General features: G+C 48.6%; 1 protein-coding gene across 1 annotated transcript; it reads right to left on the reverse strand.

The window, feature by feature from the left end:
- Positions 1-1,510: 1,510 nt before the first annotated feature.
- LOC129715509 (heterogeneous nuclear ribonucleoprotein U-like protein 2) lies at positions 1,511-47,385 on the reverse strand. Its single transcript, XM_055665380.1, has 14 exons — positions 46,563-47,385; positions 27,887-28,049; positions 23,187-23,263; positions 21,567-21,706; positions 19,295-19,394; positions 18,075-18,187; positions 14,226-14,489; positions 13,235-13,357; positions 11,512-11,640; positions 9,847-10,015; positions 9,518-9,703; positions 6,364-6,464; positions 2,820-2,929; positions 1,511-1,847 (listed from the first exon to the last, which is right to left on the reverse strand). Exons 1-14 carry the CDS (start codon positions 47,218-47,220, stop codon positions 1,673-1,675), a joined length of 2,508 nt encoding a protein of 835 aa, XP_055521355.1. The 5' UTR covers positions 47,221-47,385; the 3' UTR covers positions 1,511-1,672.
- Positions 47,386-72,089: the final 24,704 nt, after the last annotated feature.

Consider the following 72,089-nt stretch of genomic DNA (forward strand, 5'->3'; position numbering starts at 1 on the left):
GGGGGCAAAAGCAACTGTTGTACAGCTAAGCCCCGACTACCCCTCCAGCCCCGGTTTAATTGAAAAGGCTGGCGGAGCAGGTCGGCTGGTCAGGCAAACGCACCTCAGAGTCTGTGCCGTCTGGAGCGTGGCTGACGGGATCTTCCTGGCCAATACGGGGGGGGGGGGGGGGGGGGGGGGGTTAAGAGAGAGAGGCCCGTCGCGCGCTCCGGATGCCTTTTTTAACAGTCTCCGCTCCCCGTGGCCGATCGTTTCTCTTTCTGCTCGCCGCCAGCTTTGCCGTCTCGAGTGTGAAGTCAAAAGGAACACAGCAGGTGCCCGTGGGAGGGGGGGGGGGGGGGGGAAAAAATTTTAAAGGGGGGGTAGGGTCGTTTTGAGCTGCAGGATGGGAGGGAGGACATTGGCAATGGGAGAGGTAGTGGTGGGGATTAGGGGCTGCTGTGAGATGCAGGAGGTGCTGGCTTTGGAAGGGGAAGGGAGTTAGAGAGAGAAGGAGGGCTGTTTGAGATTCACGGCTGACAAAAGGAGGCAAGCACAGGGGTGAGGGAAGTCACAGGTAGGCCAGGCCCCTCCTCACCCCATCACAAAGGCAGCTCAGAGGGGGAGAGGGCGTGGAGTCTGCAGTCAAAAGTGTGTCAGAAGAAACTGGACATTGCTGGTTTACACCGAAGATAGACATTTAAAAAAACAAAAACAAAGCTGGAGCAACTCAGCGGGTCAGGCAGCATCCCCCCCGGAGAAAAAGGAATGAGCATTGTTTCAGGTCGAGTCTGAAGCAGGGTCTCGTCCCAAAATGTCACCTATTCCTTTTCTCTCTGCAGAGACGCTCCACTGAGTCACTCCGGCTTTTTTTTTTTAGTCTACCTGAAGTCAGAAGTGCAGGCCGCAATGACTGGGAGCGGGGGTGGGGGAGCTCTCCAGGGTGGGATGGCACGGCGGGAAAGACGCACAGGAGGAAAGGAAAATGTGCTTTTGGGAGATCTGCGGCATTTGGTGGACGGGGCCCCGCGGGCAAATGTGTCTTGGGAGAGCTGGTGGCACCTGGGCTTCTCGACGAGATGCTTCGGAGGGAGTCTCACAGAAATTCTCCGGGAGGTCAGAGAGATCTCAACAAGTTCTGGGGGCTGTTGGGACAGCCAGGCGTGGCCTTTCCAGATTGGCTTCATTCTACCTCGCCACTGATCCTGGCCGATCTTCATCAAACTAACGGGGAAAGGCGATCTAACAACGGGCGGGGACGGCTGCAAAGCGAGACGGGGGGCCCCAGACTTCTCCGAGGCTCCGATGGTATTAGTGGATTTTCGGCACAGGTGGACCATCCTGTATTGTGTCCCCCCTCCCCCTCCCCAGCCCAAGCCTCCTCGCCGTCTCACCCTCTCCCTCTAACCCCCTCCTCCCCCAGAAACTCCACCACTGGGCCGGTTCAACGATGGGGAGGGGGAGAAGTCGGCGGGGGAGAGGGAAGGGCGAGGGAAACGAAGGAAGGATAGAAAGAAAGAAAGAGCGCGGGTAATGTGCACAGTCGCGGCAAGTGTGCCAAATGCATTTTATACATTCCATATTAACTACTGTGGTAGGTCTGTCTGCCAAGGAAGAAGCTGGAGTGCCCTGGAAAGCCAGGCACCCCCTTTTTTTGTTAACATGAGAAAGAATAAAATTAAAAACATAACATCTAAACACTAGCCAAAAAAAGGGGTTTTTGAGTTAAAGCCCCACAGCCACCTTGCCGCTCCAGTGGAATGAAACTATGTTGGAGGCGGGCTGGGGATGGGTACAAGGTCGCACTCTCATCGGTAGCCGTAGTAGCTGTTGTAGTAGCGGTTTCGCTCGTCACTGTAGCGTTGCCACTGCAGAGAGAGGGGGAAACATAGAGACCGCGGGGTTAGTTTAGTGTAGCTTAGAGATACCGCGCAGAAGAGGGCCTTACAGCCCAGGCTGATCAGCGATCCGCGCACACTAACGTTATCCTACACACACACACACACACACGCGCACACACACGCGCACACACACGCGCACACACACGCGCACACACACACGCACACACACGCGCACACACACACACACGACAATTTACAATCATACCCAAGCCAATTAGCCTACAAACCTGTACGTCTTTGGAGTGTACGGAGGGGAGGGGGGGAAGGGAAACCGGAGAGTTGGGCCCGTTTGGATTGGATTGCATTCAATTTATTGTCATTGCCCTTTTCAGTGCAACAAAACGGTTTAGCCTCCAGTCACAACATAGAATAAATAACAAACACTCAACACAGTTTAAAGTCTCAAAGTCATTGTCTCTTCCCTCCTTGCTCTCTCCCTCTGCGCTGAGGCAATCCAAGCCTCCTCCACGCTGTATTACGATGCTAATCAAGCCATGTATGCTCTCGATGCAAATCATTGACACAAGAGGACAAACAGAACTGAACCTCGAAAATGGCTGTTGCATCTCCTGTCGCTGCTGGCATTGGGGGAAGGTGGCGGTAAGAACCGCGACCTCCAGGACCGTGAGTTCAGTTTTGTTTAGAGAAACTGCGTGGAATCGGGCTCTTCGGCCCACCGAGTGGGCGCTGACCAGCGATCCTCGCACACTAACGCTGTCCCACACACACTAGGGACAATTGGTGGGGGGAGGAAACCGGAAATCCCGGGAAAGACCACGGGCAGGTCACGGGGAGCACGTACAAACTCCGTACAGACGGCACTGTTGGGCTCTTGAACCACCCTGTGGGATGGGGCAACCAGGGCATAGCCACCCCCCCCCCCCCCCGTCCGGGTTACGCGGGCAAGACGGCGCAGGGCGAAACGCGGTCGGTACTCACCTCGCGGGCGTACTCCCGGTAGTAGTCCCGGTTTTTCGGGGGTTGTCGTAGGGCTGCGTGTAACCACGGTCGTACTGCTGCCTGTAGCGATCGTAGGCTTTGGGGTAACCCTGTTGGCAACAAGCAGCCGGTCAGTGGGCACTGGGCACGTGATGTGACTTCACCACGAGCACGGTCGTGTGTCCTTTCACCGACGACCAGGACAGAAGGCTAGTCGTTTTATTTTACTGAGCTGGGGAGTGGCTGGAACGTGCGGGCAGGGCTGGTGACACGGTACATAAGATACATAAGTGCAGGAGTAGGCCATTCGACCCTTCAAGCAGGCACCGCCATTCAATACAATCATTTAACCATATAACAATTTACAGCACAGAAACAGGCCATCTCGACCCTTCTAGTCCGTGCCGAACACATATTCTCCCCTAGTCCCATATACCTGCGCTCAGACCATAACCTTCCATTCCCTTCCCGTCCATATAACTATCCAATTTATTTTTAAATGATAAAAACGAACCTGCCTCCACCACCTTCACTGGAAGCTCATTCCACACACAGCCACCACTCTCTGAGTAAAGAAGTTCCCCCTCATGTTACCCCTAAACTTCAGTCCCTTAATTCTCAAGTCATGTCCCCTTGTTTGAATCTTCCCTACTCTCAGTGGGAAAAGCTTTTCCACGTCAACTCTGTCTATCCCTCTCATCATTTTAAAAACCTCTATCAAGTCCCCCCTTAACCTTCTGCGCTCCAAAGAATAAAGCCCTAACTTGTTCAACCTTTCTCTGTAACTTAGTTGCTGAAACCCAGGCAACATTCTAGTAAATCTCCTCTGTACTCTCTCTATTTTGTTGACATCCTTCCTATAATTAGGCGACCAAAATTGTACACCATACTCCAAGGCTGATCATCCAAAATCAGTACCTCGTTCCTGCTTTCTCCCCATACCCCTTGATTCCATTAGTCCCAACAGCTAAATCTAACTCTCTCTTGAAAACATCCAGTGAATTGGCCTCCACCGCCTTCTGTGGCAGAGAATTCCACCGATTCACAACTCACTGGGAGAAAACGTTTTTCTTCATCTCGGTCCTATATGGCTGACCCCTTATTCTTAAACTGTGTGTGGCCCCTGGTTCTGGACTCCCCCAACATCAGGACCAATTTGATAGTGGAGTTTAAGAATCGTTTAGACGGGCACATGGATATGCAGGGAATAGAAGTATATAGAGCAGGGAGAGGAGGTTGCTTTAACTTGGCATGGACATTGCGGGCCGAAGTACCGTACTTGACAAAGTTCGTTTCTTAAAAGCAGACAAGAAATTCTTACAAAATTCTTAAGGGGTTGGACAGGCTAGATGCAGGAAGATTGTTCCCGATGTTGGGGAAGTCCAGGACAAGGGGTCACAGCTTAAGGATAAGGGGGGAATCCTTTAAAACCGAGATGAGAAGAACTTTTTTCACACAGAGAGTGGTGAATCTCTGGAACTCTCTGCCACAGAGGGTAGTTGAGGCCAGTTCATTGGCTATATTTAAGAGGGAGTTAGATGTGGCCCTTCTGGCTAAGGGGATCAGGGGGTATGGAGAGAAGGCAGCTACGGGATACTGAGTTGGATGATCAGCCATGATCATATTGAATGGCGGTGCAGACTCGAAGGGCCGAATGGCCTACTCCTGCACCTAATTTCTGTGTTTCTAAGAACAAACTGGTTAAAGGTAAACCAAGCCAATCTTTAATCGGTTCGTCAGCAAGATCTACAAAGAGCACGACTGTTTTTTTTAAAAAGACAACCTGTCCTCCATATTGTGTTCCATGCAATTTGCAAAGTCATTCAGACTTGGCACCGAGCCAATCTTTTTTTCTACTAGACCATGCTTTTGAGGAAGAACGACCCCATTTTGTAAACTATATTAGATTTGACTATTAGCTCTTTCATACGAGTCTGAAGAAGGGTTTCGGCCCGAAACTTTGCTTATTTCCTTCGCTCCATAGATGCTGCTGCACCCGCTGAGTTTCTCCAGCACTTTTGTCTACCTTCGATTTTCCAGCATCTGCAGTTCCTTCTTAAGCTCTTTCATACTGTTCTACTTTCAATTCTGACCGTTTTACCCTCCAGACAGCCGCAAAAGGCATAGAAACATAGACAATAGGTGCAGGAGTAGGCCATTCGGCCCTTCGAGCCTGCACCAATCGCCATTCAATATGATCATGGTTGATCATCCAACTCAGTATCCTGTACCTGCCTTCTCTCCATACCCCCTGATCCCTTTAGCCACAAGGGCCACATCTAACTCCCTCTTAAATATAGCTAATGAACTGTGGCCTCAACTACCTTCTGTGGCAGAGAATTCCACAGATTTACCACTCTCTGTGTGGAAAATGTTTTTCTCATCTCCGTCCTAAAGTATTTCCCCCTTATCCTTAAACTGCGACCCCTTGTTCTGGACTTCCCCAACATCGGGAACAATCTTCTTGCATCTGGCCTGTCCAACCCCTTAAGAATTTCCCAACATCGGGAACATTCAAGTGCAAGTCAAGGTCACAGAACAACTACCGAAGCCACTATGTCTATCCACGGACAATCAAACGCGTTAAGATATAGACGTCCACGCGGATATACAGGCCCCCCGACGATCTTTGAGCAACTGGTGGTCTGTCCCTCCCTTTAATCCGGACAAAATCAACCCCCCCCCCCCACCGCCGGATGCCCTCCAAAATGTTTAAGAATAAGGGGTAAGCCATTTAGAACGGAGACGAGGAAACACTTTTTCTCACAGAGTGGTGAGCCTGTGGAATTCTCTGCCTCAGAGGCCGGTTCTCTGGATACTTTCAAGAGAGAGCTAGATAGGGCTCTTAAAGGTAGCGGAGTCAGGGGATATGGGGAGAAGGCAGGAACGGGGTACTGATTTGGGGATGATCAGCCATGATCACGTTGAATGGCGGTGCTGGCTCGAAGGGCCGAATGGCCTCTACTCCTGCACTTGCTGTCCATTGGCTGAAAATGCGAGACCCAGGCCGGGTGATCTCGACCTCAGCAGGAACTCCGCGCCAATCGGCAGGTCGCCGTGACTCCCTGTGGCCGGGGGTCAGGAACTCCAGCCTGGTCGGAGCCGGCAGATCCATTCCAACAGCCGATTTCCATGGGCAACTTTGCCTGAGGATATTTCAGCACCCCCCTCCTCCCCCAGACCGTGGCCTCGGTTGGGATAATCCAGAAAGGCTCCAGAACAATGGGCGCCATTTTTTTCCCCCCAAAATGGTGGTAGACTTGTAATTGAAAAGCAGAACAAACTTGAAGGGCTGAGTGGCCTCTTCCGTTACTGTCCGTTCCGTTGGGAGGGGGAAGAGACGCAAAGTGCTGGAGTTGCTCAGCGGGTCGGGCAGCATCTTGGGAGAAAACGGACGGGTGATGTTTCAGGTGGCCATCTGCAGTCTCCAGAGAAGCTGCCTGACCCGCTGAGTTACTCCGGCACTTTGCGTCTGTCTGAGCCGCTCCAGCACCTGCAGTTCATTTCTACGCGCCGCGGAGACGGACTTTGGTTTGCCTCTTACCTCTCTGGATGCCGGGTTGTTGCCGTAGACAGGAGCCCAGGCTTGGCTGTACCCTTGCCGATCGTAGCTCCTGTTGTCCCACCTGGCCATGCGATTGCCTCCTGTGGACACACAGACACACCGCTAGTGGGGCAAGGGGGTGGGCGTGTTACACAAAAAGGCCATGAAACCGTCAGGGCCAGCACGGTTCACAGTGGTCGAGATCCGATGCCGTCCCAACTACAGCAGCCCGACCTGCCTGCATTTGGCCCATATCCCTTCAAAAAACGTATCTCTCCAATTGTGGGGCTAGTTTTTTCTCTTGCACCTAAAGTGGTGAAGGAATGCAGGCTTTTATCGGTTGGATTATCCCAACCGAGGCCACGGTCTGGGGGGGGAGGGGTGCTGAAATATCCTCAGGCAAAGTCGCCCGTGGAAATCGGCTATTGGAATGGATCGGCTCATGGTTTATACTCTCTAGAATTTAGGAGATTGAGAGGGGATCTTATAGAAACTTACAAAATTCTTAAGGGGTTGGACAGGCTAGATGCAGGAAGATTGTTCCCGATGTTGGGGAAGTCCAGGAAAAGGGGTCACAGCTTAAGGATAAGGGGGAAATCCTTTAAAACCGAGATGAGGAGAACGTTTTTCACACAGAGAGTGGTGAATCTCTGGAACTCTCTGCCACAGAGGGTAGTTGAGGCCAGTTCATTGGCTATATTTAAGAGGGAGTTAGATGTGGCCCTTGTGGCCAAGGGGATCAGAGGGTATGGAGAGAAGGCAGGTACGAGATACTGAGTTGGATGATCAGCCATGATCATATTAAATGGCGGTGCAGGCTCGAAGGGCCGAATGGCCTACTCCTGCACCTAATTTCTATGTTTCTATGGAAGAACAAGGAATAATGGGGTATAGATCATGTACAGCGGCACGGTGGCGCAGCGGTAGAGTTGGGCCACGGGTTCGATCCCGACCACGGGCGCCGTCTGAACGGAGATTCTACGTTCTCCCTGGGTTTTCTCCGAGATCTTCGGTTTCCTCCCACACACCAAAGACGTACAGGTTTGTAGGTGAATCAGCTTGGTGTATGTATAAATTGTCCCTAGCGTGTGTACGATAGTGTAAGTGTGCGGGGATCACTGGCTGGCGTGGACTCAGCGGGACGAAGGGCCCCGTTTCTGCGCTGTATCTCTAAACAAAACTACTTGTGGCCCTTGCACCCTCGCGCCTTTGGAGCCGTGGTGGGACTGCGCCAACTTTGGATCACGTCGAGCTTTCGAGCACTGAACTGGGCAAGTGAGTCACGTTCCACCCCTCTCTTGTACCTGCACCTCACAGATACTGGAAGGGTCTTGGAATATCAGGAGATGCGTCGGGGTGTCGGGGCTTGGGGAGTAGGCAGGAGAATGGGGTTGAAGGGGAGAGTTGGATCAGCCATGATTGAATGGCGGAGTAGACTTGATGGGCTGAATGACTTGTGAACTTATGATACACAATCTGTTGGCAGGGGGAGTGCTGGAGTAACTCAGCTGGTCAGTCAGCAAGGATATAATGTTGAGGTTTCACATAAGGGGCAGGTCAGGTCCACATATGGAATATTGTTAACAGTTTTAGGTCCCATCAACCTTGTTTTCCGGAGATGCTGCCTGTCCCAGCTCCAGTACTCCAGCACTGTGTGGAGGTTTGCTTTTGGAATATTGAGATCAGTTTTGGGCCCCCATATTAGCTTAGTTTAAGGTAGACAAAAGTGCTGGAGAAACTCAGCGGGTGCAGCAGCATCTATGGAGCGAAGGAAATAAGCAACGTTCAGAGTTTAGTTTAAGTTTAGAGATACAGCGAGGAAACAGGCTCATCGGTCCCGAGACCACGTTGACCAGCGACCCCCCACATACACTCGCCCCGTCCCACACACTAGGGACAACTTACAATGTACAGAAGCCAAATTAACCTACAAGCCTGCACGCCTTTGGAGTGTGGGAGGAAATCAGAGATCCTGGGGAAAACACAGGGAGACCGTACAGACAGCATCCGACCCGACCCGACCCAAAACGTCACCCATTCCTTCTCTACAGTGATGTTGCCGATTAGGAAAGGGGGAGATGCAACGAGACCTGGGTGTCATGGTACACCAGTCATTTTAGGCATGCAGGTGCAGCAGGCAGTGAACAAGGTGCATGTAGGCCAAAAGTAGGCATGCAGGTGCAGCAGGCAGTGAACAAGGCGAATGGTATGTTAGCATTCATAGCAAAAGGATTTGAGTTGAGTTAGGAGCAGGGAGGTTCTACTGCAGTTGTACAGGGTCTTGGTGAGACCACACCTGGAGTATTGCGTACAGTTTTGGTCTCCTAATCTGAGGAAAGACATTCTTGCCATAGAGGGAGTACAGAGAAGGTTCACCAGACTGATTCCTGGGATGTCAGGACTTTCATATGAAGAAAGACTGGATAGACTCAGTTTGTACTCGCTAGAATTTAGAAGATTGAGGGGGGATCTTATAGAAACTTACAAAATTCTTAAGGGGTTGGACAGGCTAGATGCAGGAAGATTGTTCCCGATGTTGGGGAAGTCCAGAACCAGGGGTCATAGTTTAAGGATAAGGGGGAAGTCTTTTAGGACCGAGATGAGGAAAACTTTTTTCACACAGAGAGTGGTGAATCCCTGGAATTCTCTGCCGCAGAAGGTAGTTGAGGCCACACAGTTCATTGGCTATATTTAAGAGGGAGTTAGATGTGGCCCTTGTGGCTAAAGGGATCAGGGGGTATGGAGAGAAGACAGGTACGGGATACCGAGTCGGATGATCAGCCATGATCGTATTGAATGGCGGTGCAGGCTCGAAGGGCCGAATGGCCTACTCCTGCACCTAATTTCTATGTTTCTATCATATTGAATGGCGGTGCAGGCTCGAAGGGCCGAATGGCCTACTCCTGCACCTAATTTCTATGTTTCTATCATATTGAATGGCGGTGCAGGCTCGAAGGGCCGAATGGCCTACTCCTGCACCTATTTTCTATGTTTCTATGTTGCCCGTCCCACCGAGCTACTCCAGCTTTGTGTCCATCTCCCCCCTCCCCCCCCCCCCCCCCCCCCCCCCCCCCCCCCCCCCCCCCCCCCCCCCCCCCCCCCCCCCCCCCCCCCCCCCCCCCCGCAGTCCCAGCGGCCCAGGCCAGCTCCTCACCGTAGTTTCTGTCGCGGTCGTTGCGGTTGCGGTAGTTGCGCCGGTCCTGCCGCTTCTCCTGCTGAGACCGGGCTTTCTTCGCCTCCTCCCTGTATTTGTTCATCAGCTTGCTGGCCGCCTCCTTCTCCAGCTCCACGAAGGTCACCTTGTCCAGGAAGTCGCTCGTCTCGGGAAGCGTGAAGTTCACTGCAAGGAGGAGCAAAAAAGGGGAACGGGGGTCAGCTTTTGATTCTGCCCCCAACAGCGCAGACCGGAGACCCCGAGCCCATCCAGCGAGGGCGACTGCCCGCCACACTCCCCTCCCGCCCCCGCCCATCCCCTCTCCTCACTTTTCATTTCGTGCAGCACAAACTCGGGCAGGTCCTCGCTCTCCTCGGCGAGCCGCAGCTTCATCCGGGCTTTCCAGTCCTCGTCACTGGGGCAGATCACCACCGCCTGGCGGGCAAAGCCCGTGAAGGGCGTCATCTTCCGCCGCTGGGCCGAGCTGTACACGTTGCTCTGGAGGGGGGAGGGGGGAGGGTAGCAGACACGAGAGCCGGTCACGAGAGCCGTCTCCAACACAGCGGCGACAATGGCTTGGGGCGAGGGGGGGATACATTTGATAGGGATCGGAGTTGTGGCTCGGGTGTCAGGCAACCAGAGTGTGGAAACAACCAACTTGCCCACACTGACCAAGATGCCCCAGTTACACTAGTCCCCCACCTGCCCGCACTTGCTCCATATCCCTCCAAACCTGTCCTATCCATGTACCTCTCTAACTGTTTCTTACACGTTGGGATAATCCCAGCCTCAACTACCTTCTCTGGCAACTCGTTCCATCACCCTATGTGTGAAAAAGTTACCCCTCAGGTTCCCATTAAATTTTTTTTTCCCCTTCACCTTGAACTCATGTCTTCTGGTCCTTGATTCCCCTACTCTGGGCAAGAGACTCTACCCGATCTATTCCTCTCATGATTATGTACACCTCTATAAGATAACCATATAACCATATAACAATTACAGCACGGAAACAGGCCATCTCGGCCCAACAAGTCCATGCCGAACAAATTTTTTTTCCCTCCTCACCCCTCATCCTCCTGCACTCCAAGGAATAGAGACCCAGCCTGCTCAACCTCTCCCTGTAGCTCAGGCCCTCTAGTCCTGGCTTCCTAGTTCACTCGATTCCCCTACTCAGGCAAGATTCTACCCGATCTATTCCTCTTATGATTTTATACACTATGGGATCACCCCTCATCCTCCTGCGCTCCAAGGAATAGAGACCAAGCCTGCCCCAACCTCTGCCGAGAGCTCAGACCCTCTAGTCCAAATCAAACATCTATCTATCTCTGCCGTAATAATATCCACCGACGTGGCCTCTACAGCCTTCTGTGGCAAAGAATTCCACAGATCCAACATTTGTCGAGTGCTGATGGACGTAGTTGAGGCAGGTACTAACGCGACATTTGGACTGGGCCACACTGGGACTGTGAAAAGTTGGAGGGATACGGGCCAAATGCAGGCAGAGACTACAGGACAAAGCTCATAACAAAAAAACAACAAAAAAAACAGCACGGTGGCACAGCGGTACATCGCCAGAGACAGGGTAGAAGATTGCAACCTTCATGTGGTCCGCCCTGTTTCGACTAATGCAATCAACTCGACGTGCACAAACGGAAGATCAAATAGAACAAGTTGTCCAACAACTTTAGGCTGTGCACGCCACACGAAAGAAGAAGAAGATCGCCAGAGTTCGATCCTGACTACGGGCGCTGTGTGTACAAAGTTTGACCTGCGTGGGTTTTGGTTTGTTGGTTAATTGACTTTGGTTAAAAATTGTAAATCGTCCCTAGTTTGTGGGATGGTGCCAGCGTACGGGGTGATCGCTGGCCAGCGCGGACTCGGTGGGCCGAAGGGCTCGTTTCCGCGCTGTACCGCTGAACTAAAATAATTGTTAGATTCAGCGGTGCTGGCAAACACACTGACTCTTCGAGGGGGGCAGTAGGACAGGTACCTACCTGATCGAGGATGTAGTTGCGTTTCTTGCAAGCAGCGACCTGGATCAGTCTGCTTAAGGACTGGGTTGCTTGCTGGATGAGTGTGTTCCGATGCGCCAGGCTCGTTGCCGGACCATCCTGCCCTTTGAGCTAAAGGGAAGCAAAGCAAGAAACAATGTGAGCTATTCACCAAAATCCCCCCCCCTCTCCCGACTGCAACTTCCCTGGAAAATCCGGACACAATATGCGCAGATTCACCTGTTTCTGGCTGGAGAAGAATAAGGGGAAAGCCATTTAGAACGGAGGCGAGGAAACACTTTTTCCATACAGAGAGTTGCGAGTCTGTGGAATTCTCTGCCTCAGAGGGCGGTGGAGGCCGGTTCTCTGGATACTTTCAAGAGAGAGCTAGATAGGGCTCTTAAAGATAGCGGAGTCAGGGGATATGGGGAGCAGGCAGGAACGGGGTACTGATTGTGGATGATCAGCCATGATTCTCCCCGTAATCGTTGATGCCCTTACTAAACCAGAATCTGTAATCTCAACTTTAAAAATATCCATTAACTTGGCCTCCCACAGCCATCTCTGGCAATGAATTCCACAAATTAGTCTGAAGAAGGGTCTCGACCCGAAACGTCACCCATTCCTTCTCTCCAGAGATGCTGCCTCACCCGCTGAGTTACTCCAGCATTTTGTGTCTGCCTTCGGATTTAATCCAGCATCTGGGGTTCTTTCTTCCACATCAGTTGAACCCAATCTCCGTGATATTGACGGCTGCATCGGTGTTACTTCCTGCCCCCCATGCAGAACTCATCGACTCACTACCAATTACCATCCTGCACTCCATCACCTCCCCCCACCCCCATTTCTCGATCCCACCGTATCCATCACAGGAGATAGACTATCGACTGATGTCTATTGTAAACCTACTGATTCCCACAACTATCTAGACTACACTTCTTCCCACCCTGCTTCTTGCAAAGACCCCATCCCCTTCTCCCAATTCCTCTGTCTATGCCACATCTGCACACAGGACGGTGTTCCACACCAGGACATCCAAAACAGTCTTCAGGGAATGGGCGTTCCTCCCTTCTATCATCGATGAGGCCCACACTCGTGTCTCCTCTGTACCCCACAGCTCTGCGCTTGCTCCCCCTCCCCCCCCAGCACCAACAGGGTAAGAGTCCTCCTAGTCCTCACCTTTCACCCCCATCAGCTATCCCGTTCAACACATCTTCCGACAACATTTTCACCGCCTTCTACTGGATCTCGCCACTAGTCACATCTTCCCGTCTCCACCCCCTTTTCGCAGGGACCGTTCCTTCCGCAACTCCCTGTCTAATTCATCCCTTCCCACCCAAACAGCCTCTCCCCAGGTATCTTCCCATGCAACCGCAGGAGATGCAGCACCCGTCCCCTATAGCTCCTCCCTCGACTCTGCCCAGGGACCCTGACAGTCCTGTCACGTTAGGCAGCGGTTGATTTGCATCCCCTCCTATCTTGTCTACTGTATCCGCTGTTCCAGGCGTCATAACTCTTATACACCAGTAGTTGAGGCAGATACTAGAACAACATTTAAAAGACATTTGGGCAGGTACATGGAAAGGAAAGGTGTGGAGGGATATGGGTCAAACGATGTCAGGTGGGACCAGGAAGGGCATCTTGGATACCATGGGCAAGTTGGGTCGAAGGGCCTGTACCGAACTGTGCGACTCTGAGGGCAAAATTGAAAGCTGGCATCTCTTACCCTCATCCTGTCGAGAATGTTGAGGGTTCCCAGGATGGTGTATCTTTTCTCTGGATTCTCTTCCACGTGCTTCTTTAACCAGGTGGTCTTGCCAACCCCTGGCATGCCGACCATCAAGAGAACCTGGAGGAGGAAGGGAGTGTTTTGATGATCACCATTAACTTCAACGCTGTAACATGGATGCTAGTAGATCTGGCCTTTCCCACAGTAACAAAATTACACTTTTAGAGATCCAATGTGGAAGCAGGCCCTTCGGCCCACTGAGTCCATGCTGACCAATGATCACCCCGTACACTAGTTCTATCCTACACCCTAGGAACAATTTACAAAAGCCCATTAACCTACGAACCTGCAGGTCTTTAGGATGTGGGAGAAAAACATAGAAAATAGGTGCAGGAGTAGAGGCCATTCGGCCCTTCGAGCCTGCACCGCCATTCAAAGTGATCATGGCTGATCATCCCCAATCAGTACCCCGTTCCTGCCTTCTCCCCATATCCCCTGACTCCGCTATCTTTAAGAGCCCTATCTAGCTCAATATGATCATGGCTGATCATCCAACTCAGTATCCCGTACCTGCCTTTTCTCCATACCCCCTGATCTCTTTAGCCACAAGGGCCACATCTAACTCCCTCTTAAATATAGTCAATGAACTGTGTGGCCTCAACTACCTTCTGTGGCAGAGAATTCCACAGATTCACCACTCTCTGTGTGAAAAATGTTTTTCTCATCTCAGTCCTAAAATATTTCCCCCTTATCCTTAAACTGTGACCCCCTTGTTCTGGACTCCCCCAACATCGGGAACAATCTTCCTGCATCTAGCCTGTCCAACCCCTTAAGAATTTTGTACGTTTCTATAAGATCCCCCCCTTCAATCTTCTAAATTCTAGCGAAATTGACCTACAGTGGGAGGAAACCGGAGCACCCGGAGAAAACCCACGTGGTCACAGTGTGGACGTGCAAACTCCACACTGTAAGTACTTTCGGTACTTACTTCACAGGCATCCCGGGTCTTGGGTCCAATTGCCCCGCGAACTCGGTCCTCCAGGGCCACGTTCTGTACGAGAGTGTAATCCTCGGGGACGGGCAAGAGTGGCTCCTCCTTCTGACCAAAGTTGCACTCGAGTGCACAGTTTTTAGTCAGGACATGGGGGAACATGGCCCTGTCGGCCAAAGACTCCTTGCCGACGGTGAAGGCGACTCCGAGACACGTGCCGTTCAGTGCAAAGGAGAGTTCCACATCCTCGCCGTCAAAATTCTGCAAAGCACAAGCAAGAAACCAACCCGTTAGGGAAGAACTCCGGCTGCTCCCACTATTCTAGGGCGGGACGGTGATGCAGCAGTAGACATGCATCTACTTCACCTACACCATCTCCATCATGGTCTGGTTTGGCTCAGCCACCAAGCACGACATCCGGAGGCTGCAGCAAATCGTTCGATCAGCTGAGAAGGTTGTCGACGAATTGTACACTGCAAGGGCCAGGAAGCGAGTGGGTAAGGTAATCTCTAAACCCCTCTCACCCTGGCCACAAACTCTTTGAATCACTTCCCCCTGGAAGGCGACTCCGGACTGTCAAAGCCGCTACAGCCAGACATAAAAACAACTTTTTTTTCCCCCACGAGAAGTAGCTCCACTCAATAACCAAAAGTCTGTAGCCTCCTTTTGCTCTGGTATTTTATTTCATTCACATGCTTAAACTATAATGTTTTATTCTTAATGGTTTACTGTATGTCATGTTGTTACTTGCAAGCGGAAGAGAGAGTTAGATATAGCTCTTAGGGCGAACAGAATGAAAGAATATGGGGAGAAAGCAGGAACGGGATACCAATACAGGATTGTATTGGAAATATCAAAGACTTGAGGGCTTAGTTTTAAGTTGAGAGGGGCAAGTTTTCTATGCATATAGTGAGGGTGTGGAGGGACATGCTAGAGGCAGGAAACATCTTGCCGATGTTGGGCGAGTCCAGAACCAGGGGCCACGGTTTAAGAATAAGGGGTAAGCCATTTAGAACGGAGATGAGGAAACACATTTTCTCACGGAGAGTTGTGAGTCTGTGGAATTCTCTGCCTCAGAGGGCGGTGGAGGCTGGTTTTCTGGATACTTTCAAGAGAGAGCTAGATAGGGCTCGCTATATTTAAGAGGGAGTTAGATGTGGCCCTTGTGGCTAAAGGGATCAGGGGGTATGGAGAGAAGGCAGGTACAGGATACTGAGTTGGATGATCAGCCATGATCATATTGAATGGTGGTGCTGGCTTGTAGGGCCGAATGGCCTACTCCTGCACATATTTCTATGTTTCTATGTTGTCCCGGCTCTGGAGTGTGTGATAGGACAGTATTGATGGAGAAACTAGGAACTGCAGATGCTGGAGAATACACAAAAGCACACAAAGTGCCGGAGTAACTCAGCGGGTCAGGCAGCATTTCTGGAGAATATGGATGGATAGGTTTTGAGTCAAGACCCTTCATCCGAGTGGACTTCAGTCTTTACTATCTTCTACCAAATGAGTGATTCAAATGGCAAATTGTAGTGCAGAGGCTTTGTAAGGCACTGGTCAGCCCAAATTTGGAGTATTGTGAGCAGTTTTGTGCCCCATATCCGAGGATGGATGTGCTGGCACTCGTGCTGGAGAGGGTACAGAGGAGATTTACGCAAACGATCGGGTTAACATAGGTTGAGCGTTTGACGGCACTGAGCCTGTTCTCGCTGAAGTTTAGAAGGATGAGGAAGGACTTCATTGAAACCTGCAGAGTAGTGAAAGGCCTGGATAGAGGATAGAAACATAGAAATTAGGTGCAGGAGTAGGCCATTCGGCCCTTCGAGCCTGCACCGCCATTCAATATGATCATGGCTGATCATCCAACTCAGTATCCCGTACCTGTCTTCTCTCCATACCCTCTGATCCCCTTAGCCACAAGGGCCACATCTAACTCCCTCTTAAATATAGCCAAAGAATACCCTCTGCGGCAGAGAGTTCCAGAGATTCACCACTCTCTGTGTGAAAAAAGTTCTTCTCATCTCGGTTTTAAAGGATTTCCCCCTTATCCTTAAGCTGTGGCCCCTTGCCCTGGACTTCCCCAACATTGGGAGCAATCTTCCTGCATCTAGCCTGTCCAACCCCTTAAGAATTTTGTAAGTTTCTATAAGATCCCCTCTCAATCTCCTAAATTCTAGAGAGTATAAACCAAGTCTATCCAGTCTTTCTTCATAAGACAGTCCTGACATCCCAGGATGTCTCCACTAGTGGGAGAGTCCAGGACCAGAGGGCGTAGCCGTGGAATAAAAGGACTTTAAGAATAAGGGGTAAACCATTTAGAACGGAGACTAGGAAACACTTTTTCTCACAGAGAGTTGCGAGTCTGGATACTTTCAAGAGAGAGCTAGACAGGGCTCTCTCTTCAAATTGTGTTTTTGATTTTTTTGTCTTTGGATCGAATTCTGTCTTTAATTTGTGTACTGGTGATGTCTTTATTATTTATTTTACTCCGATTATATGTTTTTTTTACTCTTGTTAAATTCTGTAAGGTGTCCTTGAGACTTTTGAAAGGCACCCACAAATAATTTTTTTAATTATTATTATTATTATTAAAGATAGCAAAGTCAGGGGATATGGGGAGAAGGCAGGAACGGGGTACTGATTGGCGGTGATCAGCCATGATCACATTGAATGGCGGTGCTGGCTCGAAGGGCTGAATGGCCTATTCCTGCACCCACTATCTATTGTCTATTGACGTAAGCAGACTATTATCTAAATGGTGGCCGATTGGGAAAGGGGGAGATGCAGCGAGACCTGGGTGTCATGGTACACCAGTCATTGAAGGTAGGCATGCAGGTGCAGCAGGCAGTAAAGAAAGCGAATGGTATGTTAGCTTTCATTGCAAAAGGATTTGAGTATAGGAGCAGAGAGGTTCTACTGCAGTTGTACAGGATCTTGGTGAGACCACACCTGGAGTATTGCGTACAGTTTTGGTCTCCAAATCTGAGGAAGGACATTATTGCCATAGAGGGAGTGCAGAGACGGTTCACCAGACTGATTCCTGGGATGTCAGGACTGTCTTATGAAGAAAGACTGGATAGACTTGGTTTATACTCTCTAGAATTTAGAAGATTGAGAGGGGATCTTATAGAAACTTATAAAATTCTTAAGGGGTTGGACAGGCTAGATGCAGGAAGATTGTTCCCGATGTTAGGGAAGTCCAGGACAAGGGGTCACAGCTTAAGGATAAAGGGGAAATCCTTTAAAACCGAGATGAGAAGAAGAACTTTTTTCACGCAGAGAGTGGTGAATCTTTGGAAACTCTCTGCCACAGAGGGTAGTTGAGGCCAGTTCATTGGCTATATTTAAGAGGGAGTTAGATGTGGCCCTTGTGGCTAAGGGGATCAGGGGGTATGGAGAGAAGGCAGGTACGGGATACTGAGTTGGATGATCAGCCATGATCATATTGAATGGCGGTGCAGGCGCGAAGGGCCGAATGGCCTACTCCTGCACCTAATTTCTATGTTTCTATGTACCTTTAAGAAGAGTAGGAGGCGTTTCTTAATTCAAAGGGTGGTGAATCTGTGGAATTCATTGCCGCAGAAGGCTGCGGAGGCCAAGTCAATGCATAATTTTTAAGGCAGAGACGGACAGGTTCATGATCAGTAGGGGTGTCAGGGGTTACGGGGCGAAGGCAGGAGAATGCGGTTGAGAGAGGGAAAGACGTAGATCAGCCGTGATTGAATGGCGGAGTAGGCTAGATGGCCTAATTCTGCTGCTATCACTTATGAACAAACCAGAAAGCAAGTTGATTCCTAATGTTAATTGCGAGGCAGCGCGACATTGCTTAATGTTAACAGTACTCACCGCAAAACAACCGACTACATCATTTTCACCAAAGGTCTCCCCGTACTTCTCGAATGCGGAGTTGCTCCATTTTCTCCCAGCTCCGTCGTAGCCAAAGGAAAATTCTGATTCTCCTGAAGGAAATGGGTAAATAAAAACAAGCTGAGACGGGCAGTCTTGAAACAGCGTGAAGGAAGGATGCTGGTTTGCACGGAAGATGGACACAAAATGCTGGAGTAACACAGCGGGACAGGCAGCATCTCTGGATGGAAGGAATGAGTGACGTTTCGGGTCGAGACCCTGAAGGGTCTCGACCCGAAACCTCACCCATTCCTTCCATCCAGAGATGCTGCCTGTCCCGCTGTGTTACTCCAACATTTTGTGTACCTTCTGCCCTGGGTCAGGTGAGGGGGGGTTCCCCCCACCATGTAATCCCGTGCTACCCGCTCCATGGTCAGATAAGGGCCGGTCCAACTTGCATGCGATTGCGTGCGTTTGGCGCGACCAAACGGAAGCGGAGTTCACGCTAAGTACGCGCGTGACGTCATTTGCGTCATGCTGACCAATCAGCTGGGCAGGAGGCAGGCCGACTGAATTTGGGCGTCGCACAGCGCCAGGCGGTGACGTCATCATGCAACGCCACGATGCCTACGACCGCAAAGATTTCGGCCACTGCCAGAATTTCGGAGCCCCGCGCGATGTCGGGACCAGCCCCGCACAACTCCGCGCTTCTAAGTGGGACCGGCCACGTGCGGCCATACGGTGCCCGTACGCCTCAAGCGACCACGAGGTCGCGTAATTTGCGAGCCAAGGTCGCGTAAGTGGGACAGGCCGTATAGTCGGTTACTAAACCGTCTCCCCCACCTGGTTAGCCAGGTGAGGGGGGGGGGCTGTGGACACCCAGCAGGACCAAAAACAAGACCTGTCAAAGGGCGGATGAGCTTCTAGCGAGCCAGCGGCCATCCACACATCAGTAGAAGTTGCGATCTCTGTCGTTTACATAGCATTGTAAGGAATGATGTTAAAACACACACACACACACCAAAATCCTACACTTCCAGAGGCAGAAGTCTGCAGGAACTGGAGGACGGGGATGTGTGTGTGGTGCGTCCGTCACCGTTCCCGTTCCCGTCGGAAACCAGCGCCACTGCGTCGCTAATGTTTTCAACGGTGATGAATGAATCTGCCCTAGAACAGAATGGGGAAAGCACACGACATGCACAGAGCCCTGGCCCACTTACCCAGCTGCAGCCCGGAGCTGTCCAGTGACCACCCCACACGCACGACATGATGTTCATTTTCAGTCTCGGCCGGCTGCTTCACGGGGAACTTCTGGGTCATCTGGGGTTAAATTTGAGAAAGTAGCCGTTAAACGCGGCTCACCAAACGGCGAACGCAATTGATATTTCCTCGCCACCAACTCAACTTCCCGCAAGGTCATGTCCACCCCTCTGATGTAACAAGGAACTGCAGATGCTGGTTTATACCAAGGACAGACACAAAATGGTGGAGTAACGCAACCGGAGCACAGGAATAATTGCCTCCTCTGCACCAACTCGGAAGGTACAGATTGCTGGAATAACTGTGGGGTTTAGGCGGTATCTCGAGAGAAAACAGAGGTGAGCTTTCGAATCAGGATCCTTTAGACTTTTGTGATACAGCGCGGAAACAGACCCTTTGGCCCAGAGTCCATGCTGACCAGCGATCACTAGCACTATCCTGCACACTGGGGACAATTTACAATTTTATCAAAGCCAAGTAACCTATAAACCTGCACGTCTTTGGAGTGCGAGAGGAAACCGGAGCACCCTGGAGAAAACATACGCGGTCACAGGGAGATCCAAAACTGCGTGCAGACATCACCCGTAATTGGGATCGAACCTGGGTCTCTGGCGCGTTAAGGCAGCAACTCCACCGCCCTCCTTTGGACTCAAAGAATCCCTTCAGTCTGAAGACATGGAACTTCCCTGGCCCGTTTTCTCCGGAGGTGCTGCTTGGCCCACCGAGTTACTCCAGCATTTTGTGTCGGCTGCAGCCAGCTGCTACTTCATCTCGTCAGCAACCGTGTAACCCGGAAACAGGATCTCAAGTGCTTGCACTTTAGGAAGCACACACTTCAATGGGGGGGGGCAACACTGTTGCTCCACACTGCCCAGCAGAGACACTGGGTTTAAAATCATTCTCACAGTGCAGTTCGCGAAGGCGAGACAATGGATGGACTCTGGAAGCTAATCTGTTGCAGCGGCAATCTATCTAATGACCCCGTCAACTACCCCCCTCCCCCCTAAAATGGCATTAAACCAAATGAATGGTGAATTACAAGACAATCTGCTACATCTGCATGTAGCAATGTTACAAAATTTTGAGATTTAAAAAATCAAGTCTGCAATTTATCCCATCAGGTAAAGCATAAAAATAAGTTATATTTGACACCTAATTCATTTTCATGTCTTCGGTATTAAAAAAGTTATGGCCATTTTCGTACTCGGAAATTAACATCTTGTTCCCTATTGCTTTTCCATTTAGGCTGTGGGCCGAGCATCAAATATGTGTCTAGAAATCGAATTTCATGACCCACGTCACAGAACTACATGAACCTTTCCACAGATTTAGATGAAATATAATTGAGTAAGATGTCATAACTCGTCAGTGCCAAAAGTTGCACATTCTGAGGGCTTTTGACTGTCCTCGATCACAGCTTTTGAGTTAAGTCAATGAAAAAGCAGATGCTAATTTCAGAGTATGAAAATGGCCATAGCTTTTTTAATACTGAAGATATGAAAGTGAATTAGGTGTCACATTAAACTTATTGTTATGCTTTATCTGATGGGATAAATTGCAGACTTGATTTTTAAAATCTCAAAATGTTGTAACATTGCGACTGCATGGGATTAATACATCTGCAGTTCCTTCCTACACATTGGATCAAAGCAGCAGGTAGTGCTCGGCATCTGAAAGCCTGGACTGTCTTGATGTTATTTTAGACAGTTACAACCTCTTTCCCCAGGGTGAGAGTGTCCAACACCAGAGAGCATAGATATAAGGTGAGGGGAGGGGGATGTGTGGGGCAAGAGAGTAGCGGGGGGCCTGGAACAGGCTGTCAGGAGCGGTGGTGGAGGCACATACACAGTGGCGTTCAAGGTTGGACACACTTGGGATTGTTTTCTCTGGAAGGTTGAGGGAAGGCCAGATAGAAGTTACGAGAGGCAGACATGGGATAGAATCCAATCTCCAGAGTCAAATTGTCCAGCACTAGGGGGCACAGCTAGTGAGAGGGATGGGGGGGGGTGGAGTTGGAGGCAGATACGATATTGGCATTTAAGAGGCTTTTAGGCTGGCACATGAAAGAGCAGAGAACAGAGAGAGATATGGATCATGTACAGGCAGATGAGATGGGTTTAACTCGGCATGGACATTGTGGCCCGTTCTTGCTCCATGTTCGGTGCTGGGGAGCTGGAGCACTTCCGACAGGGTCAACAGAGTGGCACTGCCGCCCCCCCAACCTGGACTCACCTTCACCTCGAAGCAGACCTTGCCCTTCGTCACGCCGTAGGTAGCCCGCGCACCGCCCCAGAGGTAGACAAACTTCTCCGGGAAGAGGGGCTGCCCACCGTAGCGGTCTTTCGCCACTTGGAAGTGGAGGTCAGAGTTATCTGTTCAAAGGGAAGCAGAGATGAAACAGTCGGCATTTCCCCAAAGCATCAGGGCTCTTGGGTATAACACCAAACCAGACCACGTCTACGAGAGGTAGAGACAAGGATACTGCAGATACTGGTTCACAAATGACGCAGGGTGCTGGAGTAGCTCAGCGGGTCAGGCAGCATCTCGGGAGAACATGGACAAGTGACGTTTCGGGTCAGGTCCCTTTCTCCCGGCCCGAAACGCCGCCTCTTTCCACAGTTCCCCAGAGCTGCTGCCTGACCTGCTGAGCTACTCCAGCGCTTTGTACCTGTCCATGTTCTCCAGAGCTGCTGCCTGACCCGCTGAGCTACTCCAGCGCTCCACATCGCAGCAAAGGTGGAGATATCCAAAACAAAAAGTGCGATTTAAGACCACAGGTCAGAAGCAGTTGACTGCAATCACCAACAACGGTCTCAGTGGCTCAGTTGTCGGTCAGGGTAGAGTTAAACTCGCCACAGTTACAGGTCCGCCATCGATATTCCGGCAACAGGTGGTCTGGCACCTCCTTTACTCCGGACAAAATTACCAGAGCACATTTGAAATCCCCCCCCCGAAAACACGGTGCCCTCACCGGGTGAGGCAGCCAATATTCACCTCATCGGGACATCCACGGTCCAATGAGTTTGCCCAATGTGGTCTGGGCTCTGGCGCTCCGGCCAGATACGGCAAATACGTTCCCATAGCCAAACCCGCGGCCGATCTGCGGGTCACGCAGCCAGGGTTGTGGAACCTCGGCCTGGCCCGGAGCCAACAGATCCGTCCCCGTAAGAGACTACGGCCATCTGGGTACTTCGGCGGCCTGGGGTGGGCCGCTCCCGTACCGTCGCGCTCCTCCCGGAGGCCGTGACCTCTGTTGGTCCGGCAAAACGGATAGTCCAGAAAGGCGGACACAAGGTGCTGGAGTAACTCAGCGGGACAGGCAGCGTCTAAGGACGGAAGGAATGGACGACGTTTCGGGTCGAGACCCTTCTTCAGAAAGGCTCTGGGACCAAAGGGTGCTGGAAAATCGGCGGTGGACCTGTACCCCTCCCCCCCCCCCCCCCCCCCCCCCCCCCCCTCCCTCCCTCCAGGCCCACCCCACTGCGGAACCTGTAAGGTACAAAGTCTGTTTTGCTGGCCAATGTAAACCCTACAAGTCAGGTTTAAGCTCTGACAAGAGATTAATCATCCAATTATAAGCGGCGGCAAATGGTGCATGCAATCGGCCACCTCGGGGCGAGGCACCAATAAACTGCCTCGGGCCGCCTGGCCCAACATATCCCACGTTTTTGAGGATCTACCGGAAAAATCATCTTCGCGTCTTCGGGTTGCCACAACGCCTGCAAACCCCGAGGCAACGCTGCAGAGTCCGTTCCGCAGCCTTGACTACCGAAATTAAGAGAGCAGTTTTTAAAAAAAGAAAAATATATTGGAGTAAACGTTGACCTTTGCCTCACAGAATGTCACACTTACAGGTGTCGAGACAAACTAAACTGTCGTCAAATTCTTCTTCAGTCTCCTCATTCCCCATAGGCACCGGGGACTTGGCCCTGCAGGAATCAACAGACATAACTTAGAGAAAGGAGCAGAGATCAGGGAACGGGACAGCAACAAAGAGCAGGGGGGGAGAGGAGGTTCTGTGCCCCACTGAGCATCAGGCGGAGATTCATTGTTAAACAGAGGGCCATTCGAAGCTGGCCTATGGGTCAGTTTCAAGTCTGGAGACGGCGGTACCAGAAAAAGGACGTTGTGTAGAAACATACGGCACAAAACTGACATCAAATCCGAGGGCCTACACGACCGCTGAATGTGCGGTCTTGCCCATTATATATTAAGTTTAGTCTAGACGTGCCACCACGCGCAAACAGGCCCATCGGCTCGCCGAGTTTGCGACACACACTCGCACTATCCTACACCCGAGGGACAATTTACAATCTTTACCGAAGCCAATTAACCCACAAACCTATATGTCTTTGGAGAGTGGGAAGATACCGGAGCACCCGGGGAAAACCCACGTGGTCACAGGGAAAACGTACAAATTCCATACAGACAGCACCTACGGTCAGATTTGAACTCAGGTCTCTGGCGATGTAAGGCAGCAAGTAAGAATTTCATTGTTCTATCTGGGACACTCTTGACTCTACCGCTGTGCCGCGCCGCGCCCAAGTAAGACTTTAGGGGTATATTAGTCGACTAGTTTACTAAAGAGCCTCTAACATCTGTGTCTTGGACAGGAATAGAGCAGACTGAATTTACACTAGCCATAATATTTGAAACATTGCTCTGAGATCTTGAGTTTTTAAATGTTATAATTTAATTATCTTGAACCTAGGCCAGTACCCCCCCCCCCCCCTCAGGTAAATGGTGGGTTTCAGCAAAACAATTACATGTTGGATATCATGGTCACAGTGGTAGAGTTCCTGCTTTTCAGCACCAAACAGCCAGGCTCGATCCCACCTACGGATGCTGTCTATACAGAGTTTGCACATTCTCCCCGTGACCACGTGGGCTTTCCCCAGGTACTCCGGTTTCCTCCCACTCCAAAAACGTACAGGTTTATTGTAAATTGTCCGTCGCGTGTAGGATAGTGCTAGTGTACAGGGATTGCTGGTCAGCGCAGACTCTGTGGGCCGAAGGGCCTGTATCACTGAACTGTACACAGTCTGAGCCAGGCAGTAAGATAAAGGCTGATCCAATAAAGGCTGGTCGCAAGGCTACACTGCTTGCTTTCCCTGGACTTCCTTGCATTTCAATCTTCATTCTGGAAAAGAATTACGTTGGAAAATAATTTCCTCCTCCTCAGTCTTAAATGAGCGACCTGTGATCCCAAAGCTCCTAATACTACGTATCATCTCCCGGGGAAATATTTCAGCATCCACCCCATCAAACACTCAAAAAACAAACCATCTAATTTCCAGCTCAGTCCATTCCATGAGGCATAGAATCGTAGCGTGCGCGGAAAGAGGCCAACTTGCCTTCACTGCACAACATGTCCCATCTACAGTGGTACCACCTCCTGCATTTGGCCCATAACCTCCTAAACCTATTCTAGCCATGTACCTGTCCAAACATTTTCTAACCATTGCAATGGTATCTCCTCTGGCAGTTCGTTCCATTCTCCCACCATCCTTCGTGTAGAAGTGCAGGTTCCCTTTAATTTTTTCTCCTCTGAAAGCATCTATATCCTAATACTAATGTTCTATGTACCTACGCACTAGTCTATGTCCTCTGGTACTCGATTCCCCTACTCTGGGCAAAAGACACTGTGCACCTACCCGATCTATTCCTCTCATCATTTTATAAGACACTATAAGATCACCCCTCATCCTCCTGTACTCCAAGTACCAGCCTGCTCAACCTGTCCCTATAACTCCTACCCTCCTCGTAAATCTTTTCTGCACCCCTTTCCAGCTTGACAGCATCTTTCCTATAACATGGTGCCCAGAATTAAACACAATACTCTAAATGTAGCCTCACCAACTGCAACACGACTTCCCAACTTCGATACTCAATACTCTAACTGACGACGGTCAACGTACCAAAAGCCTTCTCGACCGCCCTATCTGCCTGCGACGGCACTTTCTCGGAACTATGTACCTGCACTTCCGGATTACTCTGCTCCAGAAAACTCCCCGGAGTTCTACCATTCATAGACAGACGAGATGAGATCAGTTTAACTTGGCGTCATGTTGGGCGCAAACATTGGGCCTCTTCCCGTACTGTACCGTTCGTGGTTTAATGCCTACCCAGGGGGATGTGTGTTGTGGCAGCATAGCTGAACCAATATGGGGTTTAAAATAAAATAGCAACAGCCACTAGTCAAGAAGATCAGAAGGAGAGGTTGGATTGTTTTCTGCAGAATGATGGGTGCCTTTGAATGGGAAACAGAAACATAGAAAATAGGTGCAGGAGGAGGCCATTCGGCCCTTCGAGACAGCACCGCCATTCATTGTGACCATAGAAACATAGAAAATAGGTGCAGGAGGAGACCATTCGGCCCTTCGAGCCAGCACCGCCATTCATTGTGATCATGGCTGATCGTCCCCTATCAGTAACCCGTGCCTGCCTTCTCCCCATAACCCTCGACTCCACTAACCCCTAGAGCTCTATCTAACTCTCTCTTAAATCCATCCAGTGACTTGGCCTCCACTGCCTTCTGTGGCAGAGAAATCCACAAATTCACAACTCTCTGGGTGAAAAAGTTTTTTCTCACCTCAGTCTTAAATGACCTCCCCTTTATTCTAAGACTGTGGCCCCTCGTTCTGGACTTGCCCCACATTGGGAACAATTTTTCCTGCATCTAGCTTGTCCATGTCCGGCAGAGGATCTAACGCACTTGATTTTGTTGTCTCTGTACTGTACACTGACAATGACAATTAAAATTGAATCTGAATCTGAATCACCAAAAGGTGTTGCCCCCAGGAACTAAAGAGCATGGGGAATTTTTCATGCTGATAAGTTCATACGTTCTAGAAGCAGAATTATGCCAATTGGCCCCTCAAGTCTACTCCGCTGCTCAATTATGGATGATCTATCTCTCCCTCTCAACCCCATTCTCCTGCCTTCTCCCCATAACCCCTTGGCACCCGCACTAATCAAGAATCTGTCAATCTCCACCTTTCAAAATATCCATGGACTTGTCCCTCCACAGCCGTCTGTGGCAATGTATTCCACAGATTCACCAACCTCTGACTAAAGACATTCCTCCTCATCTCCTTTCTAAAGCTACGTCCTTTTTAATCTGAGGGTTTGGCCTCTGGTCCTTGACTCTCCCACTGGTGGAAGCATCCACTCGATCCAGGCCCAAGAACCAGGGAAGCAAATATAATTCAATTGTGGTTTTAAAACGATCATTAGTTTAACGGCACAGACATTGTGGGCCTAATGGAACAGTGTTCAGATATTTGTTTTCTGATGACTGAGGATTCATATTTGAATATACACAGGGCAGGGAATCATACTGAATTTGCAGGTTAGATTGAGCAACTTTCCCACGATGTGCTGAAAAAAGACGTCAAGTTAAACTAATCTCCTCAGCCTGCATGCGACCCATATCCCTCCATATGCACTTGCCTACATAAAAGCCGTACAAACGCCACTGTCATACTTGCCTCCACCACCACCCTTGGCAGTGCATTCCAGACAACAGACAATAGGTGCTGGAGTAGGCCATTCGGCCCTTCGAGCCAGCACCGCCATTCAATGTGATCATGGCTGATCACCCCCAATCGGTACCCTGTTCCTGCCTTCTCCCCATATCCTCTGACTCCGCTATCTTTAGAAACATAGAAAATAGGTGCAGGAGTAGGCCATTCGGCCCTTCGAGCCTGCACCACCATTCAATATGATCATGGCTGATCATCCAACTCAGTATCCTGTACCTGCCTTCTCTCCATACCCCCTTATCCCTTTAGCCACAAGGGCCATATCTAACTCCCTCTTAAATATAGCGAGCCCTATCTAGCTCTCACTTAAAAGTATCCAGAAAACCAGCCTCCACCGCCCTCTGAGGCAGAGAATTCCACAGACTCACAACTCTCTGTGAGAAAATGTGTTTCCTCATCTCCGTTCTAAATGGCTTACCCCTTATTCTTAAACCGTGGCCCCTGGTTCTGGACTCGCCCAACATCGGGAAGATGTTTCCTGCCTCTAGCATGTCACTCCACACCCTCACTATATGCATAGAAAACTTGCCCCTCTCAACTTAAAACTAAGCCCTCAAGTCTTTGATATTTCCACCCAGGCAAAACAAGGTTCTGACTGTCTACCCTATCTATGCCATTCATAATTTTCTATACTTTAGTTTAGAGATACAGCGCAGAAACAGGCCTTTCAGCACACCGAGTCTGCACCGACCAGTGATCCTCACATAATAACACTATCCTACACTCACTAGGGACAATTTACATTTATGTCAAGCCAATCCACCTACAAACCTGTACGTCTTTGGAGTGTGGGAGGAAACCGAAGTTCTCGGAGAAAACCCACACGGTCACGGGGAGAACGTACAAACTCCATACAGACAGCACCCGTGGTTGGGATCGAACCCGGGTCTCTGGCGCTGTAAGGCAGCAACTCTGTCGCTGTGCCACCGTGCCGCCCACTTCTACCAGGTCAATGGTGCGATTTAACTTGGACAACATCTTGTCAGACGGTGCTGGGTGTTCTCTCACCGGTTGTAGTTTGTCTCCTCCCTGAACTCGTAGTACACGCGCCCGCGGTCTTCGTGGCGTCTTTTCTGGCCCCGCCGCTCGGCTTCGTGTGGTCGCTCATCGCTGCCCGAGGCACGCTCCTTGCTCGCGCCCTCTCCTGGCTCCTGCTCGTTGTTCAGCTTACCTGCCAGCAAGAATAACAAGGATTATAAATCATTGCTTCCCTTCCAGTGCCGCATGGCTTCCGAATCAACTTCTGCAACGGGAGAGCTGCCAAAATTACCAGGCTCCGTCCTTTCACAGATCTCCCTCGGTAGAGAGTCAGGGCGTTGCAGGCAAACAAGAGGCTCTACTTCACATACTGTTAAATCAACACATGGCACGTGGCTACTGTATTTGGACACAGGGACACACATACACACATAGAGAGACACACACACACACAGAGACAGAGAGACACCCACACACACACACACACACACAGACAGAGAGACACCCACACACACACACAGTAACTAAAAAAACACCTCAATAAATGACACATTTAAGGTAGAGGATGTGAAAGGGATGCCATTCATGTCCCCCAAGCCAGTACAGCTATTTAATTTGATGACAAATTACTCCCTCGAAGTAGCCATCTACAAACGCAAAGGCTCGCCGAATTGTTTAGGAAGAAACTGCAGATGCTGGTATAAATCAAAGACAGGCACAAAAAGCTGGAGTAACACAGCGGGTCAGACAGCATTTCTGGAGAAAAGGAATAGGTGACGTTTTGGGTCGGGACCCTTCTTCAGACTTTACTACCGTCTATCTCTCTTATTTCCCTTTCCCCTGACTCTCAGTCTGAAAGTAGGGTCTTGACCAGAAACGTCACCTTTTCCTTTTCTCCAGAGATGCTGCCTGACCCCGCTGAGTTGCTCCAGCTTTATGTGTCTATCTTTGCCGAATTGTTTATACGGCTACCTTGTGTTTTACGCATTGAGAATATGAGCTTGTCCAATTACCACTGAAGTTTAATTTAGGCGTTCCTATTTTAGGAATACCGCGCTCTAATTTGTACCCGGTAAACTTACACACCAGTTTTCAGTTATCTTGTATATTCAACAAAAAGACTGCCTGCAGCTATGAGGTTACATGTTTAAATGTATCTGCCTTTATTGGGATTGGAAGGGAAAGATTTATAATGTTGTGGGATGTGATTTACCCACATTGTCCCCAATTGGCAGTGTAGTTGTGTGCAGTACCTGGCATATGTTTGATTAGTACGGGGGTCAGGGGTTTTGGGGAGAAGGCAGTAGAATGAGGTTGAGAGCGAAAGATAGATCAGCCATGATTTTGACTGGCAGAATAGACGATGGGCCGAATAGCCTAATTCTGCTTACATTACTTATTTAGGTGCTATTTTCCAAGCCCATAAACCGCAAGGTGCCTGTATTAGACCAATCTACAAAAATGCTAAAATGAGATTTATTAATGCTGACGGCAATCAGCATAAACATACATCTTAAAATGAAAAGTTTAAGAAGGGACTGCAGATGCTGGAAAATCGAAGGTAGACAAAAATGCTGGAGAAACTCAGCGGGTGAGGCAGCATCTATGGAGCGAAGGAAATGGGCAATGTTTCGGGTCGAAACCCTTCTGAAGATGCTGCCTCACCCGTTGAGTTTCTCCAGCATTTTTGTCTACTCTTTTGTCTACTTATTTTTGCCTACTATTTTTCTGTGTGCTTAAGCAAAGCAAGAATTTCATTGTCCTATACAGGGACACATGACAATAAAACTCACTTGAACTTGAAATGAAAAGAAAAGCTCCCAAGTTCTGAAATTGAATGAAATCATGGCTGATCCAACATCTGCACTCCAATGAACAAAACCAAGTCTCTAATTAAAATTGACACATCTTAATCAAATCATCTTCTAAATTCTGGAAATATGACCCCAGTTGTATAACCTCTCGTAACCTAACTCCGGGAGCAGCAAAGAAACATGCCTGATGTGCTCTCGCTGTTGTAATGGAGGAAATTAGGTCATGTTTACACACAGGGATTCGGAAATGGTTCAGCGCTGAAGAAAGAAACGACTGCAGATATGCTGGTTAATACACAAAAGGACACAGATTGCTGGAGTAACTCAGCAGGTCAGGCAGCATCTAGAGATCATGGAAAGGTAACACGCTGTTCCAGGTGTGAACTTCTCTACATCGGCGGGACCAAGCGCAGGCTCGGCGATCGCTTCGCTGAACACCTTCGCTCAGTCCGTCTTAACCAACCTGATCGCCCGGCTGCTCAGCACTTCAACTCCCCCTCCCATTCCCAATCTGACATTTCTGTCCTGGGCCTCCTCCAATGCTAGAGTGAGGCCCAGCGCATATTTTGCTTGGGTAGTTTACACCCCAGCAGTATGAACATTGACTTCTCTAATTTTAGATAGCCCTTGCTTTCTCCCTCCTTCCCCTCCCCTTCCCAGTTCTCCCACACGTCCTACTTTCTCTGCCTACTTCCTTTCTTTTTCCCCGCCCCGCCCCCCCCCCCCCCCCCCCCCGATATCACTCTGAAGAAAGGTGTCGACCCAAAACTTCGCCAATTCCTTCTCTCCATAGATGCTGCCTAACCCGCTGAGTTTCTCCAGCATTTTTTGTCTACCGATTTTTTTCAGCATCTGCAGTTCTTTCTTAAACATGGAAAGGTGACATGTTGGGCAGAGACCCTTCTTCAGACTGACAGTAATGGAGGGGAGAAGAAAGCTGGAAAAGGGGATGGGCAGGACAAAGCATGCAGGTAGCAGAGGGGTGTTTGACAAGCAGGTGGTTGGAATAAAGGCCAAAGTTAAGAGGGACATGTTTAAAGAACTACAGATTTGAAACCAGAAGGAGGAAAGTAGCGGGTGGAGGAGGAGGAGGAGGAGTAGTTGGGAGTCATTAGAGGTTATCTAAAATTGGAGAATTTAATGCTCACGTCGGGTTGTAAGCTTACAAAAGCAAACCCAAAAAGGGCCTAGGTTACATGTCCTGCACTTGCAAATATAAATTATGCACACAGGCGCAAGTGCTTTCACCTATTGATGGCCCCACTTATAGAGAAAAAGCACTTTGTGTAATCTTGTTTAGTTTAGAGATACAGCATGGAAACAGGCCCTTCGGCCCAACGAGTCCGCACCGACCACCTGCAACCTCTCCCTGCAGTTGAAACCTCTAATCCAAGCAGCATTCTGGCAGTAAACAAAATGCTGGAGTAGTAACTCAGCGGGTCAGGCAGCATTTCTGGAGAAAAGGAATAGGCGACGTTTCGGGTCGGGACCTTTCTTCAGACTGGGAGTCAGGGGAAAGGGAAACGAGAGATAGGACAAATAAATGAAAGGTTTTCAAAAAGCAACGATGATCAAGGGAAGGTGGAGCCCACAATGGTCCATTGTTAGCTGTGGGGTAGGTGATAACGAATGATACTTCTGGTAAACCTGGTGTCCTAACCCATTTTTGTCCTCGAGACCCTGCCACATCCTTCTGGCCACACGTTTACTTAGTATCCACATCCCAAAACACTTTAAAACTGAGCGGCTTGCATGACACAACATCAGATCCATTGTAGACTCAAAAAGGTGGAATAAATCAGTGGGACAGGCAGCATCTCTGGAGAGAAGGAATGGGTGACGTGCCTCGAACCGAAACGGCGTCCATTCCTTCTCTCCAGAGGTGCAGCCAGCATTTTGTCTCTATCTACGCTGTAAACCAGCATCTGCAGTTCCCTCCTGCACATTAGATTCATTAGGAGGATTTACCAAAAAAAACACACAAAATGAACACACTCCTGAAGGAGTTCCAGCAACTAAGTACCAAAGGAAGTCTCCTAAAGTCTGCCACCATTCCATGAAATACATTAAAATGTAATTTTAGCTCCATCATTAATTTCCTCTTCCATTTTAATGAGGGCTGTGGAGGGTTTGTGTAGTAATTTAATTAGGTTTCTGATGAGATTTATAAACTACGCATGGCATGTCACCACAATCGGTACAGTCCTGAGCCCAAGTGACAATTTCTCACTGGCTCAATGATGCTTGCACTCAGTGGGTTATAGCTGATCTTGCCAGGGGCCTTTTCAGCTATGTCGAAAGCGACCATCGATCAACTCGCGGCAATTTACAGAGGGCCAATTAACCTACAGAGCCGCTGCACGTCTTTGAAATGTGGGAGGAATCCAGAGCACCCGGAAGAAACCCACTCAGTCACCGAGAGAGCGTGCAAACTCCACACAGGCAACATGGTCGCGATCAAATGCTACACTTGTCGCTTTTCCAGGATCAAATAGAGGTCAGATTCAACCCAGTTTAAAGATGATGTGCTGGGTTTTAATTTTTTTTTTAATATATATATTTTTTTAAACACAAACGTAGGTGGGTGCCTGGAACGCGCTACTAGGGACGGTACTGGAGGCAGATACAATAGTAACATTTAAGAGGCTTTTAGATTGGCACATGGAGGAACGGGGAATGGAGGGCTATGGATCATGTATAGGCAGATGAGATCATTTTATCTTGGCATTTTGGTTCTTGTGTGGTACTGTTTGATGTTCATAAGGTAAAGAAGCAGAATTAGGCCATTCGACCCATCAAGTCTACCCCGCCATTCAATCATGGCATCTTTATGCTTTGTATGGAACTGATTTTTAAATTATGTAAAGCACTTTGGGGTCAATGAAAATTGACTATAAATGTGCTATATAAATAAACTTATTATTATTATTATTATTATTATGTATCTTTCTCTCTCAACCTCATTCTCCTGCCTTCTCCCCATAAACGGCAACACCCATACTTATCAAGAATCTGTCAATCTCCGCCTTAAAATATCCATTGACGGGCCTTCACAGCATTCTGTGGCAATGAATTTCACCGATTCACGACCCTCTGACTAAATAAATTCCGCCTCATCTCCTTTCTAAACATACGTCCTTTTATTCTGAGGCTGTGGCTTCTGGTCCTAGATTCTTCCACTAGTGGAAACATCCTCTCCACATTCACTATCCAGGTCATTCACTATTCGGGGAGTTCAATTAGGTCCTCCCTCCTGCTTTATTTCCTTCTTTCTTGTACGTTTCCTCCTTTCTAAATATTCTATGACATGGAATTTTTTTTTAATTCACTGTGGTCAAGGGAGAAGGAAAAAAAAATGAAAAGGCGGAATATTCTTTGAATGAGAGATTGAAAGGCACTGGTGTTCAGAGGAAGCTGGTTCAACACTAATTATTGGAAGTTAATAAGCAGGTTCAGTAGCTAATTAGGAAGGCTTTTATTGCGAAAGGATTTGAGTACAAGAGTAAAGAAACCTTACTCCAATGATAGAGTGCTGGTGAGACCACATGTGGATTATTGTGCACAAATCTGGCCTCTCTAGCAAGAGTATGCATTTGTGTTAAAGAGAGGGCAGCAGTGGTTCACCAGATTGGCAAATTGCTAGTACAAAGAGCGATTAGGCAGACTAGACTGTGTTCTCTAGAGCCCAGAAGATTAAGAGGTGATCTCATTGAAGTAGACAAAATTCTTCTGGGCTTGACAGTCGATGCAGAACGGCCCGAGTGTTGCGAATCGGAGCCGGAGTTTCAAAGTGGTTTATTAATTTAAATAAATCGAGAACGCTAGAGGCAGGAAACATGTTCCCAATGTTGGGGGAGCCCAGAACCAGGGGCCACAGTTTAAGAATAAGGGGTAAGCCATTTAGAACTGAGACAAGGAAACATTTTTTCACACAGAGAGTTGTGAGTGTGGAATTCTCTGCCTCAGAGGGCGATGGAGGCCGGTTCTCTGGATACTTTCAAGAGAGAGATAGATGGGGCTCTTAAAGATAGCAGAGTCAGGGGATATGGGGAGAAGGCAGGAACGGGGTACTGATTGGGGATGATCAGCCATGATCACATTGAATGGTGGTGCTGGCTCGAAGGGCCGAATGGCTTTCCCCTGCACCTATTGTCTATAATACTAAAGGGGGTGAAGTTTTGGAATTCACGGCCGAAAGAGACCAACTGAGTATATTCAAGACTGCAGGATATTAAGAGGTCTGTGGTTAGTGCAGGATAAGGGAGGCACGGTAAAAGACCAGATATGATATTGCTCAACGGCAGGAGAAGCACGTGGCTAAACGGTCAGCTCTTGCTTCTATTAATTAGGCTCCCTGGGGCACAGTGCCAGAGACACGGGTTCCATCCTGACCTTGGGTGCTATCTGTGTGGAGTTTGCACGCTCCCCCTGTAACTGTGTTGGGTTTCTGGGTGCTCCTGTTTCCTCCCACGTCACAAAGACATGCGGGTTTGCAGGATAATTGGCCGCCGTAATGTATAGGGTGAGAAGGTGGGATAACAGAACTAGTGAACGGGTGGTCAATGTTCAGCCTGTGTCTGTTCTCCACCTCGAAACGAAACACTGATTTTTAACTCTGTAGAACTGCAGATGCTGGTTTACACCATAGACACAAAATGCTGGAGTAACACAGCGGGGCAGTCAGCACCTCGGGAGAGAAGGAATGGGTGACGTTTCGGGTCGAGGCTGACCCTTAAGAATGGTCCCAGCCGGAAACGTCACCCATACCTTCTATCCAGAGATGCTGTCTGTGTTACTCCAGAATTTTATGACTATTTTTTAACTGTTGCACAGAAAAAGATTTTCAAGTGTTGACATTGGGAACAGTGCAGCTGTTGAAAAAGAAAATTAAACTCTAGTCAGTGTTACGTTTTGAAATATGACCAAGTCATTAGATTGTTCCCGCTGATGATAACTCTACCCTTGCTTGTGTTGCGGGGCCCAACATGGTCCAACATGTTGTCAGAGTCGGGAGAGATAGCTGGGCTGGAAGTCCCATTACATCATTAGGAAACCACGCCCTAACTATATTTTCCAAAAAAACAAGTTTGTTTGTCTTTTCAAGCACAGGATTGAAGGCAGTTGTGGTGCAGAGCCTCTTATTTCTCAAGGGAGCTGTGATTAACTGGGGAAACAATACTTCTGGCATGAACTCAACGAATGGGCTTAATCGGGAGTCACAAACCTTGTTAACATTGACACTGCAACTGCAGGCTAAAAATAAAAATCAGAAATCTCCTGCTCTCAGACAATACTATATTTTTAGGATATACATGGATGTGACAGTCATTGGGGAAAGCTGGCACTTATTGCCCCATCTCCAATGGTCATAGGGAAGAGGAAGGGGAACCAAGGTAGTCTGGTTGTTGACGTTATTCCCAGTCTTTCACCCTTTGCAACTCAGGCGAGAGGGAAACTGTCTTCTAAGTGGCAATGGTCATAATTCTGGAGAGGTTGCCAAGAAAAGCAGAAACAAAGAACCGCAGTTGCTGGTTAATACACACAAGGACAGAAAATGCTGGAGGAACGCAACAGGTCAGGCAGCTTCTCTGGAGAACATGGATAGGTGACGTTTTGGTTGGAGGCCCTTCTTCAATTTAACTTAGAGGTACAGTATGAAACAGGACATTTGGCCCACTGAGTCCAAGCCGACCGTTGATCACCCATTCAGACTTGTTCGGTGTTATCCCACTTTCTCATCCACTCCCTACACACTGGGGACAATTTACAGACCCCTCCTTCAGACCTTTCTTCTGAAGATCCGAAACGTCACTTGTCCATGTTTCTCTGAGTTACTCCAGTACTTTTGCATCCCTTTGTCAATAAAAAAAAACCGTTGCAAATTGCTGCCAGGCATCTTGCAGATGGCACAGACTGCAGGCACACTGTGCCGGCACTGTGAGGAAGAAATGTTTCGGACTGGGTGCCAATCGAGGACTGCTTTGTCCTGGATATTATTGAAGGCATTAGCAAGGAACCACAGATGCTGGTTTATACGAACGAATCACACAAAATGCTGGAATAACTCAGAGGGTCTGGCACGATGTGCAGCTGCTGCCTTACAGCGCCAGAGCCCCAGGTTCAATCCCGACTATGGGTTCTGCCTGTAAACCATCTGTACGTTCTCTACATGACCACGCGAGGTTTCTCCGGTTTCCTCCCGCACTCCAAAGACGAACAGATTTGTAGGTTAATTGACTTTGGGAAAATTTGTAAATTGTCCCTCGTGTGTAGGATAGTGCCAGTGTTTGGGGATCACTGGTCAGCGCAAACTTTGTTGGGCCTGTTTCGGCACTGCATCTTTAAACTAAACATCGCTGGAGGAATATAAATAGACGACGTTTCCAGTCGGGACCCGTCACAATTATCGAAGGCACTCACTTGCAGGATACTCAGCCTATCACCTGCATTGTAGCCACAGTATTATTTGTCAGATGGAATTTAAGTGTCTGATCAATGGCAAGGTCAGAAGGACGAGGGCCTCAATGGCATTGCCACTGAATGACAAGTGGAGCTGGAAAAACAAGTGGAGCTGGGAAACGGGAACGGGAACAGAAACAAAATGTTGCAGATCAGGCAGCAGCTGTGAGTTAATGTTGCAAAGCCAAAGATCTTTTCTCAAACAAAATGTGTAGGAAGGAACTGCTGCTGCTGGTTTAAACCGAAGATATACACAAAAAGCTGGAGTATCTCAGGGTGTTAGACAGCATCTCTGGAGAGAAGGAATAGGTGATGGTTCGGGATGAAAGTGTTGAGTCTCATTGTCTGTAACTTGTTTTCACCTAGCCCACACAGCCTGTTTGCTTTATCATCGTTACATTTTTGCATATCATTCATTCATTTGTTCTATATCTCTCTATATCACGTCGTTATCTCATTTCCCTTTCCCCTGACTCTCAGTCTGAAGAAGGGTCTCGATCCAAAACGTCACCGGTTCCTTTTCTCCTGAGATGCTGTCTGACCTGCTGAGTTACTCTAGCTTTTTGTGTCTGCCTTCGACCTTTTATAAGAAATAGGAATTCAAACTTGTTACGTTACAGAGAAGGCGAAGAGGCACAGAAAACAATAGGAAAGTCAGCGATACAATCAAGGCCAAGGGAGACAGAGTAACAAACAATGGCGGTGCCAGCTGAGAGACGGGGTGACAGCTTGTTAATCACAGCTGATCTGAGTGCAGGTGTACACAGAAGCCGGAGGAGACGAGGAGTAAATAAATCCTGGAACTGCAGGATGCTGAGCATTATCGCTGGAAATACTCCAAAGATGTGGAGACGAGAATGGAGGTTCACAACCCATCATTTGGAAAGGGCGATTATTTAAAATGTTTCGATGCTGGAGTGGCAGGGGCTGGAACATACAAGACAAGGCCCTGCCCTCAGCTGATGTTCAGCAATGTGAAGAACTGTGTAGATGGCCAAAGACAAAGGTGGTCAGAGTGGGTCTTTAGTTTTGGTTTCAGAGATACAACACGGAAACAGGTCCTTCGGCTCATCGATTCTGCTAATTATACCAAACCAATTAACCTATATGTTTTTGGAGTGTGGGAGAAAATCAGAGAAGCTCCCTGCACATTTACACTTGCCTACAAGCACAACTAGGGACGAATTCTCTGTTCTACCAAGCCAATTAACCTAGGTCACAGTTTTCCTTTAAAAACCGAGATGTGGGAGAAAATCAGAGAAGTGAATCTCCCAACTCTCTGCACAGAGGGTAAAGTACATTGGCTCCGCACAGAGGGAGTTAGACCCTAGTGGCCAAGGGGATCCAAGGGTATGGAGAGAAGGCAGGTACGGGATACTGAGTTGGATGATCAGCCATGATCATATTGAATGGCGGTGCAGGCTCGAAGGGCCGAATGGCCTACTCCTGCACCTAATTTATGTTTCTATGTAGGATGGAGAATTAAAGTGGTATGGGAGTGGGGATTCACATTTGTCCTTGTGGACAGAGATATTCTGCAAAGCAATCACCTTATCTCCTCCAACGTATAAACTGCTGCGTTATGAGCACCAAATGTAGTGCACTAAACTGGTAGTGAGGAATGGTTGCACTCTGGGATGGCTGTGTCACATAGCACAGAAAAAAGGCCCCTTCGGCACAACATGCCCATGCTAACCAACCTGCCTCATCTACCGTTCCACTGCCCACACACCCCTCTAAATCTTTCCTATCCACGTATCTCTCCAAATATCTTAAATGTTGTCTGAGTACCTGCCTCAACTACCGCCTCTGGCAGCTCATTCCACGTACCCACTACCCTCCGTGTGGACAAATCTGAGAAACGTTACCCATCCTTTTTCTCCCGAGACGCTGCCTGACTCACTGAACTACTCCAGCATTTTGTGTCTGTCTTTGGAATGAACCAGCATCTACAGTTACTTCCTACACATTCCAGCTTTGAAGTGGTTAGGTGAAAAAGCACAGAATGAAGGCAAGTGCATAATGGAGCAGACGGAAGAGAGAGATGATCAGGGTGAACAGTCCCCTCAGGGCAAGAGGCTGAAGGGCAAGAGGCCATGATGTCTTTGGTGGTGGGACCAAGTTGAGGATGCCAGCAATCATTAGATGTCCCGCTCGCTGAACATGGAGGATGGTGGTGCGGGAGGCAAGGACAAAGGGCAACCTATTCCTTGCTCCCGGTGGGAGAAGTGGAAGTGTGGGAAATGGGGCAGAAGCAGCTGAGAACCCTGTCAACTACAATGGTCAGGAAGGCGTAAGCATTCAGCAGCTCAGTAGGAAAGCACTCACTTTGGTTGTCCTTGGAAACGAGGAACTGCAGATGGAGTTTTACACAAAAGGCCACAAAAAAGTGCTGGAGTCACTCAACAGGTCAGGCAGGATCTCTGGAGGAAATGGTTAGGTCAGAACCCTTCAGATAGGAGTAGCCTAAATTGCCAGGAATGCTGAAATCAGATGAGTAATAACTACGCAGGGAGGAGAAACTAAATCTAAGGGCTAACCCTTAACCTTTTGCACCACTCCAAGCAGAATTTGACCACAAAGTGCTGGAGTAACTCAGCGGGTCAGGCAGCATCTCTGGAGAACATGGATTCCAACAGGACCATTCTTCAGAATCCAAAAGGCAGCTGACCTGAAACATCACCTGTCTATGTCCTCCAGAGATGCTGCCTGACCCGCTGAGTTACACCAAAGACAGTTACAAAGAGCTGGAGTAACTCAGCGGGTCAGGCAGCATCTCTGGAGAAAAGGAAACGGTGGCGTTTTGGTTTGAGCCCCTTCTCCAGTTACTCCAAGTTGCTTTGTGTTCATTCATTTTGTTTGTTCTGTGATTGAGTTAAATCAAGGAAAGTTCTGGGGTAAGCACTCCAAATCTTAAAAGACAAGATGCAATTTAGGAAAGGTGCACTTGCAGACATGGTCAGAACAGTGGGTGGCATTCAAGCAAAAGACGGCAAAGTTACAAAGCGAATACATTGCCATGAATGAAGGGGAACTCCCAATTGCAGAGCCTGATTGATGTCGAAGAACCTGCAGAGCAAGACGAGGGAAGCCCAACTCTGCAGGATCCGGAAGCGGTACAGTGAAAATAGAAAGGAAATTAGCCACCTAAAGTTTATGCAACCGAAAGACTGTCAGCTACATGAGGTTAACACGGGGAAATATATATCAAAACCTCGCCTTTTACGTGGGGGTTGCATGATTGAAAAGCAGCGTGTAAATCAAACATATGAGGGGGCAATGCACGTGACTACGCTACCAGGCATAAAATTGAGTACGTTATCCCAAAAATAAGAGCATGCATTTGGTAGTAATTAGATAGCCGCGTCATTCTAAAAACGTGTAACGCAAGCATGCGTAAAGGAGAGATGTATGTACACTATTAGAAACTATTAGAGTAGCGAGTGGGCAAAGGAGGAAAATACTTGAGAGTGAAAAGCCTTTGTTGTGTGCTAACCAGTCAGCGGAAATGTAATACATGATTACAATCGAGCCGTCCACAGTGTATAGATATGGTATAAGGAAATAACATTTAGTGCAGGATAAAGTCCAGTAAAGTCAGATAAATTTAATGGAGATGTTTGGGACAAGTTTTCTTTTTACACAGAGTGGTGGGGGCCTGGAACGCATTGCCAGGGGTGGTGGTGAAGGCATTTGTGTGTTTTAGATATGCACATGGAAGCTCAACAAATAGTGATCTGGATCATGTGATTAGTTCAGTTAGGCATCATGTTCAGTACAAACATTGTGGGCCAAAGGGCCTGTTCCTGTGCTGTACTGATCTGTTCTATGTAGGTTTTAGCAAGGCATTTGATTGATTTCATCTCTCACCCCTCTCACTCTGGCCACAAACTCTTTGAATCACTTCCCTCTGGAAGGCGACTCTGGACTGTCAAAGCTGCCACAGCCAGCAATAAAAACTGTTTTTATCCACGAGTAGTTGCTCTACTCAACAGCCAAAAATCTGTAGCCTCCCTTTGATCTGGTATTTTGTTGGTTCACATGCTAGATCAATGGTGTTTTATCATTAATGTTTTATTATTACTATTGTTTAGTGTTTTCCGAGTCATTCGTAACTGTCACTGTATGTCATGTTGTTACTTATGGGTGGAGCACCAAGGCAAATTCCTTGTATGTGAATACTTGGCCAATAAACTTACTAACATTTAAAATTAAAGTCTACAAGATCCAAAAGAAACTGGCAAGTTGGATTAAGAGTACAGTGGCACGGTGCTTGAATACATTTTTCCCCACACCTGGCAATTTATTTACTTAAAAATACTGGATCCCCCCGTTGTATTGCAACCTTGACGTGGTAGGGGAGCTTGTGTGTCTCAGTGACCCCTAGAGCTATGCCAGCGGGAGATTCATCTCCTGTTAGGGTCTCCCATGCTGGACAGGTCGAAGGGTAGAGGCGAGACGAAGAGCGATCCACTGGTCCTCCAGGTTGGAGGTTGAGCACAGGGCTAACAACCCTGTCTCGTAAAACAAATATGTTACGAAAATAGCAACTGAAGGAATCAACACTACTGGGCTTGCAGGGCTATCGACAGATGCTACCACCTGGCGTCGAACTGTGGAGGATGAAATGAAAGCAATGGATCTGACCTGGGGTAGTGTCCAGAAGCTAGCCCAGAACAGACAGGAGTGGAGGACCTTTGTTGCTGCCCTACATGCCAGGAGGCATAATAGGCAGTAAATAAATACTGGATGTCCTTTTATTCCCATTGTCCGCCGCCTTGAAAATAATTCACTCCTCTGTAATACTACCAACATTACCAAATCATTCAATCATACATCAGGAAGTGAAAAATGGAACAGAAGCTATTTTTCCTACTGTGATGGACAGGAATGTAGAAGTATTCAGCAGCTCTGTGGGAAAGTTTTGGTAGCTGCAGGGAGAATTCATTTTTATTTAACCCCGTAATGGAACAAATGCAGGAGGGCGTGGAGGAAGAGTTCCACATTTTAACAAGCAAGAGTAACAATTTAGGAAAAATGCACTGGAAACTTTGCAGTGCCTGCAACCCAGGCTTAATCTGGAATTCCGCCCACATCCCAAAGATGTGCAGCTGGTAGTTCAATTGGCCACTGTAAATTTCCCCTTTTTTGCTCATGTTTTTGTGGTAGAATTGGGGGGGGGGTGATGAAAATGAGAACCAAATGGATCAATGCAGCACTGGTGTATATGGTTGGCTGATGGCATCATGGACTTGATTGACTGTAAAATGGAGCATGGAAATAGGCCCTTCGACCAACCGCGCCCACAGATAACTAGTTCTATGTTATTCTACTTTTGCATTCATTCCCGACACATTCGGGCAAATTAACCTATAAATGTGTACTGCTTTGGGATGTGGGAGGAAACTGACCCACACAGTCACAGGGAGAACATGCAAACAGCTGAGGTCAGGATCAAACCCGGTTCTGGCGCTACGAGGCAGGGGCTCCACCAGCTGCGCCACTGCGGAGCCCCTAAAGTGATGCTGTCCATGACCTGGCGGGCTGAAGGGCCCATTTTCATCCTGTTCTCGGCAATGGTAGTTTCAGTGACGGGAACGTTAAAGGGCGGAGGGTCTTTGCAGAGGCTGATAAGTCCTTGTTTTGTGTTATTGAAAGCAAAGATATCTAGGGTACAGGAAGCCCTCAATGAACCAGTTAAGCAATCACAATAGCTGAAATTCTGAAAGAATTAAGTACATTTGGGAAAGAGACACAAAGAGGGGAGAGGGGGAGGGGTTACAGCAAAGTAGTAGGAAACTGGGATTGCTCTTAAGAGCAAGGGTGAATACTCAAAGGGATGAATATCCTCCTGCTGTTGGGACAAGGAATGATGGATGCTAAAAAAAATAGAAACATAGAAAATAGGTGCAGGAGTAGGCCATTCGGCCCTTCGATATGACATGGCTGATCACCCAACTCAGTATCCCATCCCTGACTTCTCTCCAAACCCCCTGATCCCTTTAGCCACAAGGGCCACATCTAACTCCCTCTTAAATATAGCTAATGAACTGGCCTCAACTACCTTCTGTGGCAGAGAATTCCACAGATTCACCACTCTCTGTGTAAAAACGATTTTCTCATCTCGGTCCTAAAAGAGCAGAGGGATCTCAAGGTGTGTCTACACTGGTAGAAAGCAGGACTGAAAGGCCACATGTTTAAGAATAAATAGCAGATACTTGTTGAAACAAGGAACTGCAGGAGTGGAGGATGGGAAGTGGGACAATGGCATTTGGCTATGGGTGGTAGCGTTAATAACTACACAAACACACTTGTTCTGCCACACGACCACTGTGCACACTTTCTGGTCAACGCACAAAGGATATACCAGTGTCCACAAAACCTGGATTTACTAAGGGGGAAAAAAGACACAAAATGCTGGAGTAACTCAGTGGGTCAGCCAGCATTTGGATCGGGACCCTTCCTCAGATTTATTTCTAGTGAATCCACTCCAACATCTACAATACCTCTGGTCATCAAATACAGCAAGAATCCGTGCAAAGTGCGTGACATCACTAGTTATTAGTATAAACACAACTTGAACACACAGTGGAGTGCACAGTGACATGTGTAGAGTAAACAAATACTGAAACCAACAAAGACATTCATTAAGAATGTGTCCACACTTTAGCAGATTATGATACTCACTATGGCACCAGCCAGCAACTCAACTCGGAGCATTTCACTATGACAATACAATACGCTATGACAATAGTTGTATTGTAAACACACAATGTGTAAGAAAGAAGTGCAGATGCTGGTTTAAATCGAAGGTGTGGAGTGGATGTTCCCAGTAACGGGAGAGTCCTGAACCAGAGGGCACAGTCTCAGGAAAAAAAAGGCATATATTTAGAATGGAGATAAGGTGGAATTTCTTTAGCCTTATAATTTATCTATTTCTGCCTAAAAACGTTCTAATCAATAATTGTCTCCTCAAAAATATCCACTGGCTTGGCCTCTACCACCCTCTGTGGCAATGAGTTCCATAGATTAAATTGTTTATGCTCTAACTGGTGTCAATGTTAGAACCAATGCCCCTGTGAATTCTACAGGGCAAGTCACTCCGGTTACAGTGTGAACACTACCCAATTCCAGTCTGGAATTCCACATTGACACCGGTTACAGTGTAAACACTACCCAGATCCAAGCTGGAACCCACATTTCATATACAGTGTAAACACTACCAAATTCAGTCTGGAAGCCACATGGTCCCCAGTTACAGGGTAAACAATTGAAATCATTCCCTGCAATTCACAGGGTCACAGGTTAGTGCAAACACTACTTGAATTCCGTCTGGGATTCCCAGAGCCACAGGTTACAGCATATGCATCACCCAAATCCAGTCTGGAATTCCCAGGCAGACTAATTAGTGTACATACTACCCAAATCCAGTCTGTAATCCAGAGGGACACCGGTTACAGTGTAAACACTAACCTAACCCTCTAGAATTCACAGGGGCATTGGTTACAACATACACACTAACCCAATCCAACATTGACACCAGTTAGAGCGTAAACAATTCAAATGCAGTCAAGATTTCATGGGACATCAGTTATAGTTGAAACACTACCCGAATCAAGTCTGGAATTCACTGGGACACCAGTAAGTGTACACACTACCTGAATCCAGTCTAGAACCCACAGTGACACTGGTTACAGTGTAAACACCACCCAAATCCAGTCTGGAAGCAACATGGACACGTTATAGTGCAAATTAATGGATATTTTTAATGGAGAGATAGATTCTTGAATAGTACGGGTGTCAGGGGTATGGGGAGAATGGGGTTAGGAGGGAGAGATAGATCAGGCATGATTACAGAGTAGATGACCTTATGACCTATCATTTATGACCTGAACAATTCAAATCAACCCTGCAATTCACAGGCAGACCAATCAGTGTACACACTACCCAAATGCAGTCTGGAGTGTAAACACTAATCTAACCCAGTAGAGAATTCACAGGAGCATCAGTCACAATATACACACTGCCCCAATCCATCATTGGCACCAATTAGAGTGCACACATTACCCTAATGCACCATAAAATACACATTGACACTAGTTACAGTGTAAACACTACCCAGATCCAGCATACAATCCACATTGTGCAAGAAGGAATTGAAGATGCTGGTTTAATCTGAAGATAGACACAAAAAGATGGAGTAACTCAGCAGGACAGATCAGCATCTCTGAAGAGAAGGAAAGTGTGATGTCTCGGGTCAAGACCACATTGACACCGATTACGGTGTAAACATTACCTGAATCCAGTCTGAATTTCACAGGGACACCAGTTACGGTACACACCACCCTAACTCAATTTGGAATAGTAAACACCAGCCAAATCCACATTGACACTGGTTACAGCTGGGTGACAGTGTGAGCTGCGAGGAGGATGCTATGAGGCTGCAGGGTGACTTGGATAGGTTGCATGAGCGGGCGGAAGTTAAAGCAGATGCTGTGTAATGTGAATAATGTGAGGTTATCCACTTGGTGGCAAGAACAGGAAGGCAGATTATTATCTGAATGGTGTCAGATTAGGAGAAGGGGAGGTACAACGAGACCTGGGTGTGGTTTACATCAGTCACTGAAAGCAAGCATGCAGGTACAGCAGACAGTGAAAAAAGCCAATGACATGTTGGCCTTCACTGCAAGAGGATTTGAGTTTAGGAGCAAGGAAGACCTACTGCAGTTGTATGCTGCAGGGCCATGGTGAGACTGCACCTGGAGTATTGTGCGCAGTTTTGGTCTCCTAATTTGAGGAAGGACATTATTGCTATGGATGGAGTGCAGCGTAGGTTCACCAGGTTAATTCCCAGGATGGTGGGACTGACATATGATGAAAGAATGGGTCGACTTGGCTTGTATTTGCTGGAATTCAGAAGGATGAGAAGGAATTTTATAGAAACATATAAAATTCTTAGAGGATTGGACAGGCTAGATGCAGGAAAATATTCCTGATGTTGGGGAGAGTCCAGAACCAGGGGTCACACAGTTTAAGAATAAGGGGTCAGCCATTTAGGACTGAGATGAAGAAGAAAGTTTTCACCCAGAGAGTTGCGAGTCTGTGGAATTCCTTGCCACAGAAGGCAGTGGAGGCCAATTCACTGGATGTTTTCAAGAGAGTTAGATTTAGCTCTTGGGGCTAGCGGAATCAAGGGATATGGGGAGTTAAAGCAGGAACGGGGTACTGATTTTGGATGGGCCATGAGCATATTGAATGGCAGTGCTGGCTCAAATGGACTACTCCTACACCTATTTTCTAAACACTACCCAAATCCAGCTTGGAATCCACATGGACACCGGTTACAGTGTAAACACAAACCGAATCCAACAATACAATCCACATTGACACCGGTTACTGTACACGCACTACTTAAATCCACCTTACAAATCCACATTGTCACCGGTTATGATAGAAACATAGAAAATAGGTACAGGAGTAGGCCCCTCGAGCCTGCACTGCCATTCAATATGATCATGACTGATCATCCAACTCAGTATCCTGTACCTGCGTTCTGCATGCAGGAAGATTGTTCCCGATGTTGGGGAAGTCCAGGACAAGGGGTCACAGCTTAAGGATAAGGGGGAAATCCTTTAAAACCGAGATGAGGAGAACGTTTTTCACACAGAGAGTGGTGAATCTCTGGAACTCTCTGCCACAGAGGGTAGTTGAGGCCAGTTCATTGGCTATATTTCAGAGGGAGTTAGATGTGGCCCTTGTGGCTAAGGGGATCAGAGGGTATGGAGAGAAGGCAGGTCGGGATACTGAGTTGGATGATCAGCCATGGTCATATTGAATGGCGGTGCAGGCTCGAAGGGCCGAATGGTGTACTCCTGCACCTAATTTCTATGTTTCTATGTTCTCTCCATACCCCCTGATCCCTTTAGCCACAAGGGCCACATCTAACTCCCTCTTAAATATAGCCAATGAACTGTGGCCCCAACTACCTTCTGTGGCAGAGAATTCCACTCTCTGTGTGTGAAAATTGTTTTTCTCATCTCGGTCCTAAAAGATTTCCCCCCTCATCCTTAAACTGTGTGACCCCCTTGTTCTGGACTTCCCCAACATCGGGAACAATCTTCCTGCATCTAGCCTGTCCAACCCCTTAAGAATTTTGTAAGTTTCTATAAGATCCCCCCTCAATCTTCTAATTCTCGAGAGTAATAAACCAGAGATGATGTCTTTCTACATAAGGCAGTCCTGACATCCCAGGAATCAGTCTGGTGAACCGTCTCTGCACTCCCTCTATGGCAATAATGTCCTTCCTATTAAGAAATACTTAAGAAAATGATTTTCTCATCTCGGTCCTAAATGTGGCAGAGATGATGATAGTACAGCCAGAGGTGGTGGCAACAGTGTTAAATGTGACCCCCAGATCTCCCCCCTTCTCTCACCGGCCTGGGCCGCCGCCTGCGGTTTGTCTCCGTTCTGCTGCTCGTCCTCAGGCTGTTGCTTCTGGCCGGGTTCGGCCTCCTCCTGGGCCTGGACCTGGGCCTTGGGCTTGGGCTCCTGCTCCATCCCCTCGTCTCCCTCCTCCTCCACCTCCTCGTCTTCGCCATCCTGCTGCTGTTCCACCTCCTTCTTCAGCTTCACCGGCGGCTGCGGGGCCTCGGCGTCGGCCTCGTGCTCCACCGGACACTGGGCCTGATCCCCGGCCTGGGGCTGGGCCGGAGCCGAGGCCTGGGCCCGAGGTGGAGCGGTGGCCTCCGTCTCCGTCGCCGCCGCCGCCTCCTCCTCCTCCTCTTCTTCCTCGTCCTCGTCCTCTTCCTCCTCCTCCTCCTCGCCTCCCAGCAGCAGCTTGTCGTCGTCTCCCGCCTCCTCCTCGCCGTCCGCCGCTCCCGCCCCGGCTCCGGCCCCAGGCCCCGGCCCGTAGGCCTTGCTGGCGGGCCTCGCCTCGTCCCCTCCCGCCTCGTCGTTCAGCATCTCGGCGTCCAGGGCCTCCTGCAGCCGCTGCGCCAGGTCGGCCTTCAGGCCTCGCGTCTCCAGGCCGCGCTCCTGCAGCTCCTGCCGCAGCTCAGCCACCTTCAAGCGCTTCACGTCCAGGCCGCTCATCCTCGGCCTCGAGTGCCGCCCGTCCCGGCCGCGGGGGGGTAGAGGTGAAGGGAGGGGGGGAAAAAAAGGGGAAAAAAGGGGAAAAGAAATAGATTCAAATCCCCAACCGCCGCTAACGGCCCAACTTTCAAATAAAACAAAATGGCGCCGCCGCCAGCTCCCGCTCCGCGCCCCGGACTCCGCCCTCCTCCCCTTGCTCCCGCCCCCTTCAGCTCCTATTGGCCGCGCCGCCGCCAGCTGCCGCTCCGACTGGCCGCCCCGCCTGTCGCTCCGCTCAATGATCCCGCCCCCTCCCTCCGCTATTGGCCGCGCCGCCGTCAGATCCAGCTCCTATTGGCCGGGACGGCTGTCAATCTACAGCCCCTACTGTGGCGTCATCCCCCTCCCCCCCTCCCTCCGCTCGCTCCTATTGGTCGCCCCGCCTGTCCCTCCGCGCAATGATCCCGCCCCCTCCCTCCGCTATTGGCCGCGCCGCCGCCGCCAGATCCCGTTCCTATTGGCCGGGACGTCTGTCACTCCCCAGCCCTTCTGTGGCGTCATCTTCTCTTTCTATTGGCCGAGACGACGCCATGCTCCCGCCCACCCCTTGCCCCTCCGTCCTCATTGGCCGAGGCGGCTGTCACTCGACACACTGCTCCCTCACTCAAGTTGCGTCACTAGCTACCCCCCCTCCTGTTACGTCACCAGCAAACCCCCTCCTGTTGCGTCACCAGCTCCCCCCCTCCCCCCTCCCTTCACCAACTCACAATAGTTATTTGTTATTTGTTATTTGTCCCAGATAGAACAATTAAATTCTTACATGCAGCAGCACAACAGGATACGTAAAGATATTACGCTGTATACAATATAATCAAGAACGAGAAAAAAAAGTTTGGTGTGTGTGTATACACACATACTCACATATACATACATTAAGTTTATTAAACGTGGGAATGCTGGAGTAACTCAGCGGGACAGGCAGCATCTCTGGAGAGAAGGAATGGGTGACGTTTCGGGTCGAGACCCTTCTTCAGACTCAACCCGAAACGACACCCGTTCCTTCTCTCCAAAGATGCTGCCTGTCCCATAGAAACATAGAAAAGAGGTGCAGGAGGAGGCCATTCGGCCCTTCGAGCCAGCACCGCCATTCATTGTGATCATAGAAACATAGAAACATAGAAATTAGGTGCAGGAGTAGGCCATTCGGCCCTTCGAGCCTGCACCGCCATTCAATATGATCATGGCTGATCATCCAACTCAGTATCCCGTACCTGCCTTCTCTCCATACCCCCTGATCCCCTTGGCCACAAGGGCCACATCTAACTCCCTCTTAAATATAGCCAATGAACTGGCCTCAACTACCCTCTGTGGCAGAGAGTTCCAGAGATTCACCACTCTCTGTGTGAAAAAAGTCCTCCTCATCTCGGTTCTAAAGGATTTCCCCCTTATCCTTAAGCTGTGACCCCTTGTCCTGCACTTCCCCAACATCGGGAACAATTTTCCTGCATCTAGCCTGTCCAACCCCTTAAGAATTTTGTAAGTTTCTATTAGATCCCCTCTCAATCTCCTAAATTCTAGAGAGTATAAACCAAGTCTATCCAGTCTTTCTTCATAAGACAGTCCTGACATCCCAGGAATCAGTCTGGTGAACCTTCTCTGCACTCCCTCTATGGCAATAATGTCCATCCTCAGATTTGGAGACCAAAACTGCACGCAATACTCCAGGTGTGGTCTCACCAAGACCCTGTACAACTGCAGTAGAACCTCCCTGCTCCTATACTCAAATCCTCTTGCTATGAAAGCCAACATACCATTCGCTTTCTTTACTGCCTGCTGCACCTGCATGCCTACCTTCAATGACTGGTGTACCATGACGCCCAGGTCTCGCTGTATCTCCCCCTTTCCCAATCGGCCACCATTTAGATAATAATCTGCTTTCCCGTTTTTGCCACCAAAATGGATAACCTCACATTTATCCACATTATACTGCATCTGCCAAACATTTGCCCACTCACCCAGCCTATCCAAGTCACCTTGCAGTCTCCTAGCATCCTCCTCACACAATCATGGCTGATTGTCCCCTATCAATAACCCGTGCCTGCCTTCTCCCCATATCCCTTGACTCCACTAGCCCCTAGAGCTCTATCTAACTCTCTCTTAAATCCATCCAGTGACTTGGCCTCCACTGCCCTCTGTGGCAGGGAATTCCACAAATTCACAACTCTCTGGGTGAAAAAGTGTTTTCTCACCTCAGTCTTAAATGACCTCCCCAATTATTCTAAGACTGTGTGTGGCCCCTGGTTCTGGTCTCGCCCAACATTGGGAACATTTTCCCTGCATCTAGCTTGTCCAGTCCTTTTATAATTGTATATGTTTCTATAAGAACCCCCCCCCCCTCATCCTTCTAAACTCCAGTGAATACAAGTCTAATCTCCAGTGAATACAAGGAGTTACTCCAGCTTTCTATGTCTATCTTCAGTTTTACCAACATCTGCCTGCTCCTTCCCACATATATAATGTATGCGTATGTAAGTATACATATATATATATGTGTGTGTGTGTGTGTGTGTGTGTGTGTGTGTGTGTGTGTGTGTGTGTGTGTGTGTGTGTGTGTGTGTGTGTGTGTGTGTGTGTGTGTATATATATATATGAGCACACATACGTACACATATAAAACAAACAAATAATAATAGTGCAATAATAATGATAGTCTATGTAGTTCAGAGCTCACTTGGAGGTTGAAGTGTTTAACAGTCGTTGGGAAGTAGCTATTCCTGAACCTGGACGTTACTGTTTTCAGGCTCCTGTACCTTCTTCCTGATGGCAGGGGTGAAATGAAGTATAATGTGGATAAATGTGAGGTTATCCATTTTGGTGGCAAAAACAGGAAAGCAGACTATTATCTAAATGGTGGCCGATTGGGAAAGGGGGAGATGCAGCGAGACCTGGGTGTCATGGTACACCAGTCATTGAAGGTAGGTATGCAGGTGCAGCAGGCAGTAAAGAAAGCGAACGGCATGTTGGCTTTCATAGCAAAAGGATTTGAGTATAGGAGCAGGGAGGTTCTACTGCAGTTGTACAGGGTCTTGGTGAGACCACACCTGGAGTATTGCGTACAGTTTTGGTCTCCAAATCTGAGGAAGGACATTATTGCCATAGAGGGAGTGCAGAGAAGGTTCACCAGACTGATTCCTGGGATGTCAGGACTGTCTTATGAAGAAAGACTGGATAGACTTGGTTTATACTCTCTAGAATTTAGGAGATTGAGAGGGGATCTTATAGAAACTTACAAAATTCTTAAGGGGTTGGACAGGCTAGATGCAGGAAGATTGTTCCCGATGTTGGGGAAGTCCAGGACAAGGGGTCACAGTTTAAGGATAAGCGGGAAATCCTTTAAAACCGAGATGAGAAGAACTTTTTTCACACACTGAGTGGTGAATCTCTGGAACTCTCTGCCACAGAGGGTAGTCGAGGCCACAGTTCATTGGCTATATTTAAGAGGGAGTTAGATGTGGCCCTTGTGGCTAAAGGGATCAGGGGGTATGGAGAGAAGGCAGGTACGGGATACTGAGTTGGATGATCAGCCATGATCATATTGAATGGCGGTGCAGGCTCGAAGGGCCGAATGGCCTACTCCTGCACCTAATTTCTATGTTTCTATGTTTCTATCTTCAGTTTTACCAACATCTGCCTGTTCCTTCCCACATATATAATGTATGCATATGTAAGTATACATATATATATATGTGTGTGTGTGTGTGTGTGTGTGTGTGTGTGTGTGTGTGTGTGTGTGTGTGTGTGTGTGTATATATATATATATATATATATATGAGCACACATACGTACACATATAAAACAAACAAATAATAATAGTGCAATAATAATGATAGTCTATGTAGTTCAGAGCTCACTTGGAGGTTGAAGTGTTTAACAGTCGTTGGGAAGAGGCTATTCCTGAACCTGGACGTTACTGTTTTCAGGCTCCTGTACCTTCTCCCTGATGGCAGGGGTGAAATGAGTGTGTAGCCAGGATAATGTTGGTCTGTGATGTTGCTGGCTACCTTTTTGACTCCTGTAGATCCTCAAATAAGCTCTGAACTACATAGACTGTTATTGCACTCTAATCTTTTGTTCTTTTGTGTGTACATATGTGTGTTTAGTTTAGTTTGGTTTAGAGATACAGCGCAGAAACAGGCCCACTGGGTCCCCGCCGACCAGCGACCCCCCACGCACTAATGGGCCTGAACCACTGTACGAGTTCACCCAAGAGCTCTCCCGAGTTATGACATGAGGATATGACATGGTCATCACACGCCTCAGCCCTGGTGAGTAAGGCAAGGCAGCGCCTTTACCACCTCAGGCAATTGAGGAAATTCAGAGTGTCTCCAAGGATCCTCCAGTGCTTCTACGCAGCGGCGGTGGAAAGCATCTTGTCCGGGAACATTACCATCTGGTTCGGGAATTGCTCTGCCAAGGACAAGAAGGCTCTGCAGAGAGTAGTGCGTTCGGCCGAACGCACTATGGGAACTTCACTCGCCCCCCCTGCAGGAACTATACATCAGGAGGTGCAACTCCAGAGCAAACAAAATCATGAGAGACCCCTTCCACCCCTGCAACGGACTGTTCCAGCCGCTACGGTCAGGCAAACGCCTCCGTTGCCATGCAGTGAGAACGGAGAGGTTGAGAAGGAGTTTCTTCCCAGAGGCAATTTGGACTGTAAACGCCTTTCTCACCAGGGACTAACTCTACAGAACGTTTTTCCTTCTATTATTTATTATGTAAAAGAATATGTGTGTTATGATTGTGTTTATAATTTGTTTGGTTGTTTTGTTGTTTGTCTTTTGCACAAAAGTCCGCGAGCATTGCCACTTTCATTTCACTGCACATCTCGTATGTGTATGTGACAAATAAACTTGACTTGACTTGACTTGACTTAAAAGAAAAAATCAAACTCGTGGTACGTACGTAGCTGGTACGTTGGAGCTCGGGACGTCTCTTATCAATCAATCAACCTTTATTGTCGTCTTGCAAGCAACAGTTGTACAGTGCAAAATGAAAAGACGTTTCCCAGGGAATAGCGGGGCATCGCACATGAAATTTAAAACATTTCACACATAATAACACTGAAAACAATCCAGTCCCTGATGGAACAGTATAAATAAATAGTTAAAGCAGGTAAAACAGAACGTTAAAATACAATAAACCAATCATATAAATGTCCGGGGCAGCTAATTTGAGTGGCAAGTGCCGGTTATTAAAGTGGCCAGTGCCAGTTATTAAAGTGTCCGTGCCAAGCCGCAGAATCAGGTGACTGTGAGTACAGAGTGACTGTTTAGCAGCCTCACAGCCTGTGGTAGGAAGCTGTTTAGCAGTCTTGTAATCCGGGCTTTGATGCTTCGATATCTCTTGCCCGATGGCAGGAGATCCAGGTGTGTGTGGAGGGGGTGCAGTTTGTCCTTAGCAATTCTCTGAGCTTTTTTCAGACAGCGGCTCTGGAACAGTTCTTGTACCGAGGGTAGGGAGACGCCAATGATCCTCTCTACTCCCCTCACTACCCTCTGCAGAGCCTTCCTGTCCGAGCAGTTGCAGGTGGAGTACCACGTGTTTATGCAGTCCGTGAGTACAGACTCCACCGTACCCCTGTAGAAAGTCCTGAGGATGTTGGTGGGGAGTGATTAGCGGCCATTAGCGGCGCGTAACGCTAACGGCAGGTACTCGGGAAACGCGGTAAGCTCGGGAAGACTGGTGAAGATTTTTCAACATGTTGGAAAATGTCCACGAGAGCCCCGAGTACCGACGAGCGGCCTTTTACCGTAATTCTCCAAGTCCGAATTAGGGGAAACTCGGGATAACTCTTGAATTAGCTCGTACAGTGGGACAGCCTCTTTACACTATCCTACATCCACAAGGGACAATTTTTACATTTGCCAAGCCAATTTAACCTACAAACCCGCACGTCTTTGGAGTGTGGGAGGAAACTGAAGATTTCGGAGAAAACCTACGCAGGTCACGGGGAGAACGTACAAACTCCGTACAGGCAGCCCCGTAGTCGGGATCGAACCCGGGTCTCTGGTGCTGCATTTTGTGTGTGTGTATATATATGTGTGTATTTGTATGTGTATATATACACACACACACAGAACTTCGTTACCCCTGTAGAAAGTCCTGAGGATGTTGGTGGGGAGTGATTAGCGGCCATTAGCGGCTCGTAACGCTAACGGCAGGTACCCGGGAAACTCGGGAAACTCCTTAACTCCAAGAAGACCAAGGAGCTCATTGTAGACTTCAGGAAGACCAGAGGCTGAAAAAGGTCCAGCAGAGACTGCACTTCCTGCGGGTGCTCAGGAAGAACAACATCACTCAGAGGCTGCTGCTGTCCTTTTATCGGTGCTCCATTGAGAGCATACTAACATACTGTGTATGCGTGTGGTACACCAGCTGCACAGTGGCTCAGAGGAAAGCGCTCCAGAGGGCCATTGACAACGCCCAGAGGATTGTCGGCTGCCCTCTCCTTACCTTGGAGGACCTACACAGTTCCCGCTGCACCAAAAAAACCCAGAATATAATAAAGGACATCTCCCACCCCGGACACTCCCTGTTTGAACTGTTGCCGTCAGGCAGACGGTACAGATCCACAAGGACAAGGACAAATAGACTACAAAACAGTTTTTACCCCACTGCTATAAAAGCACTAAATGTGGCCGCCAAGGAACGCAGGGGCGATACAGACTAAGGGACTGTGGTAACGGTGAAATCGACAGAAGGATGGAGGGTTGGGTGTGTATGCGTGCTTTGTCTGTGTTTTTTATTTATTGCTTATCTTTATTATTTTACCGTGGATGTTTCGTTAGCTTTAGAAATGTTTGAATGCTGCACTGACTGGCTGACATTTTAAATTTCGTTGTACATGGCCCATGTTACAATGACAATAAAGAAACTATTCTATTCTATTCTAGGCGGCACGCACACCCCCATCCACATTAACGGGACGGAGGTGGAACGTGTTTCTAGCTTCAGGTTCCTGGGAGTCAACATCTCCGATGACCTCTCTTGGACCCACAATACCTCAACTCTGATCAAGAAGGCTCACCAGCGTCTCTTCCTCCTGAGGAGACTGAAGAAGGTCCATCTGTCTCCTCAGATCCTGGTGAACTTCTACCGCTGCACCATCGAGAGCATCCTTACCAACTGCATCACAGTATGGAATGGCAACAGCTCTGTCTCCGACCGGAAGGCATTGCAGAGGGTGGTGAAAATTGCCCAACGCATCACCGGTTCCTCGCTCCCCTCCATTGAGTCTGTCCAAAGCAAGCGTTGTCTGCGGAGGGTGCTCAGCATCGCCAAGGACTGCTCTCACCCCAACCATGGACTGTTTACCCTCCTACCATCCGGGAGGCGCTACAGGTCTCTCCGTTGCCGAACCAGCAGGTCGAGGAACAGCTTCTTCCCGGCGGCTGTCACTCTACTCAACAATATACCTCGGTGACTGCCAATCACCACCCCCCCCCCGGACACTTATTATTATTTATTCAAATCATTTGCTATGTCGCTCTTCCAGGGAGATGCTAAATGCATTTCGTTGTCTCTGTACTGTACACTGACAATGACAATTAAAATTGAATCTGAATCTGAATCTGAATCTTATCTCTCTCGTTTATATTGTTTATAGTGTACTATGTTTACATATTCTGTTGTGCTGCTGCAAGTAAGAATCTCATTGATCTGTCTGGGACATGACAATAAAGCACTCTTGACTCTTAGCTGTTTATCTGGATAAGTTCCTATGGTAGGGCATGCACACAGCAGTAAGACAACACTGGAGCAGTTAGCTAAGTTTTACTTTGGAGATGCAGTTTGGAAACAGGCCCTTCGGCCCGCCAATTCCATGCCGACCATTGATCACCAGTTCTATGCTATCCCACTTTCTCACCCACTCCACTCAACTCCACTAGGGGCGATTTACAGAAGCCAATTAACCTACAAACCTGCACGTCTTTGGAATGTGGGAGGAAGCCGGAGCACCCGGAGGAAACCCACGCAGGTCCACGGGGAGAACGTGCAAACTCCACAAAGACAGCACCTCAATCAATCAATCAATCAATCAAAACTTTATTGTCATTCAGAAATACATCGATATATGCAATTCTGAACAAAATTCTGTTGCATTTGGCTCAATCAATCAACCTTTATTGTCATCTTACAATGCAATATTTATTACATGTCATTTGAACCTCATTGAGGCTCAAACGAAACTGCGTTTCCACAGCCATACAAACAAAGACAATTTCCTACAGACATACACACAATTCAATTTACAGAAACATCCAGCACAGTGAACCTCCTCCTCACTGTGATGGAAGGCAAAATCTTTTCTCTCCCCTGTTCTCCATTTTTCCCCCGATGTCGAAGCCCCAGATGGGCGATGATAAGTCGCACGGCCATTTTAGGCCGCGCCGGGCGATGTACGGCCTCGCTCCCGGTCTAAATGTCACAAAGTTGGAGCTGGAATGTCCCGCGGCCATGAAGCCGCGCCGGGCGATGTACGGCCCCGCTCCGGATCGTTCCAACCCCGCTAAATGGTGGCCGATTGGGAAAGGGGGAGATGCAGCGAGACCTGGGTGTCATGGTACACCAGTCATTGAAGGTAGGCATGCAGGTGCCGCAGGCAGTAAAGAAAGCGAATGGTATGTTAGCTTTCATTGCAAAAGGATTTGAGTATAGGAGCAGAGAGGTTCTACTGCAGTTGTACAGGGTCTTGGTGAGACCACACCTGGAGTATTGCGTACAGTTTTGGTCTCCAAATCTGAGGAAGGACATTATTGCCATAGAGGGAGTGCAGAGACGGTTCACCAGACTGATTCCTGGGATGTCAGGACTGTCTTATGAAGAAAGACTGGATAGACTTGGTTTATACTCTCTAGAATTTAGAAGATTGAGAGGGGATCTTATAGAAACTTACAAAAATTCTTAAGGGGTTGGACAGGCTAGATGCAGGAAGATTGTTCCCGATGTTGGGGAAGTCCAGGACAAGGGGTCACAGCTTAAGGATAAAAAGGGGAAATCCTTTAAAACCGAGATGAGAAGAACTTTTTCACGCACAGAGTGGTGAATCTCTGGAACTCTCTGCCACAGAGGTTAGTTGAGGCCAGTTCATTGGCTATATTTAAGAGGGAGTTAGATGTGGCCCTTGTGGCTAAGGGGATCAGGGGGTATGGAGATAAGGCAGGTACGGGATACTGAGTTGGATGATCAGCCATGATCATATTGAATGGCGGTGCAGGCTCGAAGGGCCGAATGGCCTATTCCTGCACCTAATTTCTATGTTTCTATGTTTCTATGTCACGGGCTGGAGAAGTTGCATTGCGGGAGCTCCGAAAAGCGGTCTCTCACCCGGAACCGCGAGCTCCCGATATCCCGACAGTCGACAGAAGCCGCGTTGCTGGAGCCTCCGAGCTCCAGAGTCGGGCCGCAGCGGCGAGCCACCACCGCTCCCCACGCTCCGAGGCCGGCCAGCCACACGATGGTAAATCTGCAGCTCCGCAGCTCCGTGACTGGGACCTCCAGGTCGTTCCAGCTTGCGGCCGCTCCACGGTGCTAGGCCCCAACGACAACGGAGACCCAACAGGGAAAAGGTCGGGTCTCCAGTGCACGGAAGAGATTTTTTTTTAAGTTCCCCCCCCCCCCCCCCCCCCGCATATACACAGACAAAAACACTATTAAAAACACGAACTACCTTTAACTAGACAAAAAAAAATTAAAAGACAGACAGGCTGGAGGGGCCGCTGCAACAGTTGAGTTGCACCGACACACATGCAAAGCAACAGTTGTACAGTGCAAAATGAGAAGATGTTTCCCAGGGAATACCGGAGCATCGCACATGAAACTTAAAACATTTCACACATAAGAACAGTAAAAGCAATCCAGTCCCTGATGAAACTGTATAGAAACATAGAAATTAGGTGCAGGAGTAGAGGCCATTCGGCCCTTCGAGCCTGCACCGCCATTCAATATGATCATGGCTGATCATCCAACTCAGTATCCCGTACCTGCCTTCTCTCCGTACCCCCTGATCCCCTTGGCCACAAGGGCCACAACTAACCCCCTCTTAAATATAGCCAATGAACTGTGGCCTCGACTACCATCTGTGGCAGAGAGTTCCAGAGATTCACCACTCTCTGTGTGAAAAAAGTTCTCCTCATCTCGGTTTGAAAGGATTTCCCCCTTATCCTTAAGCTGTGACCCCTTGTCCTGGACTTCCCCAACATCGGGAGCAATCTTCCTGCATCTAGCCTGTCCAACCCCTTAAGAATTTTGTAAGTTTCTATAAGATCCCCTCTCAATCTCCTAAATTCTAGGGAGTATAAACCAAGTCTATCCAGTCTTTCTTCATAAGACAGTCCTGACATCCCAGAAATCAGTCTGGTGAACCTTCTCTGCACCCTGCACTCCCTCTATGGCAATAATGTCCTTCCTCAGATTTGGAGACCAAAACTGTACGCAATACTCCAGGTGTGGTCTCACCAAGACCCTGTACAACTGCAGTAGAACCTCCCTGCTCCTATACTCAAATCCTTTTGCAATGAAAGCTAACATACCATTCGCTTTCTTCACTGCCTGCTGCACCGCATGCCTACCTTCAATGACTGGTGTACCATGACACCCAGGTCTCGCTGCACCTCCCCCTTTCCCAATCGGCCACCATTTAGATAATAGTCTGCTTTCTCCTAAATTCTAGAGAGTATAAATAGTTAAAAGCAGGTAAAACGGCAACATTAAACACACAGTAAAAACAGTCATTAAAATGTCCAGGGCAGCTGATTTGAGTGGCCAGTGCCAGAGTTATTAAAATGTCAGTGCAAAGCCGCAGAATCAGGTGGAGTGACTGTTTAGCAGCCTCGCAGCGTGTGGCAGGAAGCTGTTTAGCAGTCTGGTAGTCCGGGCTTTGATGCTACGATATCTCTTGCCTGATGGCAGGAGATCCAGGGGTGTGTGTGGAGGGGGTGCAGTTTGTCCTTGGCTATTCTCAGAGCCTTTTTCAGACAGCGGCTCTGGAACAGTTCTTGTACCGAGGGTAGGGAGACGCCAATGATCCTCTCTGCTCCCCTCACTACCCTCTGCAGAGCCTTCCTGTCCGAGCAGTTGCAGGTGGAGTACCACGTGTTGATGCAGTATGCGAGTACAGACTTCACCGTGCCCCTGTAAAAAGTCCTGAGGATGTTGGCGGGGAGTTTGAGTTTCCTCAGGAAGTCAAGTCAAGTCAAGTCAAGTCAAGTTTATTTGTCACATACACATACGAGATGTGCAGTGAAATGAAAGTGGCAATGCTCGCGGACTTTTGCGCAAAAGACAAACAACAAAACAACCAAACAATTTATAAACACAATCATAACACACATATTCTTTTACATAATAAATAATGGAAGGAAAGAACTTAGAAATAAGTTAAAAAGGAACATAAAAGTTAAAAACACACACAATTTTCGCGGAGCTGCCACAACGGCGACTGGACAGGGCCGCGCCATTTAAAAAAAAAAAAAATTTTGAAGTGCAGTCGCTGCTGGGCCCGTTTGACAATCCCAGTGTTGCTCCTGGACCAGGTGCAACACCAAAATAAACAGAAGGATAAAATGGATAAAAAGATAAAATAGATAATGGTGGCGGCCCTTTACATGGCATTCAAGAGTCTGATGGATCGTGGGAAGAAGATGTTGCAAAACCTTGACGTTCTGCTCCTTATGCAACGATATCTATTCTGATCAAGAAGGCTCATCAGCGTCTCTTCTTCCTGAGGAGACTGAAGAAGGTCCATCTGTCTCCTCAGATCCTGGTGAACTTCTACCGCTGCACCATCGAGAGCATCCTTACCAACTGCATCACAGTATGGTATGGCAACTGCTCTGTCTCCGACCGGAAGGCATTGCAGAGGGTGGTGAAAATTGCCCAAAGCATCACCGGTTCCTCGCTCCCCTCCATTGAGTCTGTCCACAAAGCAAGCGCTGTCTGCGGAGGGCGCTCAGCATCGCCAAGGACTGCTCTCACCCCAACCATGGACTGTTTACCCTCCTACCATCCGGGCGGCGCTACAGGTCTCTCCGTTGCCGAACCAGCAGGTCGAGGAACAGCTTCTTCCCGGCGGCTGTCACTCTACTCAACAACGTACCTCGGTGACTGCCAATCACCACCTCCCCCCCCCGGACACTTATTATTATTTATTCAAATCGTTTGCTATGTCGCTCTTCCAGGGAGATGCGAAATGCATTTCGTTGTCTCTGTACTGTACACTGACAATGACAATTAAAATTGAATCTGAATTTGAATCTGAATCTGTATTGCCCGAGGGCAGCAGAGTGAACAGTCCATGATGGAGATGTGTGGGGCCTTTATAATAATGTTGGCTTTAGACAAGCAACGTTTGCACGCAATGTCCCCGATTGAGGGGGGGAGAAGTCCCGATGATTTTTTCAGCCGTCCTCACCACTCTCAGCACGGACTTCCAGTCGGGAGGCTTTACAGTCCCCAAACCAGACCGAGATGCAGCTGGTCAAAATCCTCTCTATGCTATGGTGCCATAGAGGGAGTACAGAGGAGGTTCACCAGACTGATTCCTGGGATGTCAAGACTTTCATATGAAGAAAGACTGGATAGACTCGGCTTGTACGCGCTAGAATTTAGAAGATTGAGGAGGGGGTCTTATAGAAACTTACAAAATTCTTAAGGGGTTGGACAGGCTAGATGCAGGAAGATTGTTCCCGATGTTGGGGAAGCCCAGGACAAGGGGTCACAGTTTAAGGATAAGGGGAAATCTTTTAGGACCGAGATGAGGAAAACATTTTTCACACAGAGAGTGGTAAATCTCTGGAATTCTCTGCCACAGAATGTAGTTGAGGCCAGTTAATTGGCTATATTTAAGAGGGAGTTAGATGTGGCTAAAGGGATCGGGGGTATGGAGAGAAGGCAGGTACAGGATACTGAGATGGATGATCAGCCATGATCATATTGAATGGCATTGCAGGCTCGAAGGGCCGAATAGCCCACTCCTGCACCTATTGTCTATGTTTCTATGTTTCCTGCCTCTAGCGTGCCCAAGCCCTGAACAATCTTATATGTCTCAATGTCTTTTAGGACCGAGATGACGAAAACATTTTTCACACAGAGAGTGGTGAATCTCTGGAATTCTCTGCCACAGAATGTAGTTGAGGCCACACAGTTCATTGGCTATATTTAAGAGGGAGTTAGATGTGGCCCTTGTGGCTAAAAGGATCAGGGATGTATGGAGAGAAGGCAGGTACGGGATACTGAGTTGGATGATCAGCCATGATCATATTGAATGGCGGTGCAGGCTCGAAGGGCCGAATGGCCTCTACTCCTGCACCTAATTTGTATGTTTCTATGTTAACTATTGATCTGATGTTATTTGAGCAGGTCAGACTGTTAGTGATCTGCACCCCCAGGAACCCCCTGAGGTTAGGATCGAACACGGGTCTCTGACGCTGTAAGTGCAGACTCTCTACCGCTGCACCATCTTTCTACGGACGTCTGTCTGTGGAAGGGATTTGGTTCAAGAGGATGGAGCTTCACTGCTAGGCCAGGCTGCCAAAGCCACCTCTCTGGCCGCTTCCAGGCCATGCATCACACCCCCCCCCCCCCCATCCCCCCCCCCCCCCCCCCCCCACCCCCACTGCTTACTGGCCCGTGGGCAGCGACCATCGACTCCGCCAATACTCGCCCCCTCCCCCAGCCTCCAGAAGGCCGGAGCCATCAACTCACCAGGTCCCTCAGTTTAAAGAAGGGTCTCAACCCGAAATCTTAGTTTCAGTTTCGTTTAGAGATACAGCATGGAAACAGGCCCTACATCCCACTGTATCCATGTCGATCATTGAAACATAGAAAATAGGTGCAGGAGTAGAGGCCATTCGGCCCTTCGAGCCTGCACCGCCATTCAATATGATCATGGCTGATCATCCAACTCAGTATCCCGTACCTGCCTTCTCTCCATACCCCCTGATCCCCTTAGCCACAAGGGCCACATCTAACTCCCTCTTAAATACAGGTGCACAACCTTTTATCCGAAAGCCTTGGGACCAGACACTTGTCGGATTTCGGACTTTTTCGGATTTCAGAATGGAAGATTTTTAGCGTAGATTAGGTAGGTAGCGCGGGCGGTTTGAAAAGTCTGGAGCAGCTGCCTCCTCCCCGGAGACCGGGAGAATCATTGCATAAATGTTAGTCAGTTAGTTTGGAGGGATTTTATGTGGTGGTGGTGGTGTAGGGGTGAAGGGGGAAACTTTAATTCTTAGTCCCCTACCTACCTGGTCGGCGACTCCCAACCTCGCGGAGCTGGGGGCTCCGTCCGGCCGCGGGCGACGCCGGTTGTAGCTCCGACCCCGGCAACTCTACCCCTAGCTGCGAGGCGCTCCAAATCCAGCGCGGCCCGCGGCCGGACGTCCCAGCTCCGCAAATGTCGGGAGTCGGCGACGTCGCAACGCTGGGATACCAGCGGGGAGCGAGCAATGCCTTACCGGGTCGCCGTGCGGCAAGCTCCGGAGCGCTGTGGCCGCCTTCTTCCAACATTCGCGGAGCTGGATTTGGAGCCGCGGAGCTGGGGGCTCCGTCCGGCCGCGGGCGGCGCCGGTTGTAGCTCCGACCCCGGCAACTTTACCCCTGGCTGCGCGGCTCCAAATCCAGCGACGCTCCGCGATGTTGTGTGTCGGCGGCCACAGTGCTCCGGAGCTTGCCGCACGGCGACCCGGTAAGGCATTGCGCTGCGACGCCGCCGACTCCCGACATTCGCGGAGCTGGGGCGTCCGGCCGCGGGCCGCGCTGGATTTGGAGCGCCTCGCAGCCAGGGGTAGAGTTGCCGGGGTCGGAGCTACAACTGGCGCCGCCCGCAGCCCCACCGGCCACAGCGCTGCGGAGCTTACTGCACGGCGACCCGGTAAGACATTGACCGCTCCCCGCCTCTCCGACCAGGTAGGGGACTAAGAATTAAAGTTTACCCCTTCACCCCCCTTCACATAAAAGCCCTCCAAACTAACTGACTAACATTTAAGCAATGATTTACAGATGTTTAAGCGTCTCCCGGTCTCCAGGGAGGAGGCAGCCGCTACAGTAGTACAGACCTGGGTTGACCGTGGGTCGTTTTGGGTCAGGTTTGGCGCCAAACGCGAGCTTTGGTGCGCAGACGACATCTGGAAAAAATGGCCGGTTTTCGGAGCTTTTCGGTTTCTGGAACACCGGATAAAAGGTTGTGCACCTGTATAGCCAATGAACTGTGTGGCCTCAACTACCCTCTGTGGCAGAGAGTTCCAGAGATTCACCACTCTCTGTGTGAAAAAAGTTCTTCTCATCTCGGTTTTAAAGGATTTCCCCCTTATCCTTAAGCTGTGACCCCTTGTCCTGGACTTCCCCAACATCGGGAACAATCTTCCTGCATCTAGCCTGTCCAACCCCTTAAGAATTTTGTAAGTTTCTATAAGATCCCCTCTCAATCTTCTAAATTCTAGAGAGTATAAACCAAGTCTATCCAGTCTTTCTTCATAAGACAGTCCTGACATCCCAGGAATCAGTCTGGTGAACCGTCTCTGCACTCCCTCTATGGCAATAATGTCCTTCCTCAGATTTGGAGACCAAAATTGTACGCAATATTCCAGGTGTGGTCTCACCAAGACCCTGTACAACTGCAGTAGAACCTCCCTGCTCCTATACTCAAATCCTAAAGAAGGGTCTCAACCCGAAACGTCACCCGTTCCTTCCCTCCAGAGATGCTGCCTGTCCCCACTCCGTCACACCAGCATTTTGCGTCTTCTCTATGGAGGATTCCTGCTGTGTTACTCCAGCACTTTGTGTCTTTTTGTGTATTAACCAGCGCCTGCTGTTCTTGGTTTTCAGCACAGATACAGATGCAGATACAGAGCAGAGACGCAGTGCGTAAACAGGCCCTAAGGGCCTTGTCCCTGAGGCTTGTCCGGAAGGGCCTGTTTCCGAGCTGTATCTCTAAACTAAAACAGGCCCTTCAGCCCATAAGTCCGCGCCGACCAGCGATTCCCCACACACTAACACGAAGCAAAGAGTAGGAGTAAACGGGTCCTTTTCACAATGGCAGGCAGTGACTAGTGGGGTACCGCAAGGCTCAGTACTGGACCCCAGCTATTTACAATATATATTAATGATCTGGATGAGGGAATTGAAGGCAATATCTCCAAGTTTGCGGATGACACTAAGCTGGGGGGCAGTGTTAGGTGTGAGGAGGATGCTAGGAGACTGCAAGGTGACTTGGATAGGCTGGGTGAGTGGGCAAATGTTTGGCAGATGCAGTTTAATGTGGATAAATGTGAGGTTATCCATTTTGGTGGCAAAAACGGGAAAGCAGATTATTATCTAAATGGTGGCCGATTGGGAAAGGGGGAGATGCAGCGAGACCTGGGTGTCATGGTACACCAGTCATTGAAGGTAGGCATGCAGGTGCAGCAGGCAGTAAAGAAAGCGAATGGCATGTTGGCTTTCATAGCAAGAGGATTTGAGTATAGGAGCAGGGAGGTTCTACTGCAGTTGTATAGGGTCTTGGTGTGACCACACCTGGAGTATTGCGTGCAGTTTTGGTCTCCAAATCTGAGGAAGGACATTATTGCCATAGAGGGAGTGCAGAGAAGGTTCACCAGACTGATTCCTGGGATGTCAGGACTGTCTTATGAAGAAAGACTGGATAGACTTGGTTTATACTCTCTAGAATTTAGGAGATTGAGAGGGGATCTTATAGAAACTTACAAAATTCTTAAGGGGTTGGACAGGCTAGATGCAGGAAGATTGTTCCCGATGTTGGGGAAGTCCAGGACAAGGGGTCACAGCTTAAGGATAAGGGGGAAATCCTTTAAAACCGAGATGAGAAGAACTTTTTTCACACAGAGAGTGGTGAATCTCTGGAACTCTCTGCCACAGAGGGTAGTTGAGGCCAGTTCATTGGCTATATTTAAGAGGGAGTTAGATGTGGCCCTTGTGGCCAAGGGAATCAGAGGGTATGGAGAGAAGGCAGGTATGGGATACTGAGTTGGATGATCAGCCATGATCATATTGAATGGCGGTGCAGGCTCGAAGGGCCGAATGGCCTACTCCTGCACCTAATTTCTATGTTTCTAACACGATCCTACACCCACTAGGGACAATTTACACTTATCCAGAGTCAATTAACCTACAGTCTTGCACGTCTTTGGAGTGTGGGAGGGAACCGGAGATCCCGGAGAGAACCCACGCAGGTCACGGGGAGGGTAACTAGGACAGCGCAGAAGATCATTGGCTGCCCTCTCCCCTCCCTGATGGACATCTACACCTCCCGCTGCCTTAGCAGGGCAAAGAAGATCATCAAAGACAGCTCCCATCCTGCGTTTGGACTGTTCGACCTGCTGCCCTCTGGATGGGGCTATGGGTGCATCAAATCCAAGACAAATAGACTCAGGAATAGTTGCTTTCCGAGAATTATAACTACTATTAATTCAAATTTACACATGCAATGACTTCACTGCCCAACACCCGGACTTCCATCTGTATATATGTATATAGCGCCGCAGAATTGTGCACCTATCCCTCTCCATCCCCCCCACCCCCCCCCCCTTCTCCCTTCTGTTTTTTGTTTTTCTGTTTCTTGTTTTTTGTGCTAAATTGTATGTATGCACTGAGTACGAGCAGCTTTTAGTTTCACTGTACATGTATAGTGACAATAAATGGCATATGATATCATATCAACGTGCAAACTCCGTACAGACAGCACCCGTGGCCAGGATCAAACCTGGGTCTCTGGCGCTGTGAGGCAGCAACTCTACTGCTGTGACGCCACTGTAGGTGACGTTCAGGTCGTGACTGCGGGAGTTACAACTTGAACAACTTGTTTAGTTTAGTGTCGTTTATTGTCACGTGGACCGAGGTGCAGTGAAAAGCTTTTTGTTGCGTGCCAACCAGTCAGCGGAAAGCTGTACATGATTACAATCGAGCCGTCCCACACAGTGTACACACGGGAGAAAGGGAACGACATTTGGTGCAAGATAAAGTCCGATTAAAGATAGTTCAAATCTTAGTTTCAGTTTGGTTTAGAGATACAGCATGGAAACAGGCCCTTCATCCCACTGTATCCACGTCGATCATAGAAACATAGAAAATAGGTGCAGGAGTAGAGGCCATTCGGCCCTTCGAGCCTGCACCGCCATTCAATATGATCGTGGCTGATCATCCAACTCAGTATCCCGTACCTGCCTTCTCTCCATACCCCCTGATCCCTTTAGCCACAAGGGCCACATCTAACTCCCTCTTAAATATAGCCAATGAACTGTGTGGCCTCAACTACCTTCTGCGGCAGAGAGTTCCACAGATTCACCACTCTCTGTGTGAAAAATGTTTTCCTCATCTCGGTCCTAAAAGATTTCCCCCTTATCCTTAAACTGTGTGTGTGTGGCCCCTTGTTCTGGACTTCCCCAACATCGGGAACAATCTTCCTACATCTAGCCTGTCCAACCCCTTAAGAATTTTGTAAGTTTCTATGAGATCCCCCCCTCAATCTTCTAAATTCTAGCAAGTACAAACCGATCAACAATCAACTCTCACCGGCACTTTAGGGACAATTTGACCAAAGTCAATTAAACTACAAACCTGCACGTCTTTGGAGTGTGGGAGGAAACCGGAGCACCCGGAGAAAACCCACGCAGGTCACAGGGAGAACGTGCAAACTCCGTACAGACAGCACCCGAGGTCGGGATTGAACCCGGGTCTCTGGCGCTGTGAGGCAGCAACTCAACCGCTGACCTCCATTCCTCTATCACCCAAAGATCCGCTCCATGCTATCACCGGCCCTTGCACCTTATGTTGGCTGGTGGTCTCCCAGCAAGGGCCTACTCAGCGGCTCCCCCTACAGCCCGCAGCCTGCCGCTGCCCACCACATACATCTCTCTGCAACTCCTGTGCAGGAAGGAACTGCAGATGCTGGTTTAAACAGAAGAAAGAGACAAAATGCTGGAGTAACTCAGCGGGACAGGCAGCGTCTCTGGAGAGAAGGAATGGGTGACGTTTCGGGTCGAGACCCTTCTTCAGACTGAATGTAATTCTTACTTGCAGGGACACAACAGAATACGTAAACTAAAAGTTTAGTTTTTAGTTTAGAGATACAGCGAGGAAATTGGCCCTTCGGCCCACCGAGTCCGCGCCGACCAGCGATCCCCGCACACTAACACTATCCTACACACACTAGGGACAATTTACAATTTTCCAAGCCAATTAGCCTACATACCTGTATGTCTTTGCAGTGTGGGAGGAAACCGGAGGTCTCGGTGAAAAGCCACGCAGGTCACACGGTGAGAACGTGCAAACTCCGTACCGACAAGCACCCGCAGTCAGCGTTGAACCCGGGTCACTGGCGCTTGTGAGGCAGTAGCTCTAACGCTGCTGCCCGAATGCAAACAAACCAAGTATCTTGGCATCAAATTGCAGAATGGTCAGACTCGTCATGCAACGGTGAAAGCAACAGGTGTCCTAAACTTTCTGAGGCGCAACTTTCATCATTGTTCAACTTCTGTCAAGGAGAAGCTATACTTCTTCCATCGAACGTGTCCAAAGATGGCACAACGGGCTAAGTGTTCGGCTGGCGACCGGAAGGTAGCCGGTTCGAATCCCGCTTGGAGTGCATACTGTCGTTGTGTCGTTGGGGCAAGACATTTCACCCACCTTTGCCTGTGTGTAAATGTAATGTAATTATGTGAAGCACTTTGGGGTCAATGCAAGTTGACTAAAAATGTGCTATATAAATAAGATTATTATATTATTATTATTATTATTATTATTATTATTATTATTATTATATATATAAAGACAGGCAGCTCGATTTGTTACTAACACCTATGAGAGAGAAGCGAGTGTCACCAAACTTCTGAATTCTCTGGGGTGGAAGGAACCCTCTCCAAGACAGACAGACGTGAAGCTCACCGTTTGACCTGTTAATGTTAAATGGTCAGCTCGACATAGACTACAAGACCTACACCAAACCCAAACCAATTTGGAGCAGACGAGGGCATTCGATCCAATTTGTGATCCCAGCTACAAAGACAGACGTGGACAGCAATTCGTTCTTCCCCCGCACAATTAAAGCATGGAATAATCTCCACCCAACTATAGTTACCCAACCAGATGCAACTACATTTAAAGTAGCTCTTTCTTCCCAATAACCCTTTCTGGCTTAAGCTCTCCCTTCACCACCTCCAGTTTAAATTCCACTTGGAATATTTTGGAGGGCCAAGTAACCAAGAACCAAGAGCAAGGTATTTAGAAAATAAACCTCTCAAATTACACGGTTGTCAACCAGCATCTGTGGAGGAATTAAAGGGGCGCTCTTTTAGAAAGGTGAGGAGGAACTTCTTTAGTCAGAGACAAAGATCTTATAGCGAAGCAAGATAAGCTACTCCTGCTAAATGCAATGGACTGACGTGTAGTACGCTATGGAGGGGATCATGGGCATTTTTCCACGCCCATTTTAGCAACCTGAGCCTACCTGACCCGACCCGACTCGCACTGTAATCAATGTTGCGGGGCAACAGTTTGTGTGGGTCAGATTCATAAATCTGTCAGTTCAAACTTCTTGTCAAGAATAAAATTTGATTCTGGTAATTGTCTTTTTTAATGTTTTTTAAATCATTTCTTTTTGGCTCACAAGCCGTGTTTGAGTTGATTTTGTAGTAACCGGAACCGACCCGACTCGCAGGGTGATTGACAGGGGGGGACTTTTTGTGCGTGATTATAGGGTTCGATTCATAATTCTGTTAGTTCATAATTCTGTTGATTCTTGTTAAAGAATAAAATGTTTATAAAGACACATACATGAAAATTATATAAATGTATATAACACACACAATTATATTTCTTCTAATCCAATAATGAACTTTATTTCAGACTAGACAAGGGACATTAAATAAGAAACATTGTTTTGGGGCACTCTCTCTCCCCGCTGCCCCGGGCCCCGCACTCTCTCTCCCCGCTGCCCCGGGCCCCGCACTCCTTCTCCCTGCTGCCCCGGACCCCGCACTCTCTCTCCCCGCTGCGGATCCAATCTTTGGCCGGAAGCAAGAAGGCGGGAGCAAGAAAGCGGAGCAAGATGGCGGAACAAGATGGCGGAACAAGATGGCGGAGTCAGGTTGCTAAAATGTGTCCTATAATCACCCACGAATCCGCCCATGAGCGTACCTCACGTTTGCGTGAGAGTAATCCATCTTGCTTCGCTATAAGATCTTTGGTCAGAGAGTAGTTAATCTGTGGAACACATTGCCCCCTGGTGCCAGGGTTCAGCAGGGGCAGAAATCCCGGTGGTGGGGGGTGGGGGTACAAGTGTTGACCTGCGTTTCATCCACAGCCAGGATCGATCCTGGCTCTCCGGGGCTGTTCCATCCCTACCCGAGTGCCCCCCACCCCCAACGGCCGGGATGGCCAGAGATGTCGGGAGCCAGACGGGAGCGGTGCGGTGCCCCCAGGCATGTTGGAGGACCAAGAAACCAAGAACCAAGGGGTGACCTGTACAAGAGGGACGGGTTACACCTTAACTGGAGGGGGGCCGACATTCTGGGTGTCATGGTACACCAGTCATTGAAAGTAGGCATGCAGGTGCAGCAGGCAGTGAAGAAAGCGAATGGTATGTTAGCTTTCATAGCAAAAGGATTTGATTATAGGAGCAGGGAGGTTCTACTGCAGTTGTACAGGGTCTTGGTGAGACCACACCAGGAGTATTGCGTACAGTTTTGGTCTCCAAATCTGAGGAAAGACATTCTTGCCATAGAGGGAGTGCAGAGACGGTTCACCAGACTGAGTATTGCGTACAGTTTTGGTCTCCAAATCTGAGGAAGGACATTATTGTCATAGAGGGAGTGCAGAGACGGTTCACCAGACTGATTCCTGGGATGTCAGGACTGTCTTATGAAGAAAGACTGGATAGACTTTGTTTATACTCGCTAGAATTTAGGAGATTGAGAGGGGATCTTATAGAAACTTACAAAATTCTTAAGGGGTTGGACAGGCTAGATGCAGGAAGATTATTCCCTATGTTGGGGAAGTCCAGGACAAGGGGTCACAGCTTAAGGATAAGGGGGAAATCCTTTAAAACTGAGATGAGAAGAACTTTTTTTCACACAGAGAGTGGTGAATCTCTGGAACTCTCTGCCACAGAGGGTAGTTGAGGCCAGTTCATTGGCTATATTTAAGAGGGAGTTAGATGTGGCCCTTGTGGCTAAGGGGATCAGGGGGTATGGAGAGAAGGCAGGTACGGGATACTGAGTTGGATGATCAGCCATGATCATATTGAATGGCGGTGCAGGCTCGAAGGGCCGAATGGCCTACTCCTGCACCTAATTTCTATTTTTCTATGTTTCTATTCTGGCAGGCAGGTTTGCTAAGGCTACATGTGTGGGTTTAAACTAAATAGGGGGGGGGGGATTGACAAATTGGGAGTATAAAGATGGAGTTGAAGGGGAAGTGGCTACAGGTAAAATTACAAAAGATTCTCTAATTATTGGGAAGGAAAGCTCGAGAAGGGACAACAGAGTAAAGTCTGGGACAATTGTGAGCGGTGCAAAGGGGGGGAAGTAAATACGGAGGTCAAAGTGTGGTCAAAATATGGATGCGCAAACTATAAGAAATAAAGTGGACGAGTTTGAGGCTCAGTTAGAAACTGGCAACTGTGATGTTGTGGGAATTACTGAGACCTGGCTGCAGGATGGCCAGGGCTGGGAACTGAATATTCAAGGGTATACGTCCTATCGAAAAGACAGACAGGTAGGCAGAGGGGGTGAGGTTGCTCTGTTGGTGAGGAATGAAATGCGAATGGTATGTTAGCTTTCATTGCAAAAGGATTTGAGTATAGGAGCAGGGAGGTTCTACTGCAGTTGTACAGGGTCTTGGTGAGACCACACCTGGAGTATTGCGTACAGTTTTGGTCTCCAAATCTGAGGAAGGACATTATTGCCATAGAGGGAGTGCAGAGACGGTTCACCAGACTGATTCCAGGGATGTCAGGGCTGTCTTATGAAGAAAGACTGGATAGACTTGGATTATACTCTCTAGAATTTAGGAGATTGAGAGGGGATCTTATAGAAACTTACAAAATTCTTAAGGGGTTGGACAGGCTAGATGCAGGAAGATTGTTCCCGATGTTCACAGAGAGTGGTGAATGAGAAGAACTTTTTTTCACACAGAGAGTGGTGAATCTCTGGAACTCTCTACCACAGAGGGTAGTTGAGGCCAGTTAATTGGCTATATTTAAGAGGGAGTTAGATGTGGCCCTTGTGGCTAAGGGGATCAGGGGGTATGGAGAGAAGGCAGGTACGGGATACTGAGTTGGATGATCAGCCATGATCATATTGAATGGCGGTGCAGGCTCGAATGGCCTACTCCTGCACCTAATTTCTATGTTTCTATGTTTCTATGTTTCTAAATTCAGTCCCTTGCAAGGGGTGACATTGAAACAGGAGATGGGGAGTCAGTATGGATAAAACTAAGAAATCGGAAGGGTAAAATGACCCTAATGGGACTAGTCTACAGGCCCCCAAACAGTAGCCTGGACATAGGGTGCAAGTTGAATCAGGAGTTAAAATTGGCATGTAGCAAAAGTAATGCTGTGGTTATTATGGGAGATTTCAACATGCAGGTAGACTGGGAAAATCAGGTTGGTACTGGACCCCCAAGAAAGGGACTTTGTAGAGTGCCTTTGTGATGGATTCTTAGAACAGCTTGTATTGGAGCCAACCAGGGAGAAGGCAATTCTGCATTTAGTGTTATGTAATGAACCGGATTTGATAAAGGACCTCGAGGTTAATGAGCCATTAGGAGCCATTAGGAGTCAGGTTTAATCTACAATTGGAGAGGGAGAAGGGTAGATCGGAGGTGTCAGTGTTACAGTTGAATAAAGGGGACTATGAGGCCATAAGGGAGGAGCTGGCCAAAGTTGACTGGAAAGATACACTAGCAGGGATGACAGTGGAACAAAAATGGCAGGTATGTCTAGGAATAATGCAGAAGGTGCAGGATCAGTTCATTCCTAGGAGGAAGAAAGATTCCAAGGGGAGAAAGGGGCGACCATGGCTGACAAGGGACGTCGGGGACAGTATAAAAATTAAAGCGAAGAATTACAACGTAGCAAAGATGAGCAGGAAGCAAGAGGATTGGGTAATGTTTAAAGAACAACAGTAGATATCCAAAAAGACAATACGGGGAGAAAAGATGAGGTAGAAAGGTAAGCTAGCCAAGAATATAAAGCAGGATAGTAAAAGCTTCTTTAGGTATGTGAGGAGGAAAAAAATAGTTAGGTCCAAAGTTGGACCCTTGAAGACTGAAAAAGGGAAGTTATTATGGGGAACAAGGAAATGGCAGATGAGTTGAACAGGTACTTTGGATCTGTCTTCACTAAGGAGGACACAAACAATCTTCCTGATATAGTAGTGGCCAGAGGATCTGGGGTGACGGAGGAACTGAAGGAAATCCATATTAGGCAGGAAATGGTGTTGGCTAGACTGATGAGACTGAAGGCTGATAAATCCCCAGGGCCTGATGGTCTGCATCCCAGGGTACTTAAGGAAATGGCTCTAGAAATCGTGGATGCATTGGTGATCATTTTCCAATGTTCTAGAGACTCAGGATCAGTTCCTGCGGATTGGAGGGTAGCTAATGTTATCCCGCTTTTTAAGAAAGGCGGGAGAGAGAAAACAGGGAATCATAGGCCAGTTAGCCTGACATCGGTGGTGGGGAAGATGCTGGAGTCAATTATAAAAGATGAAATAGCCGCACATTTGGATTGCAGTAGCAGGATCGGTCCGAGTCAGCATGGATTTATGAAGGGGAAATCATGCTTGACTAATCCTCGGGAATTTGTTGAAGATGTA

This window comes from Leucoraja erinacea, unplaced genomic scaffold, assembly GCF_028641065.1.
Source record: "Leucoraja erinacea ecotype New England unplaced genomic scaffold, Leri_hhj_1 Leri_120S, whole genome shotgun sequence".
Taxonomy (NCBI): domain Eukaryota; kingdom Metazoa; phylum Chordata; class Chondrichthyes; order Rajiformes; family Rajidae; genus Leucoraja; species Leucoraja erinaceus.

What these genes read in the sequence shown, in the direction of transcription:
- LOC129715509 (XM_055665380.1), bottom strand. Translation starts at nt 47,220, where the DNA reads ATGAGCGGCCTGGACGTGAAGCGCTTGAAGGTGGCTGAGCTGCGGCAG. An exon ending in GAGGAGACAAACTACAACCG is followed by an intron (nt 23,264 to 27,886) that starts GTGAGAGAACAC and finishes TGATTCCTGCAG; the next exon opens with GGCCAAGTCCCCGGTGCCTA. An exon ending in AGACCCGGGATGCCTGTGAA is followed by an intron (nt 13,358 to 14,225) that starts GTAAGTACCGAA and finishes TTCCTCCTCCAG; the next exon opens with GTTCTCTTGATGGTCGGCAT.